The 72,089-nt window shown below is 39.6% G+C and overlaps 1 long non-coding RNA gene across 2 annotated transcripts; it reads right to left on the bottom strand.

Moving 5' to 3' along the window:
* Positions 1-29,217: 29,217 nt before the first annotated feature.
* On the bottom strand, positions 29,218-52,282 carry LOC143274292 (uncharacterized). 2 transcript variants are annotated; one of them, XR_013052858.1, is made up of 4 exons: positions 52,031-52,282; positions 40,226-40,348; positions 34,729-34,882; positions 29,223-29,439 (listed from the first exon to the last, which is right to left on the bottom strand). It is a non-coding gene; the product is annotated as an uncharacterized LOC143274292 (long non-coding RNA). The 2 variants fall into 2 exon arrangements; XR_013052859.1 differs by lacking the exon at positions 34,729-34,882 and having other exon boundaries at positions 29,218-29,439; positions 52,031-52,276.
* Positions 52,283-72,089: the final 19,807 nt, after the last annotated feature.

The following is a 72,089-nucleotide window of genomic DNA, read 5'->3' as shown; positions in this document are numbered from 1 at the left end:
GGCCAGTCACACAGCCAGACATGGAATAAGAAGGAAAGAAAAGATATACAGAAATAGAGAAAAGTAAAAGCCCAGAGGCAAACAGTAGATTGGATAATTTAAGTTAACAAAAGCTAGCTAGCAACAAGCCAAGCTAAGGCCAGGCATTCATAAGAAATAATAAGCCTCAATGTAATTTATTTGGGAGCTAGGTGGTGGGCCCACAAAAGAATAAAGAGCAGAAAGAGTAAAAAACAACCAACAGTATGGTGTGTGTGTGTGTGTGTGTGTGTGTGTGTGTGTAGAAAGTGGGTTTATTTAATTTATACTGTATTATATAACACAGTTAATGAATTAAATGAATAACATATTATCTTCCTCTCCACTCAAAAGATGTAGAAATATTTTTGTCCATTTGAATTTTGCTTGAGGCTCAAAATGTTTCACAACATAAAATATGCTTTAAAATATCAGCCTGGATCAAACTTTTCAAAGCATCTGGCTTAGGTTTGGGAGAGGAGTGAATAACCATGCAAAATGATAATTTTATCACAAGCTCACCTTCTTTTGCTCAATCTACCTTACTCTATAGAGGATGATGAAGTGCACACTCTACCTGTGCCAGCCCTGGGCTGGAGAGGAATGGGCAGTTTGGCAGCTCCTAGGTTTCCCCCTGTTGGGTACAAAGAATTTGCTTTGAACTGTAATTCCAACTTTTCAAATCAGGTTTGTTCCAAAAATTCATCCACCTCTCAGGATAACTGAGTGTAGGATGAAGATGGATGGGAAATGTCCAGTACAGAGGCAGGCTACAATCATCAAACCCCCGAGAACAAGAGAGAAAGGCACTTCTAGGAGCTGATGGCAACAAGAATTTCTTTTTTAAAAGTCTTTTGTTTTGATTTTTAAGATCTTATTTTATGTGTATGGATATTTTGCTTGCACATTTGTCTGCGCACCACATGAATAATTGGTACCTATGGAGACCAAAAGAGGACATCAGATGCCACCGACATCCATTCAAGGATCATTGTTAGATGAAGAACATAGTGACACATGGCTTCGATGAGCCTCAGAATAGGTGCCTAATGGCAATTCTCAGCTGAAGTCTTGTACATTGATCTGAAGGGAATTTTTGGAGCATGACTAAGGTCCTATGAGAAGCTCACATTCATATTACTCTATAGCTTTGGACCCTTGAAAAAGACTAGATCACTAAAAACATAAAAGCCAGTATTTTAGTTAATTATAATTGTATACATCCCAACTTAGCAGTCTGGTTGATATTCCGGATATTAGAGCAAGAAACGCAGATAAACAGCCTGCCTATACATGTATGCATCCATAGATCTGAGCATTCTACCTGTAGTACTGCCTCCTAGGGAAGAAAACCAAGTAAGAGTGCAACAGAGAAAATATTTCCTTACAAATTCATTAAACTCAATGGCATCCATTGATTATTGAGACATTCTCTGCAAACATTTACATTATTGTCTTGTTCAAGAATGAAATCACTTGACCTGCACTTTCAGACTTTATCTGTAAATATAGGTCTGATAAAAGCTAGACAATAAGGTAGGTAGCAATAGGGTCAGGGTGCCTGTCAGTGTCTCCTAGGTTGATTGCGTGTTTGACTTAGATTCTAGGTACCCGCTATTTTCACTTTTATGCAAGTGACATGACTATGACAACCTTGAGGTGGTGCTGAAGTCTATGATTTTGAAGAGAGAAGGAACTATGGTTGTGTGGATGTTAAGAGGCAAAAAGAACAAGTGATAGTCTTCACAGAAGACAAGAAAGACTCACAAAGAGCCACTGGAATATTAGAATTAAAATGGCTCTCATTCTTGACTAATGAAAACATTAAAGGAGAGAGAAATTTGGAGAGGGAGGAAGGAGAGATGAATAGAGAAGGAAGATATTCATGGCATGTATATAGGACCAGGAACCAGGGAGATGAGTAAAGAAATCCAGGTTCTGAAGAGCTTCAGTGTGCCCAGGGAAACAGATGCAACTTCATAACACACACAGCCCAGCTCCAGTTTGCTATGACAATTTAAAGTGTCATCAATTTGGCCAGCCAGATGATTAAAAATCATTTAATGGGACATATATTTAGGGTCATTCATTTTCAAGGTGTGTCTTTGTAGTTTGTGGGCATTTCATACATCATATGTATATCATAGGAACTATAAAAACAAGTACTGGGACAACCATCAAAGCAGATGCCATCTGAACAGCGATAGAAAAGGAAGATGAGAAAAAGTGTGCCCATCAATGTATTCATGCCTTTGTGTATTCATTTATGGATCTAGGTGCTATGGATATAGTAAAGAAAAAGTTGCAGAGGGCCCTTCTTGTTCAGAGATGATGTCCCCACTGAGCCAAAGGAGTGTGGGGGTAATGGTGGGTAAAATAAATCACAAGAAAATTATGATACTAACCTTTTCTCTTCTCAAATTTTAATTCATTTTAAGATTTGATGTCCTTATTGGGCTTTTCCATATAAAAATAAAGGATTTAAATTCTTGAAAATCTTCCTTTATGTCCTCATGCCTTTCCTTTTTTGTTGTTAGTTCTTTAGTGATTTTATATTTTTCTGGTTACTCTTCCTGATCTACCCTCTCTTTTTCCTCATTCACCACTGTCAATGCCCTCTCTTCCCTATCCAACTTTTTTTCCATATTCATGACTTGTAGTTTTGTCATGTGGCCCATTTAGTTTAATCAGAGCCATCTGTGTCATTGTTGGATTGGGACTATCCATTGGAGTCTGGTGGGGTCACCAGTGGGTGTACAACTGAAGGCAATATCTCTTTCATTCACTGGCTCTAACACTGGGGAATAGTTAGGCAGTGAGGGGTAGGGCCATCTGATCATCTCCTTCATCTTTGCCTGGCTATAGATGGCTCATTCTTGTGCAGACCCAGTGCAGTTATCCATAGCCGTTGAAGAGTTCATCGTTACAATGACTGTGTATTGCTGAGAAGATGGTATTTTGAAGCCTTTCTCACTATCATCTGGCTCTTAATACTCTTCTTACCACTATTTTCCACATTGTTCCCTGAGCCTTGGAGAAGATGGTATAAATAAATGTCTTATTTGGAACTCAGCACTCATCATCACTTATTCTCAGCCACAAGTCTCTGCATTCATCCTAATTCATAGGGAAAAGAATCTTCTCTGACTAAGGTTAAGAATGATAATTATCAATGGGCATAAACATATACTTAGAAGGTGGTTCAATACTGTGTTAATTTAATCAGCAAAATTAAGTTCCCTCTATCTCTTATCACTTTCCCTGAAATAAACTTTTGAGTGTCTGTCAGTACCACATCAATATTCCTTTCTATGCAGCAGGCTTTAAATTCAGACTGAGAGGAGTTGGTTACTCCCATCATAGTCCTGCCATTATTGCACCACTGAGCCCATCTAGCCTGGAAGGTTGACACTGTAGCTCATGGGATTCACCCTTTATTAGGAGCATCAATGCCTTTTGTCTCCTAGCAGCCTACATAGCACCTTCCAACACTATAAATGTCGGCCAGAAGGGAGGAGGCTTCTAGCTCAGTTCTGCCTTGATTTCTCTATACAATGAAACCAACATGTACGGTGTCCTCATAAGAGGATATTCCCTTCTAGTTCTGATGGTCAAACAGGAGCAATAGCAAGAGGCTATACTGTTTTGTGGGCCTCTAGAGAGCCCTGCTGACCAACAACTCATAAGGACTTACCCTACACCTGGAGTCTGGATTTTGTTTAATAACCTGTAGCTTCAAGGAAGAGCTTGTTACAGACATGCAGGGTATCTCCCTACCCCCGGGTTTGTTTTAGGATTGTATATTTCCATATGGCTTTTTCATCCCTCTTCATTCTGATTGACTCTCCCCCACTTCCAAGGTCCCTTCACCAGCTCTGTATAGATGTAACCAACCGTTTTATTAAATAAGAAACACAGAAATAATGCAAAAGAGAAAGCCGAGAGGTCAGAGCTCAGAGCCAAAATCTCACCCTTCCGCCTGCGGTGTCCCAGCTTCCCGAATGAGGGCCCCTTTTCCTGTCTGTTAGTCTATTTAAAGAGACAGAACAAGCCACAGCTATCTCACCTCACCAGTTCCTCAGCTGGTCCTGTTTCCTCAGACTGGAAGCTTCTGTGTCCTCATCCCAATAGCTCTCAGCTGAACTGTGTTGCTCCAAAGCCTGAAAGCTTAACCAGCCAAATGCTTCTAGTTTCTGGTCCTCACGCCTTATATATCTTTTTGCTTTCTACCACCACTCCCTGGGATTAAAGGCTGGCTTTCTGGGATAAAAGGCGTGTGCCACCACCGCCACACTTTTGCTATGGCTCTAATAGCTCTGACCCCCGGACAACTTTATTTATTAACATACAATCAAAATCACATTTCAGTATAATTAGATTACCACCACATTTCCCCTTTTCTATTTTAATAAAAAAAAAGCAAAAGGTTATGACTAACAAAAGAAAAACTATATACAAAAGTACAATAACTATATACAATATATACAAATAATAAATACCTAAACAGGTATTTGACAAATCAGAGAAAATAATTCCATTATCTATCCTATTTTGGTAATTCCAAGATGTATCTAATGCACTTTCTATCCTAATTAATTTTTCAACTATAAGTAACTAATCTTCAACCATAACTAACTAATCTTCAACTCCCTCAGAGACCCAAGAAGGAAATAATATTAGCTAACAAAAATAAAAAACAGGAAGTGCATGCAAGCGACTTCCAAAAAATTTGTAAGTTGACAGAAACAGCCAGCTGCCTGGGCAGTCACCTGAGGTTTCTCCGCAGTGTTGGGGTATCATCTTCAGCCTATAGGCTTAGTGTATCTGACAGACTCATTTGTGAAGTAGGATGTACACAAGGTCAACAGTTCAATCTCACATTGGGTGAGAGCAGTCCATGTACCAGAAACACCTGAATTCCACTAGTGTCCTGTCATGATTCAGGATTTTAATTTCTGGAAATTGTTGACAGTTTTTTAATTCAGCTGTCCATTCTTCTTGGCTGTGTATATATGGCTTCATCTCAGCATCCCCTTCTTCTCCACATCCCTCTATTAAATGCCAGTCTACTTTTGAGAGGCATGAGCTTTCAGCTGCTGTTCCATTGTACAACAGAATCCATCGGCCCTCTGCCTGTTAAGCTGCCTTCGAAGAAAAGGGCACCGTACCTTTTCCGGAGCGAAGGCCACTTCAGGGATGGGGCCATATTGTCCTGGCCTCAGAAGATGCCTTTTGATAAAGCCATAACCACACTTGTTTTGGTAAGAATCAGTAGTCCATTGTTTCGTGTTCTGTCTGTCCATTTTGTCCTGTTGATTCGAGGATACTTTGTTGTCCAGTGGCTAACTTTTGCCACAAGGAAAGTTGACTCCATATGCAGTTTCTTCAATGCCCATATTTTCTCTGAAGTAGATTAGTACTGCCAGGAGCTGACATGTCTCAAAAAGAAAAATTTTCTAAGTTATTAAAACATTTTAAATGCCATATTCTGTAGATCTCTGAAGGGTTTGAAGATGACCTGTCTAAAACATCTCTGCTCAATTTTTAAAATATGTCTAATATGACTACAAGTTCTATTGAAATGTCTAACTACTAACTTTCATTTCTTTATATCCTAGTAGTTGGTAATAATAACATTCAAGGATCAGAAATTTGTATTACATTGTTAAATGAATGGTATAAATACAATTAGAAATATACATATAGCATTTTCTAACAATATCAGTTTCAAATTTGTATACAATATAAAACAATTCAGTCCAATGTAAAGTATTAGTGATTGTCTTTTTCTTTTCTTTCTTTCTTTCTCTCTCTTTTTTTTTTTTTTTTTTTTTTTTTGGTTTTTTTATTATTATTATTATTATTATTTTACAACACCATTCAGTTCAACATAATAGCCACAGAATCCCCTGTTCTCCCCCTCTCGCCCACCCCTCCCCCCAGCCCACCCCCCATTCCCACCTCCTCCAGATCAAGGTCTCCCCCGAGGACCGGGGTTGACCTGGTAGACTCAGTCCAGGCAGGTCCATTCCCCCCTCCCAGACCGAGCCAAGTGTCCCTGCATAAGTCCCAGGATTCAAACAGCCAACTCATGCAACGAGCCCAGGACCTGGCACCAATGCACAGCTGCCTCCCAAACAGATCAAGCCAACTGACTGTCTCACCCGTTCAGGTGGCCTGATCCAGTTGGGGGCCCCTCAGCCTTTGGTTCATAGATCCTGTGCTTCCATTCATTTGGTTATTTATCCCGGTGCTTTATCCAACCTTGGCTTCAACAATTCTCGCTCATATAAATCCTCTTCATACTCACTAATTAGACTCCCAGTGCTCCACCAGGGGCCCAGCCGTGGATGTCTGCCTTCAGATTCCTCAGTCCTTGGATGGGGTTTATGGCATCACTATTTGGGTGTCTGGCCATTCCATCACCAGAGTAGGTCAGTTCCTGCCGTCTCGCGACCATTGCCAGCAGTCTTTAAGGATACGGTCAACAAGGCAAAGCGTCAGCCTACAGAATGGGAAAAGATCTTCACCAACCCCACATCTGACAGAGGACTGATATCCAGAATATATAAGGAACTCAAGAAATTAGACATCAAAAGGACCAACAGTCCAATTGAGAAATGGGCTTTAGAACTAAACAGAGAATTCTCAACAGAGGAATCCCAAATGGCTGAAAGACATTTAAGGAATTGCTCAACTTCCCTAATCATCAGGGAAATGCAAATCAAGACAACTCTGAGATACCACCTTACGCCTGTCAGAGTGGCTAAGATCAAAAACACTGAAGACACTTTATGCTGGAGAGGATGTGGAACTAGGGGAACTCTCCTCCACTGCTGGTGGGAATGCAAGCTTGTACAACCACTTTGGAAATCAATATGGCGCTTTCTTAGAAAATTGGGAATCAATCTCCCCCAAGATCCAGCTATACCACTCCTGGGCATATACCCAAGAAATGCTCAATCATACCACAAGAGCACTTGCTCAGCTATGTTCATATCAGCATTGTTTGTAATAGCCAAAACCTGGAAACAACCTAGATGCCCTTCAACTGAAGAATGGATAAATAAATTGTGGCACATATACACAATGGAATACTACTCAGCAGAGAAAAACAACGACATCACACGGTTTGCAGGCAAATGGATGGATCTAGAAAAAATCATCCTGAGTGAGGTAACCCAGACTCAGAAAGACAAATATGGTATGTACTCACTCATAGGAAGATGCTAGATGTGGAACAAGGATGACTAGACTGCTACTCACATCACCAGTGAGGCTACCTGGAAAACGGGACCCCAAAAAAGACACGGAGAAATGGACAAGATCTACATGAATAGCCTGGTCATGAGTGGGAACAATGAAGGGCGACAGTCGAGGGAAAGAGTGGGAGATCCTAGCTGGATCAAGAAAAGAGAGGGAGAACAAGGAATAGGAGACCATGGTAAATGAAGACCACATGGGAAGGTGAGAAGGGGAGGAAGCAGAGAGCTAGGGAGGCCCACGGAGATCCACAAAGATACTCTCTCTTTTTTTTTAACAAGAACCTTAAATCTAATCTCCTTTGCTTAGCCTTTTTCTTAACCCTTGACAATAACTTGTAACCAGCCCCCCTAAATACTGAAAATTATCCCAGACCCAAAACCCATTAAAAAGACCAAAAAACCACCCACCCCACACCACCTCTTTGGGAATGTGGGCGATGTAGTCTTAAAATTGCTTCCTGCTGGGTATGGGCGAAGTTTTCTTTATCATGAAAGAATGCTCTGAGCACCTTGTAGTTCAAAGCTGATCTGTGGATGATGTTTGTCAGCTTAATGATATCATTATTGTCCATGTGGAATTGTGGTTGTTGTGGGGCCCCATCTTCTTTCTGGAGACTTCAATTGATGTTAGGCCTGGCCATGATTTCCTGCAGAAAACTGATAAGAGACTCGAACACAAAAACATATATATGCAGCTAGCCTTTTTTCTAGAATTAGTTAGTACTCTATATGACCATTCATATCTTAACAAAGTTTAAAATGTATATATATCTATATATCTTTATATGTTAATCTTGTAAATTTTGATATAAAATTCATACTTTAAGAAAAGTTTAAAGAATCAGAATAGAATCAAAGAGTTGAGATTAGTAATAGAATAGTCCCTTAATTAATTTTGCTTTTGTCCTGTACCATAGCAGAAGATGGCTCTTATTCTGGCATGATACAGGGAGTTTGCATTTTCCTTTTAACAACATGCTTGATTTTAAAGAAGGAGAGAGCCATTCTCCAACTCCAAAGTCAGCTTTAAATTTTAATTGAACTGGGACTATTAGAAAACCAATAGTGTTAAATCTTTAGAGAAAAGCAGAAACAAACATTTAGGAAGACATAAAAATTTTTTAGATAATATATACCCATACACCGTTTCATTCTGTTTCTTGGGATAGATGATTTGTCCCTTTTCTTCAGTTGTCTCATTTGTCCAGTGTTCTTCAGATTCCTTAACCTTCATTCTCCTAAAAGACAAAAACAAAAAACCTTTCCCCAAGACTAATTTTGGGGATGTTTCCTTTTGACAAGTTATTATTTGATTAAATGAAAAGGCATGTGTTATTGATACCAGTTAGTTTAAATTGGATGTTCATGCTGGTTGACGAACTATCACCTCCTCTAATTAAGAGGTCTCTCTTGTTCAAATCGAACCTTTATCAATTTTGATGGTACCCACAGCTTATCTTCTCCTGTAGAAACAAAAGCAAAACCTCGTCCCCAATGTAATACATACCCTGGTTTCCATTCTGAGGTCAGCACATCCTTAAAGTATATAGGCTGATTTAATTCTGTAGTTTTTTCTATTATCCAATGTCTCTCTGCAGCTGTTGTTCCTTTCTCATTGGCATTCAGAAAATTCAAAGTTAGAAGAGCATTATGCAGTCTATTTCTGGGGGTTTTTGTTACCCATTTCTGTTTATTTAGCATATCCTTTAGAGTTCTGTTTGATCTTTCTATAACTGCTTGACCTGTAGGATTATGTGGTATGCCTGTAATATGTTTTATATTGTAATAAACAAAGAACTGTTTCATTTTAACAGAGACATATGATGGAGCATTGTCAGTTTTGATTTGTGCAGGTATACCCATGATGGCCATAACTTCTAGCAAATGAGTGATTACAGAATCAGCTTTTTCAGAACTCAAAGCAGTTGCCCATTGAAATCCTGAATAAGTATCGATAGTGTGGTGTACATATTTCAATTTTCCAAATTCTGCAAAGTGAAACACGTCCATCTGCCAGATTTCATTTCTCTGAGTACCCTTTGGGTTACATCCTGCTGGTAATGGCGTCTGATTGTAGAAGGAACAAGTAGGACATTTCTTTACTATTTCTTTGGCTTGTTGCCAGGTTATGGAAAAATCCTTTTTTAAACCTTTACTATTAACGTGATGTTTTTTATGAAATTCTGAGGCCTCCAGCACATTTCCTATCAATAATTTATCAATCTCATCATTGCCTTGTGCTAGAGGGCCTGGCAGACCAGTATGGGATCGAATGTGAGTTATATATAAAGGATGATTCCTTTTCCTGATTGTATCTTGTAATTGAATAAATAATGAAGTTAATTCTGAAGTATCAGGGATAAATTCTGCAGTCTCAATATGTAACACCACTCTTTCAGCATACTGAGAGTCAGTTACTATGTTGAGGGGTTCTGAAAAATCTATTAATACCAACAGAATAGCATACAATTCTGATTTTTGAACTGAATTATACGGACTTTGAACCACTTTACTTAAATTTTCTGATTTGTATCCTGCCTTTCCTTCTTTGTTGGCATCTGTATAAAATGTACGAACTCCAGATATGGGTTTTTGCCGTACAATTCGAGGCAAAATCCAATCAGCTCTCTTTATAAGATCAATTCTATTGCTTTTGGGATATTTGCTGTTAATTTCTCCCAAAAAATTACTGCAAGCTCTTTGCCAAGGTTCACTTTCTGTCCATAATTTTTCAATGTCCTCCTTAGTTAATGGTATGACAATTTCTGCTGGGTCTATGCCTGCTAATTGACGAAGTCTCATTTTTCCTTTGTAAATCAAGTCAGAGATTTTTTCCACATAAGTTTTTAATTTTTTATTTGGTTTATTTGGTAAAAATATCCATTCCAATATAATATCTTCCCTCTGCATTAATATTCCAGTAGGAGAATGCCTAGAAGGTAAAATAACCAAAATGCAATCCAGCTTTGGATCAATACGATCCACGTGTCCTTCATGCACTTTCTTTTCTACCAAGGCTAATTCTTTCTCAGCTTCAGGTGATAATTCTCTTGGACTATTTAAGTCCTTGTCACCTTCTAAAGTTTTAAACAAATTAGTCAGTTCATCATTTTTTACCCCAACAATAGTTCGTAAATGAGAAATATCTCCAAATAATCTTTGAAAGTCATTAAGAGTCTGTAATCTATCTCTCCGAATTTGCACCTTTTGGGGTCTAATTTTTTGTAGCTCTATTTTATATCCTAAATAATTAATAGAATCTCCTCTTTGTATCTTTTCAGGAGCAATTTGTAATCCCCAGCAAGGCAAAATTTTCTTTACTTCTTCAAATATTATTTCTAAAGTATCTGTATTTGAGTTAGCTAGTAAAATATCGTCCATATAATGATAAATTATAGATTTAGGAAATTTTTTACGTATCACTTCCAATGGCTGTTGTACAAAGTATTGGCACAGAGTTGGGCTATTCAACATTCCCTGTGGGAGGACCCTCCATTGAAATCTTTTAACCGGTTGAGAATTATTATAAGTAGGCACTGTAAAAGCAAATCTTTTTCTGTCTTTTTCTTGTAAGGGTATTGAAAAGAAACAGTCTTTTAAATCAATAACTATGAGAGGCCATCCTTTTGGTAACAGAGTAGGCAACGGCATCCCTGATTGTAGAGAGCCCATTGGCTGAATTACTTTGTTAGTCGCTCTAAGGTCTGTTACCATTCTCCATTTGCCAGATTTCTTTTTAACAACAAAGACAGGAGAATTCCAGGGGCTACTTGATTTTTCAATATGCTGAGCATTTAACTGTTCTTCTACTAGCTCTTCTAAAGCCTGGAGTTTCTCTGTTGTTAAAGGCCATTGTTGGACCCATACAGGCTTGTCTGTTAACCATTTTAAAGGTAGAGCTATTGGTGTCTTTGGAAGATCATCAGTTACTGTGCCCTGTTCTTGTATAATATGGATGGCTGGTGACCACTCATTAGAATAATATCTTCTAATATTTCTCTCAGTAACATGTGTTAGGTTATGATTTGTTTCTGAGATTGGAGGGATGTTAATCTGAGTATCCCATTGTTGCAACAAGTCTCGACCCCACAGGTTCATAGTTATGTTAGCCACATATGGTTTTAATTTTCCTCTCTGTCCTTCTGGACCTATACATTCGAGCCATCTTGCACTCTGTTTCACCTGAGATAATGTCCCAATTCCTAACAGTTGAACGTTTACCTCCTGAAGAGGCCAAGTTGGATGCCAAAATTCTGGTGCAATTATGGTAACGTCCGCACCTGTGTCTACCAGACCAGACAACAAAACACCATTTATTTTTATCATTAATTTTGGTCTTTGTTCATTAATAGAAGTTTGCCAAAAAATTTTCTTTATGTTTTCTCCTGAATTTTCTATTCTCTCTGTTTCATCAACCTGACCAGCATGATTTATTCTGGGAGTTTCCCGAAGACTGAGGCAAAGGATTACCCTGTCTGTCCTTTGTTGATCTACATTCGTTGGTCCAGTGTTTTCCCTTACCACACCTTCTGCATACTCCAGAAGGAAGGGGCATTCTATTGCCCTTGTTCCTTGAATAAACATTGCTTCTAGGAATGACCTGTTTACAGTCCCTTTTAAAATGTCCTTGCTTTCCACACCCAAAACATCTAACATTCCTCAAACCTTTTGAAATTACTTCTCCTACCCACGTATCATCATGCTCATCAACCTCAACATTAATTGTTTCTCTAATCCAATCTTCCATAGGTGCAGATCTTGCCCTTAATGGCCTGATTATTCTTTTGCATGCTGCATTCGCATTCTCAAAGGCCAAAGACTCAATTATTGCTTTACCAGCTTCTGAATCCGAGACCATTCTCTTTACTGCTGAAGCCAGTCTTTGTAAAAAAATCTGTAAAAGACTCTTTTGGGCCTTGCCTCACCTTTGTAAATGACTCGGATTTTTTTCCTGGTTCCTCAACTCTGTCCCATGCATTCAAGGCTGCCGTTCGACATAAAATTAGGGTTTGGACATCATATAAACATTGTGTTTGTGCTGAAGCATATTGACCTTCTCCCATAAGCTGATCCTGGCAAACTTGTATTCCTTTATCCCTCCATTGTTTTTCTATATTTTTAGCCTCCTCCTTAAACCAAGTCAGAAATTGAAGTCTCTGGCTGGGTTCCAGAACACCTTGTGCAAGGTCCCGCCAGTCCTGTGGTATTATCCTATTATATGTTGACCAAGTGTTTAACATTTGCTTTACATATGGGGAATGCATGCCATAAGATACTATTGCCTCCTTAAACCTTTTTAAATCCAACATTTCAATTGGAGCCCAATTATTTTGTGTAGCCATCATTTGATCAGGCACCTGCTGTACAGTTACAGGATAAATTAAGGGTGACTGTGTGAAAACAGGCTTTCTTTCTACAACCTTATGATCCCAATTTGAAACAACTTCACTGTTAATTGGATAAATTAAGGGTGACTGTGTGAAAACAGGCTTTCTTTCTACAACCTTATGATCCCGACTTGAAACAACATCTTCTAAAGCTGTTATCCTGGCACTTAAATTGACTATCTTTTTAAATATTAAAATATGGATTAGCATAGTGATAAGGTGCATAATTCCACCAATACTAATATTATATAGTTGTTCCATTGTCAGACTGCCTAATATTTCGAACAAAAACCAATTTTCTTCCAATGTACACATAAAGCCCATTTTTTTAAATGTGGAAAAAATTGTCTTTTAAATAGTTTCCTTTATGACTTACCAAATCTGCGTAGAACAGTAGAAATCCCAGTGAATTAAATCTGCGTAGAACAGTAGAAATCCGAGGGGATATTCAAAACAGCCACCTAGTGTCCCAGGTGTAAATCCAAAGAGAAAGAGAGAGAGAGAGAGAGAGAGAGAGAGAGAGAGAGAGAGAGAGAGAGAGAGAAAGAGAACAAGAAAGCGTAGCTGGCTAAAGTTTAAATGCAGCCATGTTTTCCCTCTTGTGCCGAGTCAAGGCTTGGGTCTGGCTTTCTTAAACTTTGACCACTTGCGTTGGCTTTACAGGCAGGGCCCTGTTCGGCAGGGCAGGTCTGAGTTGTTTGTAGCACCGGCTTTAAGCAAGTTGCTCACAGACCTAGGCCCGGGCCAGAAGCTGCCGCTCGAACTAGGAAGCCGGCAGCTCGGACTAGGTAGCCGGCAGCTCGAACTAGGAAGCCGGCCGCCCGGTCTGCCGCCCTTGCGGGAAAGCGGACCCGCCGCCAAGCCAAGCGGTTTTCAACGGATTCTTGTCACGTTGGGCGCCAGATATAGATGTAACCAACCGTTTTATTAAATAAGAAACACAGAAATAATGCAAAAGAGAAAGCCGAGAGGTCAGAGCTCAGAGCCAAAATCTCACCCTTCCGCCTGCGGTGTCCCAGCTTCCCGAATGAGGGCCCCTTTTCCTGTCTGTTAGTCTATTTAAAGAGACAGAACAAGCCACAGCTATCTCACCTCACCAGTTCCTCAGCTGGTCCTGTTTCCTCAGACTGGAAGCTTCTGTGTCCTCATCCCAATAGCTCTCAGCTGAACTGTGTTGCTCCAAAGCCTGAAAGCTTAACCAGCCAAATGCTTCTAGTTTCTGGTCCTCACGCCTTATATATCTTTTTGCTTTCTACCACCACTCCCTGGGATTAAAGGCTGGCTTTCTGGGATAAAAGGCGTGTGCCACCACCGCCACACTTTTGCTATGGCTCTAATAGCTCTGACCCCCGGACAACTTTATTTATTAACATACAATCAAAATCACATTTCAGTATAATTAGATTACCACCACAGCTCTGTACTCAAACCTATCCACCCCTAGTATTCCCCCATTCCATTTTCTTATTTCCTACAATCCATGATAATTTTCTAAGCAAACAAAAATCTCTTATTGGGTTCTGTGAATTGTGATCCTAATTAGTTTTATCAATAAAAGCCAGGGGTCAGATATCGGGTTGAAAACCAGGCGGTGGTGGTGCATGCCTTTAATTCCAGTATTTGGGAGGCAGAGGGCAGACGAATCTCTGTGAGTTCGAGGCCAGCCTGGGCTACAGAGTGAATTCCAGGAAAGGCACCAAAGCTACACAGAGAAACCCCTGTCTTGAAAACAACAACAACAAAAACAAAACAAAAAACAAACAAATAAATAAACAAACAAAAACAGATATTGGATTGAAAGCTAAAAGATCAGAGAAGCAAAAGAGCAGCCACAGCCACTTCCTACCTCTCAGAATCCTCCGGCCAAAAGGGGCCAAGATCCTGTCTCCACCTTGCTTTATCATTTCCTCTCTGTCCAGCCTTTCCACTTTTGTCTCTTCTCTGTACAGACCTCCAGACCTCTATGGTTAACTAGTGGCTAGCTCTGCTCTCTGATCTCCAGGCAAGCTTTATTTGTCAGAACACAAACAAAATAACACACAACAGTTCTGTTAATTTACAATCATAGAACATTCTATGCTTACAAATAAACAACAGCCACAATTATATTTTCACTTTATTTTGGAAATTATTACAAAAATAGATCTTAAAAGATCTCTAATATTTATATTTTTGTTTTCAATGTATCGCACCTGTAGTTTCCCCTCCCTCCACTCCTCCTTCCATTCCCACCTCTCCTCTCCCCCAGATCCACTCTTTCTCCTTTTCCCTCCTAAAAAAACACAGGCCTGCCAGGATATCTATTGAACACTGCATAACAAGATACAACAAGACTACACACAGACCCTCAAGTCAAGGCTAGAGAGGCAACCCAGTAGGAGGAAAAGAGTTCCAAGAGCAGGCAAAAGAGTCAGAGATACCCCCGATCCCCACTCTTAGAAGCCCTACAAAAATGCTAAGCTAAAAACCACAACATATTATGGTGATATTTTATTTGTACTGAAATGTGATTTTATTTGTATGTTAATAAATAAAGTTGCCTGGGGGTCAGAGCTAATAGCAAGCCATAGCAGAAGCCAGGTGGTGGTGGCGCACACCTTTAACCCAGATCACATGACAGGCAGATCTCTGTGTGTTCAAGAATACAGCCAGCATGGAGACACACGCCTTTAATCTCAATACCAACCATAGAGACCTAGAGGTCTGTATAGATAGGCAGTGATGAAGAGGTCATGTGGTTGGGTTTACAACCAATAAGAAGACAGAACAAAAAGTCAATAAAAAGACACACAGGAAGTAGGTCTCTTGCTGAGGAGAAGGACGGCAGCGGCAGGAAGGGTAAGAAGGCGGTTTTAAGTCTCAGCTCTTAGCTACTGCTCTGACCTCTTGAGCTTTTAACTCTGCATTTGGCTCTGTGTTTCTCATTTAATAAGACCCTTACATCTACAAAATATATGTAGAGAACCTAGTTCAGACTCATTCAGGTTCCATGGTTGCTACTTCAGTCTCTGTGAGCTCCTATGAGCCCTGCTTAGTTGATGTCTGTGGGCAATATTCTCCTGGTGTCCTCCACCCTTCTGGCTCCTACAATCCTTCCTCCCCCTCTTCTGCGGGGTTCCCCTGGCTCTGCCTAATATTTGGCTGTGAGTCTCTGCATCTGTTCCTATCAGCCACAGGCAGAAGCTTCTCTGATGATGATTAGGCTGGGAACTGATCTATGAGTATATAAGAATATTATTAGGAATCATTTTATTGATTTTTATTCCCAGCCTAGGTCTCTGGGCTATCTAGCCTCCAGTTCCTGGTCATCCAGACAGTGTCAGGATGGGCTAAATGTACTCCATCTCATCTAATATTTATTTCCAGTCAACATAATTGAAGTAATTTCCCCTTGAATCATATTCATAACCCAACTTGATAGTAACTAAATCAAAACTTATTGAATATTAAATTGAGTCTGTTTTGAAGACCATATTCCTAGTCTCATTTGGAAATCACTAAACAGAAATTTACTACTGTCTTGATTGGTTAGTAATCCAGGTATAAAATCATAAGCTGTCAAAGCCTCATAAACCTCATTAGTCCATTTATTCTTCATATGAGATCATCATGGTTTTGCAGTCTGTGAGACTTCAGCACATCAGAGTTGAAGAAAAATCGGCAAATCCATAGAGGCAGGAAGCAGAGCAGTGGGTATGGAGGCCTGGAGAGTGGGGCATGAAGAATGTTTGCAGATGGTGGTGAAGGTTGGAAAACCTCATAAATTCTGAAGCCTCTTGCACAGCGCACTATAAATGAGGAATCATATGGCACAGGAATTATCTCTCAATTTAAAAAAAATCTCATTAGCCTAAAACAGGTGGCAATTCAGCTTTCTGAATATTTATAAGGAATATAGTATAAGCAATTTTAAAGATCCTTCCCTTGTGTATGTGTGAGTGTGTGCGTGTGCTCGTGTGCATGCACACACACATACATGCAGGTAAACATACATGCATGTGCATGTTGGAGTGGGATGTCATTCTCTAGGTGCTGTCCACCTTTTGTTTTCTTGAGACTAGGGTAGACCTCAAGGACACCCTATATTTGCCTCCGTAGTCCTGAGATTGCCACCACATTTGACTTTTAACATGGGCTCTGAGATCAAACTCAGGTGATTGTGCCTGCATGGCAAACACTTGACTGACTGAACTCTTTCCCCAGCTCCATTTCCTCAATAAGTTCTTTTTATGTTTTTGTTGTGTATATTCATTGTACATGGTCCTATGTTCCATAAGGACATTTTCATACAAGTCCATAATGTATGTTGAACATATTCTGCCCCTCCCCCTTTCCCTTTCTGTCCCACTTTCCTCCCTCAATATCCTTTGTTTTCTTAGACAATTTTATTTTCATCTTCATATCATATATGCAATGATAAATTTTCTGACTCAACTCGGCTAGTTCACATTGGCCAAATATTTGACCAAATATTTTTCTCTATATAAAGATTTTAGGGATAAAATTTGCACTTAAATTATAGGACTTGGAGTTAAGCAGATGGCCCTACAAAATATGGTGCTCCTCTTTCAAATCCACTGAAGGTTTCAATAGGCCAGAAAAGACACATCCTGAACAAGAGGAAACTAGGCAGTAATCACCTTCAAACCTTAACAGGAACATCTATTCTTTCCAGAGTCTCAGCCCATCAAGGCTTAGATCTCCAGCCTCAACAAACATGAGACATGTCCTTAAAATAAATCTCTTTTAAAAACAGAAGTAATTTCCCTCACACTATATTCATAGCCTGCATTCAAGCACTTGTATACCCATTACTGCTTACACACACACACACACACACACACACACACACACACACACACACACACCACTGCATATCCTATTGTTTTTTGTTTCTTTGGAGAACCCTGAATACTCTAATAAACTAACCTCAGCTAAGATAAATTGATGTAACTATAATTTAATCCTTCTGCTGTTACACAAGAGAACTTGGAGGGGGTGCGGGAGGAGGGGAGAACAAGGGAATCCATGGCTGATATGTAGAATTAAATTATATTGTAAAAGAAAAGAAAAGAAAGAAAGAAAAGAGAACTTGGGGTTTAAAAAACCTGAGTCTTCAGGAACCAGACTGTTCTATGGGCATCACTGTTATGACCCCACTAGTGCCTTCCAGGGAGCTGAGCTGGGCACATTTAGATGATGCTGAGATGGGCACAGTGGAATGTCCATCAGCTGTGATCTAATGATTCTGGGGGTGACGGTATTTCATTGTTTCTTTTCCAGGAAAACAGTGCTCTGCTGTAGCCTTGACAACAGGGACAGAGCCACCATGGATTGTTTATTGGTTTTATTAAAGGTGATAGACACTTAGAGAGAGAGAGAGCTTTCCCAAGCTTGGGGATCCCACCATTCTCAAAAACAGAATTTCTGATGGCAAAGAGGATTTTAGTCAAAAGAAAAAAAATCAAGGAATTTTCATGTGCTGTTATTTTCCCTACAGATGAGGATCAACTCTAGGGTAGATATTATACAATGGGCTGAGGCTGAGGAAAATAAGATACAGGATGCAATGAACATAAAACTTCAGAGAAGAAAATGTGAGGATACTCAAATGCTAACATACAATTCAAGAGTTTTACAATTATACAAGACAGTAATATAAGCCAATAAACTTAGCAACGCATGATTCTTGGGTGAGCCATTCAGACAGAAGGTCAATAGGTGTCCAGGAAAAGCTGCAGTGCTCGTGGGGAAAATGAGATTTGACCAAAGCTATAAACAGAAGCTGTGGTGTTATAGGCTGACCTTTGTGCAGAAGAGGACATACTGGATAGCCTTCCTACTTAATATGATTTGAAAGAGAAAGAAAGAGGGGTATGGAGTAAATAAAAGGAGCCAAAACATGAGTCAAGACAGTTTTCCAACAAAATCTGTGCATCTAACACATTCTGTTTGAAAACCACAAAATGTCTCTAAGCTAGCATGGTTAGAGATAGCAACCATAATTATTTCTTAATCACCATTCCAAAGAACCTCTGTTGGGTACTGATGGACTGTAATCTGTTTTAAAAGCTCTTCTACTATCTTAACCAACTCTGGGGAGGGACTAAGAAGAATGGCTTAGCATATGCAGTTCCACAAGCTCCAAAGAAAACACCAACCATATTCAATAAATAAACCATTGAGAAAACAGTGGCTTTCGCTCTTGCATTTGGTGTAGCTAATCATATACCATGCTCCTGTATCAACCACATCCTTCATTCTTTCTCTCCCTAAAAAATCACACACCTTGCACTATTCTGTGATCTGGGTTTACCCAGTAGTGCATCTGCCACTGCCATTACTTCGCTTACTATTTCTGGTTGTATTATGTTAGCGCTTTGGAGTTATGAAAGTCATGTAGAAACAGCTAGCGATCACCTGACTCTCCAGCATGATTTCATCCAACTCTGAGGACACAAAAGATAGCAGAGCCCCAATTCAAGCTGAAAACCAAACAAAGAGTGGGTCATGTTCTAACAAGGACCATTGAAGACTTCTTCAGGCAGTGAAAATGTTGCTCAATTAAAAAACTGATTTTAATTTTTTGTTTTTTTTTTAATTTTTAATTCATTTTACATATCAACCACAGATCCTCCTCTCATCCCTCCTTCTGGTCCTCCCACCCAAGCCTCCCCCGCATCCCTCCTCCAACAGGGTAAGTTTTCCCATAGGGGGAAAGCTAAGCCTGGTTCATTTACTTGAGGCAGGACCAAGCCCCCCCTCCCCCCCGAATCAAGGCTGAGCAAGGTGTCTGACCATAGGTAATGGAATCCAGAAAGCCAGCTCATGCACCAGGGATAGATGCTGATTACACTGCCCGGGGTCCCTCAAACAGACCCAACTACAAAACTGTCTCCCTTATGCAGAGGTTCTAGTTCAGTCCCATTCAGTTTCCACAGCTGTCTGTCTGAAGTTGGTGAGTTGCTTTGAGCTTGGTTCAGTTGTCTCTATAGATTTCCTCATCATGATCTTGAACCCCCTTGTTCATATAATCCCTCTTCCCTCTCTAACTCTTTAACCAGAGCTCAGCCTGGTGCTTGGTTGTGGATCTCTGCATCTGCTTCCACCAGTTACTGGATGAAGGCTCTATAATGACAGGGTATTCACCAATCTGATTACCAGGATAGGCCAGTTCAGACACCCTTATCACTATTGCTGGTAGTCAAATCTGGGATCGTCCTTGTGGATTCCTGGGAATTTTCTTAGCACCAGGTTTCTCACTTACCCTATAATGTCTCCCTCTACCAAGATATCTCTGTAGCTAGAGTTTTCCTGCCTTGCCCACAGTCAGGACAAATCTCTGTCACCCGCCAGTCCCACAGCCGCTCAGACCCAACCAAGCAAACACAGAGACTTATATTGCTTACAAACTGTATGGCCGTGGCAGGCCTCCTGTTAACTGTTCTATATCTTAAAGTAACGCATTTCTACAAATCTATACCTTGCCACGCGGCTCGTGGCTTACCAGCATCTTCACATGCTGCTTGTCCTGGCAGTGGCTGGCAGTGGCTGGCAGGCAGTGGCTGGCAGCGGCTGGCTGTGTCTCCTTCTGCCTTCCTGTTCTTTTATTTCTCCTCTCTGTTAGTCCCGCCTATACTTCCTGCCTAGCCACGACCAATCAGGTTTTATTTATTGACCAATCAGAGCAACTTGACATACAGACCATCTCCCAATACAGCCAAGTGCAGACCATCTCAGACACCTGCACTCAGGCCCATGGTCCTAATCATCCTCTATGCAAACCTGCTGGGTAACGCCACAAGGAACCCAAGAAGGGCTCCCACAGGACATACATTAACATCCCACAGCACTTCTCTTTCATTGCTCTCCCACTCCATCCCTCCCCTTCTGTGGAATGTCATTCTATATGCTATGAATGTGTGTTGCTCTGATTGGCTGATAAATATAATGCTGATTGGCCAGTAGCCAGACAGGAAATATAGTCAGGATAAGTGGGCAAGGAGAATTCTGGGAAGAGGAAGGCTGAGTCAGGAGTCACCAGCCAGAAATAGAGGAAGCAAGATGACAAGGCAGAACTGAGAAAAGGTATCAAGCCACGTGGCTAAACATAGATAAGAATTATGGATTAATTTAAGTGTAAGAGCTAGTCAGTAATAAGCCTAAGCTAATGGCTGAGCATTTATAAATAATATTAAACCTGTGTGTTTATTTTATAAAAGGCTGAGGGACTGTGGCTGAGAGATTTGTCCTGACCACAGGCCAGGTGGGACACAGAAAAACTTCTGACTATACTCCCCCAGCTAGACCATTCCATTCTCTCATGTTCTCATCCCCCATCCCCTCTCCTCTCTTGCCCCCATCCCAGGTTTACTCATGGGGATCTCCTCTGTTTCTCCTTCCCAAGGTGATCTGTACATCCTATTTAGGGTCGCCTTTTTTTCCTAGCTTCTCTGGAGCTGTGGGTTGTAGTCTGATTATCCTTTACTTTACATCTAGTATCCACTTATGAGTGAGTACATAACATGTTTGTCTTTCTGAGTCTGGGTTACCTCACTCAGGATGACATTTTCTAGTTTCATCCATTTGCCTGCAAATTTCATGATGTCATTGTTGTTGTTGTTTTTTATACAGCCAAGTAATACACTCTCTTGTGTATATGTAAAACATTTTCTTTATCCATTCTTCTATTTAGGGGCATCTAGGTTGCTTCCAGGTTCTGGCTATTATGAATAATGCTGTCATGAACATAGTTGAGCAAGTGTCCTTGTGGTATGATTGAGCATCCCTTGGGTACATGTCCAAGAGTGGTATTGTTGGGTCTTGAGGTAGAGTGATTCCCAATTTTTCTGAGAAACCACCATACTGATTTCCAAAGTGGCTGCACAAGTTTGCACTCCCACCAACAGTAGAGGAGTGTTCCCCTTGTTCCACATCCTCTTCAACATAAGCTATCATCAGTGTCTTTGATCTTAGCCATTCTGACAGGTGTAAGATGGTATCTCAGAGTCATTTTGATTTGCATTTCCCTGATGACTAAGGATGTTGAACAATTCTTTAAATGTCTTTTGGCCATTTGTGATTCTTCTATTGGGAATTCTCTGTTTAGCTGGTTAGCCTATTTTTTTTAAATTGAAATGTTTGATATTTTGCTGTCTAGTTTCTTGAGTTCTTAATATATTTTGGAGATCAGCTCTCTGTCAGATGTGGAGTTGGTAAAGATCTTTTCCCATTCTGTAGGCTATCATTTAGTCATATTTACTATGTCCTTTGACTTACAGAAGATTCTCATTTTCAGGAGGTCACACTTATTGTTGCTCTCAGTGTCTGTGCTACTAGTGTTATATTTAGGAAGTGGTCTCCTGAGCCAATATTTTCTAGACTATGTCCTACTTTCTCCTCTATCAGATTCAGTGTAGTTGGATTTATGTTGAAGTCTTTGATCCACTTGGATTTGAGTTTCATGAATGGTGATAGATATGGATCTATTTTCAATTTTCTACATGTTAACATCCAGTTATGCCAGCACCATTTGTTGAAGATGCTTTCTTTTTTCCATTGTACGGTTTTGGCTTCTTTGTCAAAAATCAGGTGTTCATAGGTGTGTGAATTAATGTCAGGATCTTCAATTCAATTCCATTGGTCCACATGTTGATTTTTATGCCAATACCAAGCTGTTGTTTTTTTTTATTGCTATAGCTCTAGAGTAGAGCTTGAAGTCAGGAAAGGTGATGCCTCCAGAAGTTGCTTTATTGTAAAGAATTGTTTTAGATGTCCTAGGTTTTCTGTTTTTCATATGTAGTTGAGTATTATTCTTTCGAGGTCTGTGAAGAATTGTGTTGGGATTTTGATGGGGATGGCATTGAATCTGTAGATTGCTTTTGGTAAGATTGCCATTTTTATTATGTTGGTTTTACTGATTCACGAGCATGGAAGATCTTTCCACTTTCTGCTATCTTCTTGAATTTCTTCAAGGACTTAATGTTCTTGTCATACAGGTTTTTCACTTTTTTGGTTAGAGTTACCCCAAGGTATTTTATATTTGTGGCTATTGTAAAGGGTGATGTTTCTCTGTTTCTTTCTCAGACTGTTTATCATTTGTGTATAGGAGGGCTACTAATTTTTTTTTAGTTAATCTTGTATCATGCCATATTACTGAAGGTGTTCATCAGCTGTAGGAGTTACCTGGTAGAATTTTGGGAGTCACTTATGTAGACTATCATATCATCTGCAAATAGTGAAAGTTTGACTTCTTCCCTTCCAATTTGTATCCCTTTGATCTCTTTTTGTTGTCTTATTGCTCTAGCTACAACTTCAAGTACTATATTGAATAGCTATGGAGAGAGTGGACAGCCTTGTCTTGTTCCTGAATTTAGTGGTATTGCTTTGAGTTTCTCTCCATTTAATTTGATGTTTGCTTTCAGCTTGCTGTAAATTGCCTTTGTTATATTTAGATATATTCCTTGTATTCCTGATCACTCCAGGACCTTTCTCATGAAGGGGTGTTGGATTTTGTCAAAGGCTTTTTCAGCATCTAATGTGTATGATCATGTGTGTTTTTTTCTTTCAGTTTGTTTATATGACAATTTTTTTGTTTATATTGACAGATTTTCATATGTTGAACTACCCCTTCTTCTCTGGGATGAAGTCTATTTGATCATGATGAATGATTTTTTTAATGTGTTCTTGGATTTGGTTTGCCAGTATATTATTGAGTATTTTTGCATCAATGTTCGTGAGGGAGATTGGTCTGTAATTCTTTTTCTTTGCTGCATCCTTGTGTGGTTTGGGTATCAGGATAACTGTAGCTTCATAGAAAGAGTTTGGCAGTGTTCTTTCTGTTTCTATTGTGTGGAACAATTTAAGAAGTATTGATATTAGTTCTTCTTTGAAATTCTGGTACAATTCTGCACTGAAATCATCTGGCCCTGGGCTTTTTTTTTTTTGGGAAACTTTTAATGACTGTTCTATTTTCATAGGAATTAAGGGTCTATTTAAATTGTTTATCTGGTCTTGATTTAATTTGGGTATATGGTACCTATCTAGAAAATTGTCCATTTCTTTTAGACTTTCCAATTTTATGGAGTAGATGTTTTTGAAGTATGACCTGATGATTCTCTGGATTTCCTCATTGTCAGTTGTTATGTCTCCCTTTTGGTTGGATGAGAGTTTGTCTACCTTGTTGATTTTCTCAAAGAACTAACTCTTTGTTTCATTGATTCTTTGTACTGTTCTCTTTGTTTCTATTTTATTGATTTCAGCACTCAGTTTGATTATTTCCTGTCATCTACTCCTTCTTGGTAAGTTTGCATATTTTTCTTCTAGAGCTTTCAGGTGTGCTGCCAAGTCGCTGGTTCCTTATGTAGGCATTTAGAGCTATGAACTTTCCTCTTAGTACTGCTTTTACAGTGTTCCATAAGTTTGGGTATGTTGTACATTCATTTTCAAATTGAATTCTAGAAAGTCTTTAATTTCTTTCTTTATTTCTTCTTTGACCCAGTGGTGATTCAGTTGAACATTATTCAGTTTCCAAGAGTTTGTATGCTTTCTGTAATTTGTGTTGTTGTTGAATTCTAACTTTAAGGCATGGTGGCCCAATTAAAGACAGTAAGTTATTCCAGGTTTTTTTTTTTTTTTACTGTTGAGATTTGCTTTGTGACAGAGTATGTGGTCAATGTTAGAGAAGAGTCCATGGGGTGCAGAGAAGAAGATATATATATATATATATATATATATATATATATATATATATATATATATATATATTCTCTTGTGTTTGGGTGGCATGTTCTGTAGATGTCTATTAAGTCCATTTGAATCAAAACATCTGTTAGTTCCCTTATTTCTCTGTCAAGTTTCTGTCTGGCAGACCTGTCCATTGGTGAGAGTGGGGAGTTGAAGTCTTCCACTATTAGTGTGTGGTGTTTGATGTACAATTAAACCTTCAGTAATATTTCTTTTACATATGTGCTTGCCCTTGTATTTGGGGCATAAATATTCAGCACTGAGACTTCATCTTGATGAATTTTTCCTGTGATGAATATGTAATGTCCTTATTGATCTCTTTTGATTTATTTTAGTTTGAAGTCTATTTTGTTAGATATTAGAATAGCTACACCAGCTTGCTTCTTAAGTCCATTTGACTGGAAAGATTTTTTCCCAGCCTTTACTCTAAGGTAGTATCTGTCTTTGAAGTTGAGGTGTGTTTCTTGTATGCAGCAGAAAGATGGATTCTGTTTTCATATCCATTCTGTTAGCCTGTGTTGTTTTATAGGTAAATCAAGTCCATTGATATTAGTGGATATTAATCCAATGATTGTTAATTTCTGTTATTTTTTTGGTGGTAGTGTTGTGTGTTTCCCTTCTTTGGGACTTGTTGGTATAGGATTCTCTATTGCCTGTGTCTTCATGAGTGATCTAACTTCCTTGGGTTGGATTTTTCATTCTAGTGCTTTCTGTAAGGCTGAATTTATAGGTAAGTATTATTTAAATTTGATTTTAGCATGGACTATTTTGTTTACTCCTATGGTGGCTGAGAGTTTTGCTGAGCATAATAGTCTGGGTTTGCATCCATGGTATCTTAGTGTCTGTATAACATCTGTCCAAGGCCTTCTGGCTTTCAGAGTCTCCATTGAGAAGTTAGGTGTTATTCTGATGGGTCTGCCTTTATATGTTACTTGGCCTTTTTCCTTTGCAGCTCTTAATATTTTTCTTTATTCTGTATGTTTAGTGGTTTAATTATTATGTGGCAAGGGGAATTCTTTTTTGAGTCCAGTCTATTTGGTGTTCTGTAACCTTCTTGTATCTTTATAGGCATTTCCTTCTTTAGGTTGGGAAAGTTTTCTTCTATGATTTTGTTGAATACATTTTCTGTGCCTTTGAGTTGATATTCTTCTCTTTCTTCTATTCCTATTATTCTTAGGTTTGGCCTTTTCATGGTGTCCCAGATTTTCTGGACATTTTGTGTTATGACTTTTTTGGCTTTAGTGTTTTCTTTGACTGATGAATCTCTTTCCGCTATTAGATCCTCCACACCAGAGATTCTCTTTCATGTCTTATATTCTGTTGGCTATGCTTGCATCTGTAGTTCCCGTTTCCTTACTCAGATTTTCTATTTCCAGTATTCCCTTGGTTTGTGTCTTCTTCATTGTTTGTATTTCAATTTTCAGGTCTTGAATTGTTTCCTTCACTTGTTTAATTGCTTTTTCTTGGTTTTCTTTAAGGGATTTATTGATTTCTTCCAATTTTTGTTCATCTTTTCCTCAATTTCTTTGAGGGAATTTTTCATTTCCTCCTTAAAGGACTCTATCATCTTCTTAAAGTCATTTTTAAGGTTGTTTTCTTCTGCTTCTTCTACTTTGGGATGTTCAAGTCTTGCTGATTGTAAAACTACCAAGTTCTGGTGGTGCCATATTGCTCTTTATGTTGTCGAATGTATTCTTGCACTGGCATCTAACCATCTCTTCCTCCAAGCAGTGCAAATGATGGTGTCTTTGTCTCAGGGAGCCACTCTTGGTTCAATCAGGGCTCTTGCTCCAACCGGAGCTGGCCAAGTCTGTGTCTCAGGGAGCAGCTGTGGTCTCAGGGGATGAGTGGGTTTGGGAGATGGAATGGGTGAAGCTTGTAGGTTACAGGGTCTGGTGGGAGTGGTGGTGGTCAGACCTGCCTGCAGGAGTCCTGCCTGCTGGCCTGAAACTGAATCTGCAGTGGGTGGGGGTATAGGAGCACTGGTTGTGCCCCTAGGCCTAAAGCCTAGAGGCTGGCATGATTGGCTAGTAAAACAAAGACTCACTTCTTGGTCCAATAGGAGCTGTCGGAGTCTGTGTTTCCAGGAGCAGCTCCTGATTTTAATTTTTGAATACCCCAAACATATAATTTGTGGTACTGTAAATTAGTATTAAAAGCTTCGGGTCTGTACTGAACTACCATATTCTTTTTCCTATGATATTATATAGATCTAGAAGAGCTCGTTTATATTCCAACATGGTCCTGGTACTTCAACTCTTCCTAGGCTCACATAAATAAGCCTGAGCTATAATCACTTTCTAAGAGGATGACAATTCCACTTAGCAAAACTAATTTTTAATTATATGGAGCTAGTGTGACATGTAACTTTTCTAATTGCGTTCAGAAATCTAAGTCCTATTTATTTTAATAAAGTAATTCCTCCAGGGAGGAGCTTCCTGCATAGGTTGTCCAATCCCAAATGATCAGCCATGGTGTGTATGTGCATTATGAAAGAAAAAAGAGGTCATGAATTTGGGAGAAGGAGAAAAAAGGGGACAAGAATGATGTTGATCCAGTGGTCATGTAATAATTTCTCAAAAATTTTTACAACATACTTCAATGTAAAAACTGACATACTTTTTGGGGTTGGGGGTTACTGGAAATGACACAAGAAGAACTTTGTTATAGGTCTCATGACAAAGTGATTTAATTACATGTGTTTCAGAACATTGGAAAAGACAAATGAATCATTTTTTTCTATCAAGTGAACCTGAAATAAACATCAGTGTTTGAAAAATAAGCCCCAAATGCTTTGAGTGCAACAGCGTGGACTTCTTTACTCTGATCCTGCAACAAGCACCTGGTCCTCTGTTCTCCCTGCCTGCCCGTTCTCTGTGTTTCCTATGACACTTCATTTGTGAATCGCAATTATAAATTATAGTCCCTCAGGAATTTCCACTATCCGTCTTTTTTCCTATTTTCTAATAGAAGAGATTTATACAGTGAAACTCCCTGGAGTTTCCTTATCAATGTCCAGGATCCTTGTTAGAACATGTAGATGTTCACTTAAAGGAGTAAGTTAGATCTCTACTTTGACTCCAAATGTAGGAAGACACAACAGACAAAATAAAAATCATACCTCTTATGGGGCCATGAAAAGTGGCACAATAAGGAGGCTTTGATGAAGTGTATCTCCATGGAAACAAGCACTTCTTAGGTGAGCAGAGAATGGCAGCATCCTCCATATCTGATCCTCAGATCAGGAAAGTTGCTACCAATGGGAAGAGTCTTTGGAAAACTGAAATAGCTGGGCCTTCCTGGAATGATGGGGCTGGTGGGAGTCTGGAGAAACAGACTGCAGTGAGTACATCCACCCAGTCTTTCCTACCCTGAGAAATAACTAAGGAGAGGAGCTGGTGGAAGGGGCTGGCCAGCAGTTCTGGGCATATCCATGGTTATCAGATTCTGAGGTTTTCCAACTAGAGTCAACCATTCCAAATATTTAAAAAAAAACAATATTTTCTTTAAAAAAAGACTCCGATACCCCAAATTCCACAATGCCTGGAGTATAATGTATACATTATAGTATACTTGTGTGCATTATATTTTATATTTTGGATTTGAGTTAAAATGTAAGGAAGCAGAAAAAAATGTGACTGCAAGAGACAAATTAGGGACAATAGAAACGAAGAAAAAATTTAGTTCTTAAGATTAGTCTATGGGAACGTAAAATCACTTAAAAATTTGTGAAAGAATTTAGAGGAAAGTGTATTTTTTGTGAGTGAAGAAATAGAAACTTCTAATTTTCTACAAAAAAAAGTGAAACAAATGCTACTTTTGAAAGTGGAAAATTCAGTGTCAGAACTCAGAATTCATTGGACAGGCTTCACTGCAGATGGATATTACAGGGAGCTAAAGCATGAGTGAACTTAAGACAAATCAATAAAAATTATCTAAGCAGAAATGAGAAGAAAAAATGTAATTCACAGAACACACATGACTGAGGTTATGTCTAACAGTCATATATATATAAATACAGTCTCAGAAGACAAGGGGTAAGAACGGATCAGGAAAGAGAACTGAAATAGCTTTTATCCAAGCAGTGAAGCGTCCATTTCTCCACAGGGTCTCTCTCTCTCACCCAGCTTTATAACTGGGTTGTCTTCCACTTCCCCAAGTACAGACCTTGTTCAGGCATGTGAGTGGTGCTATCCATCTGAAGCATGGTCAGTGCTCAATCACAAAAATCACAACAAAGTTGGCTTGCTCCAAGATGTGGGGTAGTAATTTATAAGTCCGTGGAAGACAAAGGAAGCCGTGCTGTTATTGCTCCTCTGTCTTTAGTTCAAACTTGGTAAAATACAGAATCTCTTGCCCCAACCAAACAAATAGACCTTAAATGTAAACCTTTTGAAGAATGGCTTAATAGTAATCCCTCTTCCATTCATGGCATATAAAAAAATTACAAAACGTTAACTTGTGAAGGGAAAAGAATATTGCTATAGCAAGGAAATATGGGTGTGGGCCTGTAAATGATTTATTTTGTTAACTCCCAATGTGCAATGGAATTGAAGTGTCTAGGTCTGAGAAGGCAGTAAAGAAATACAAAGAGGGGGAGGTGATGTCAATCAAGAGGCCATCATTGACCAAAAGCTCCTCTTCTACTTACAAAGAAGTATATGTGGGTCATGGGTCATGGGTCATGGGTCAGGGTAGAAGGAGAGTGGATGTGACAGTAGATCCTGTTGGAAAATACTGTGGCAAGCCTTTATCTCATACTGGCATATTGTCACACACTCTGAGAAAATAAAACAAGACTACAGTAAATTAAAAAAAAACTATATTAAAAGTTTCAATCTTATATAATTATTGTAGGACCCAATGGGGAAAAGATGCAACTTCTTTCCGTAGTCCACACTTCCGAGCTTGTCAGTCGGCATGTAATTTGGATGGTTCTTGGGCAGTTACCTCGCCTGCCTGTTTTTAAAACATTCGGTCTATGTAGTTTCCATTTTAAATGCTCTTCTTCAGAGAAGGACAACCTGCAACATTAATTGATTTAATCAGCAATTTTCAGCAGCTCTGGATGCAGCTCTGTTCTTTGGGAAATAAGAGTAAAAAATGAAAAAAAAAAAAGTAGCTGTGAGGACTTTTGAGGATCATGACAACTCACAAGGCCAAGGAACCTGTAACTGTCCTCTGGTACCATCATGACGGAAATCATCGTGGAAAGGGTACAGGGAGACACAGAAAGGGCTCAGAGATGACACAGGGCAGATGGAACTGGGGCTGAAGAGATTTAATTGGCCACAATGCTATATAGGATAGGAGGGATTACATTAACAGAAAAACCTACTGTAACATTTGAGGCCTGAGTCTTGAGCAGGTTGCAAGCAGGGTTATCACAGCTTGTATTTGGATAATAGCCACCTGCTTCCTGTTGTGAAAGGCTTCTACACAGTCCAGCACTCTCCCCCTGGACTCTTAAATGCCATAAAGAAACAATCTTTGCCTTCTCAAAAGCTGCAGGAACAAACTTCCTTTTGCTTTCAAGCTGAGATAAGAAAGGCGCGAAAGGAAGAGGATTTCTTTCCCTCTGGTCCACGCCCTTCCCTAGTGACGGCATCACCACTTCTAACTCTGCAGCAGCTTGCACTGCCTGCATTAGCGGCTCGCCATTGTCTGCACTTCATTTTGAAAACTGGAATGCTTTGCTAGCCGAGATTGTGCAGCTGGAAACTCCGTGTTGGCTATTTGGCCAGTGACTAGGCAGAAAGTAGATCATTTCTTTTTCTAGGAATCATGACAACTCTGGAAGGGTTAATTTCTCATTTCATCACTCAAGATCCTGCTTAACTTAGTCAAAATAAGATTTGACTTAAGCTTGAAAGAATCAACACAGTAAAAAACAAACAAAAAGTCCCCTTTAAAGTGATTACTACCTTCATTTAAGCAGCAAACTATATTCTGTGAAAAGCATATAAATATGACACCCAGTATATTCTCATTCTCTCTCTCTCTCTCTCTCTCTCTCTCTCTCTCTCTCTCTCTCTCTCTCTCTCTCTCTCTCTCACACACACACACACACACACACACACACACTATTAACCATGCGTTAAATTGCAAGACTTGGTAGGTAAAATTGGGAAGAATAATAAAAACCTTTAAGGATTTGCTTCCTCTCTCATTGAGTTATTAATGGCCACAGGAAAGGAAGGTGATTTGAGAAGAGAAGCGTGCTGGGTACCAGCTGCTGCTGAAGTCAACTAATTACCACATCCCGCTTGAAATCTCAGCAGATATACATGCGCAGACACTGAGGGCTGCAAGAGCTTCCAGTTAGACATTAAATTATCTTCCGGGAGACTCGGTTATAGGCAAAAGTCTTTGCATGCATAAATAACACCAACACACACATTTCCAGCTAGGTTTCATACAACTAACTCCACATTCCTCTTGGTGTATCACCAACACAGAATCTAGTTGTCCTCAGTGAAAAGGCTGTGCAGAATCATTGTTTCTGTCAATTTAATAACACCAAAAGAGATGGACTAGACAGTGAGCATTTCCTTGGAAGGACGAGGTGTTTACTTCTGAATCTTTAGCACTTAGCACAGAGCCTGCTATCTGGGAGATAAGCAAATATTAGTTGAATGGATAACAAATGATGCAATTACTGGCATGTTGAAACTGGTGCTCAGTGACTCCTAAGGCCAGGAGCTATCATTATTATCTCTTCTTTGGACTACTATGTTACGGATACTCTCTTGAAACCCATAAAAAAGACTTGAACCATTGGAAAGACCCTTCATTTATTCTTGGGTAGACTGACTCAGCATCATAGAGACATCAACTACAAATGCAATGTCAGTAAGACATCACTGTTGCTTTTTTATGGAGTGAAACAAGCTGACAGTAAAGTTCACATGAAAATAAATATGCAAGAATACTCAGGAAAACACTGAGAAGGAAAAACTGTGAGAAGGGCCTGGAACCTGGAACATAACTGTGATAACACTGTGGTCCTGGAATATGGATGGACAGAGACCAAAGGAAAAGAGCAGAGATCAATCTAAACATTTGTGAAGCTTTCATATATGATAAAAATGCACCTCAAATTCAGTAACCAAGGGCAACTTTATAACAATTGATATATATCTGTCAAAAGTAAAATTAAATTACTCATGTACTCTGGACAGAGGAATAAATATTGAATAGAAGAGATAATTTAAAAATATTAAAATCATGGAAATATTACAAAATGTGAGAATTTTAAAAAATTTAGTATAAGAAATTTCATTCTAAATATGACTCAAAATACAGAGACAAGAAAAGAAAATAATGATAAATTTGACATTAAAAATTATACATGAACCATCATAAAATTAAGAGACAAAAAACTAGGGAAAATATTTGCAACACACATCCCAGGTAAAGGGCTAAAGTCTCTACTATACAAAGACTGAGAGACTAGAAGCTAAAATTAAGAAAAATATTAAAATACAGGAATAGATAATTCACCAAAACATGCCAATGGCTGTTCACACATATGTAAAAATGCATGAATTTACTCATAAGTAATGAATAAAGTGAAAAGCAACTATCAGTCTGAATAAGCTTTAAATGGCTGACAATGCACCCTATTGGCCACACTGGAAAGAATGATGCCTTTCTCTCTATTGCTAAGAAAGCAAATGGCAAGAAACCTAAGGAGGGGACCTTGAACATTTAACAAAGTTGTTCACCAACATATAAGAGACACCAGTGTGGATCCACACAATGGAGCACCAGATAACTGCATGAATAAATGCAGGGAAGAGCACCATAAACTGAGCTGGGTAGCTGGATGATTTTCAGGGTATTTTGCCAAATATATATATATATATCACAAAGTAAGAAAGTGCTCAAAAAGAAAGAAAATAGTAGGAAAGAGCCTTTTTCACTAAAGTCAATAATTTATTGATGAATAACTGTTATGGTCATTATTTACTAATTATAAATAGTAATAATGGTCACCATTTACTGAGGGACTCTATGTCCCATTCTTGCCCATGCTTCTTAGGCCATGGTTCATTTAACATTTTCTTACACAGCATCACCAGGCTGTATGGATTAGGAAATTAGGAGCTGTCAACTGCTCATTCACTAGTCTCAACAATAGAGCCTTCACATTCAGCCTCGATGTCCACAACCGTTTCCTGCTTCCTGTACTTTCAATGTTTCCCAGCTCTCTACTGCCCTTGTGGATGTCCATGCAGGAGGACCAGCTCAAGACTGCTTGCTCTTAGAAGGGTAGCAAGGAATTACTTTCCTGTCTAGATGCAGTGGTGGCTTACTTCTCTTGTGATTGTATTTGGTGTCACATAAAGTCCAGATTTCAGTTCATTTAACAACATCTTCAAAGGAAAGGAGAGAACACAATGGGGAAATATATTCTACAGTTCTACCCCACGATTTCAAGACCTGGAAAAGATTGTATCGTTTAGTAGAAGGCTCACTAAGGCTTTGCTCTCATCAATCTTGGTTGCTCTTCATATTTAGAACTGTAGTAGCAGAGGGCTGAGGAATCCCTAATGGCGGAATCCTCAAGAGGTAAGGGTTCTCATCACCCTGGGGGCCTGTGGTGACCCCAGCAAGGAGTTTGCAGTCTTTGTCCATGTTAACCCTCTCAGCATCCCTTCCTTGAGCTCTGCAGCCTCACCCCACCCCTGCCCACCTCTCTGTCAGTCTCGAAATTCCAAGCAACTTGTAAATGAAAAGTCAGGTGATGATGTCCAGGGCCAACCTTAACTGACAGCTTGTGGGGAAGAAAAGTCAAGGTTAAAAAATATTCAGGCTTAAGCAAAACATGCCACTTGGCAGCCAAGTGAGACATTAGAGGACAAAGCCAAAAACAATGCTGTACATGGAGGACCACTTGGATACCTTCCCCGGTGGCTCTCCTCCCCTCCCAAATTCTCTTAGAGAACAAATATGCTCACTCATGCCTAAACTGTATGCCAGGCCCACAGCTTTCCTCCTTCAATAGTGCAGCTGCCTCCAAGCTCCACCTGTCACATGGGCTCTACCAACGGTAGAGTTCCGCCAAGAATGCCAGGCAACGAGGAGGCTTCCTCAGTGGCCAATGTCCATGTGGAAGTATTTAAGGTGTCACATATGGCTTCCATACTTCTCAAACTATTTAGCATAAAATCTCCAGAAGCAGAAAATCATAAAAATTTGTGGTTAATTGTACATATTTCATACATGATATTGCTCTTCAAATAGCTGTAGGTATGACAAGGTCTGGACCTAGAAAATGGGCTGTTTGTTTAAGAGACTTCATTGCTATGTATTCAAATTGTGGAGGGCTGTAAAGAAATTTTAGGTTGCCCCAATAAAAAAAATTATTTTCCTGCCAGGGCGGGTTTATTTTGCTTTGTAATCTTAGTTCTTTAACTACCAAAGGACTCCTTGATGTATACATTTGGGGAGGTTCCAAATCTGCACACAGATGTGCAGTAGTCTATGATCTCATCACTGTCTTATTAAAAAGAAGTTAAGCCAAGGCACAAAAGGGAATTTCAGCTTGGGTCATCGCCTCAAGTTCTCAAGGCACCTAACTGTGGAAGGATTCATCACCTGAATTCCTGGAAAAAGCTAATCCAAGAATCTCAGACCTGGGGGGAAATGAAATGCTATGTGGTCCTTTCCTTCACCTTCACAAAGAATGATAGACTAAAATAAATGAAAATAACTTCATTTTTCAAACTCCAAGAAACAGGTTCTCTAAGTTTTTCATCGCTTATTCATCTTTCACAAAAGGGAAGTTCTATGTCAATCCTAACTCTTCTAAACTTAAACACATTCAGTCTCTTACATGTAAAAATATAGCACTTTAAAAACAGTTATTAAATGTCCCTTTTCTCGCTCTAGTACTTTTGACCTTCCACACGAGTCATTCTTAGATTCATAAATCATCCTCATGGCTTTCCTTGAATCCCATGCAATGCTTCATTCTTTTTTTAATCAGAATGTTCTGGGACACTGAAAAGAGATGGCTAGCTCCCTCAGCTGACTGGTAGACTTCCCTAAAATTATAGACACACCATATCTCATGTGCTGTTAAAGAATAAATTGCCAGAAAATAAGGTCTATACAGTTGCTCCTGGGGTGAAGTTATAAAATCAATACACAATGGCCAGAACTGGACAGTTTTGATGGGGAGGAGTACCCAGATTGTCAAGGTCATCATCTGACCAGATCACACATCAAAATAAAGATGGTTACACTGGACAGGTGTTTCAGCCCCCCATGATAACACAATGAGAGAGACTAACAGAGAATCATACCAGGACAGAGCCAGCATGACTTCTAGAAAGGATAGGTGAACCAGGTTACTTGGATCATGCTGGTCTCTTGCTGGGTGAAGGCCACAGAACCCTGAGATCCTGCTGTCATTGAACATCTGAGTCATTTCCCCTCAGACTCTGCTCTCCATGCCACCTGCTTACAGGAAACAAATGTTCTATTCAAACTAATGCAACGTTCTGCTCTCTGGAAGTTCCATTTATCATAGAAATTTAATAAGTTGGCATTCTGTTAGCACAAAATGTGTGTCACCATCTCAGATTTGCCCACTTCTCCCTTTAAAGACCAATTTCTGAGTCAACGTAACAGAGTTAGACATTGGACCGAGATGAATGTGCACTAAGGAGCCTTATGATTTCTTCCTTCTGGAATAATCTATTCAAGTTGCAGCTCCTTCTACAACCAGTATACTTCTGGAGAGATAAGTGAGATCGGATGGCCCTTAAGAGGTCCAGAAGGTTCTCATTTCCCTCATCACACTTAGTTTTTTTTAACTATACTTCCCTAGTCCGTTTTCATTTTTATCCATGCAATCTTGCATACCACCGGTATGACTGTACTTTCTGAGAAGCTTCAGTTTCTCAGGAACTAGTTTTCCATTCTAATTCACCGATGTGCTGCTCAGCCCATTGCTTTATCACCCAGCTTGTGTCATGGGGAAGTGAATGAGGCTGCTACATCTCCCATCAACAGGCAACATAAAATCCTCTTATGTGGGGACATGCCAAAGTCTGATTTATTCCTTGATATAAGTGGCAGTCTCTCTTTGGACACATGGCTTCTGTGCAATGTAGCATCATCTGTCCTCTTGTTACTGACACTAGGAAAACTATTTTGGGTAATGCTAAGTTAGAGTTTGTGTATGAGACTATCTGGTGGAAGATTGGGGTGGTAGAGGGCATTGGCTATTATTCTTAAGAAGGGCAGCCATGCATCCCAGACACTTTTCAGAGTCCCTGCTAGTAGGAAGCTTATCGAGAGAGACTTGAGAACATCAGCAGTTTCCCCAAGTAACCTTTGAAAAGATCCATGTTTCAGAGCCAGGTGACCAGCAACAATCCCCCCAGCCTCCCAGTTCTGCAGCCTTCCTTACCCTTAGGACACAACTGTGCTAAGAATATCAGATGCCCTAATTTTTACACTAGGCCTTTATTACCATCACACTTGATTGATTCCTCTCAAATTTTGCCTAATTCAGAAGTTGGATGATGATGTACATATGTCTTTTCAGTTTCCTGATAAAGTGGCATATGACATATTTAAACATCTCTCAAAGTCCAGAAAGTTCGTATCTGCTGTGTTTTAAAAATTTTTCACCAAGCCAGATATATTACTATAGAAGATGATTTACAAAGAAGTTGTTCTTTGTAAATCAATAATGGTAATGTCCTTATATTTCAGACTTCTTGAGGGTGCTGATGAACCAATTTTTAGATGATTTTGGTCAATATCTGAGTCATATTTAATGATTTAATGTTTCAATTGTATTAGCTTTGTCATATTTCACGATTGAATATGAGAAAATTTACCTGGAAGTTTAAGCTCTGAAGGGAAGGTAAACATCAACATCACGTCTATTGGTTACTGTGCTGATGTTTATTAGAGTAAAGGAAAATGATTTTCTTTATTAAACTTCATGTTTCCTTCTTTGCCTTGGGAAATAGCAGTAGTTAGCAAGTACTATTAGTGCTTAACAGGTATCTGGTTTCCAAATATTCACTGCTAGTACATCCCTGGCAATGTCATCAATTCACCATCTCTGAGGAATAAAAATGAATAAACCACTGGCCAGTATCATGTGCATTGAGCAAGGTCACCCTAAGTGAAATGCTATAAATCATGTGTGACATGCAGAGGGACTCACCCAAATGTCTTTAGTGAGTTGAATATGAAGACTTTCGTGAGGTATGGAGCTGGGCTAAGATTTCTCTTCCTCTACTCTGTCAAGGGATCAGTAACAAGTGCAGGCAGTAGACATAACTGATGGCATCCCCCTCACTCAGGGTCTCTTGAGCTTCATTTGCAATAACAATTTTGAAAGATTTGCCAAGCATTCATAGCTATCCACATGCTTCTACCCAGTAACATCTCTACTGTATCTGAGACCCAAAGAAAATCAGTTTTTCAGCAACTCCAGCTCCATAGACAAGATGATTTTTCAGTAAAAACTATGACATGAGTTGAAAATAATGGTTAGATAAAAATTCAGTGAAAATTGTCTTTATTAATGTTTATGTAAAAAATTGTGCCAAAAATAGATAGGCCAGTAATAGCGGAGGAATATAGCGGATTGTTTTTTCAATGTTCTTAATTTATTTAAAGTAAACTTTTAAAGAAAAGGAAGGAGCATTTGTATAATCTGTTTGTTACAATAATGAATGGTATCAATAGTTTCTGCTTTGAGTCTTAGCTTTGATAATTTTTTAAAACTTTGTAACATGAAATGATAAAATGAAAGTAACCAGAATTCTCTTTAGCTGTGTTTACAGTCATCATTCAAACTCTACTATTTATGCATAGCAGTTGAAACAGTCATGTGACTGAGCTACCTGTGCTAGAATTCAACATATCTGGCAGTTTTCTCAGTTAACCTTTGTTAGAATACTGTATTAATGGACAACTATGCCTTTTTAAAAAGGGAATTATTGGAAGCATTTACATATTGAAATAAAACAGTAACCATTTTTATTTATTTAGATCTTAAACCAATTTTTTTTTAATAAATAGGGGGGGGGTATTTTCCCATTGAGAGTGTTTAGAATTGTGGCAACTGGTTTTTAGTATTGCCTTTGCCATATCACGAGGCCATATATCCATTATTGGCTGTACCTGAGGTAAACCAAATCCATTGACCCATGACTGGTTTCTACCTCCTCCAACTCAATGAAGCTGGACCATAGTCTTAATAGAGTCACATCCTTCTTACATCAATTTTAAGCATCTCCTCTACTTTCAGTCACAGACAATGGAAAACTATCCTCTCTCTCCACAGATACTGCATTGATTTCATTCACTCTGGATACCATCTATGTCCTTTTGTTGGTAACATCTTCAGAACAGAGCCTCAGCAAGACTTTACACCTAATTTTACTTTTAAAATCCACATTTAGAGTATCTTGTCTCTGCCTTCATCACATCTCCCACTGATTGGTATCAGTGTCTCATTCCCCAAAGGTATCTTCTCTCCCATGATTTTGCTAGCCCTAACATTCAAAAGCTCATGCCTCCAGTGTACCGGATTGTCCACAGAACTGTGCACTTCCTTTCCAATGAACTATAAAGGATGATACTTGCTCTATTTTGTTTGTCCTTAAAATCCTGCCATTTAAAAATATTTATTTGGTATTATTTGTCCTCTGTAATTTGTTAATGTCCCCTAGGGACAGATGAGAAACACTAAGTATAATCTTTAAACACAATTTTTTACTTTTCCTGGTATTTTTAGGCTAAAATAATTATTAAATTGTACTCTCTTGAGTTTAGACTGTGTGCTTTTTCTCTGGCTGGGATAAATAATTTGAAATCTTCCCTTGTTATCTAGGCCCCTTCCTAAGTGCAAATAGTTAGTAATAAAAAAATATTTCTGCACATCAAACACTAATCTCCCTATGTGAGGCTTTGCAGCAGGTAAAGAATTCCAATATATGATTAGTGACTTCCTGTTTCAACACCTATTTAATAGCTGTATAAACATTTATAATATTAATGTATTATTTTGGCTTCCAACTTGTCAAAACCTCTGTGAGGTGTTGGAGAACAAGGATGAGCAAGGCAGGAGATAGCTGCTGGTCTCACAGAGCTCACAATCTACAAGTAACTGTAATTTATGTCCCTATGTCCGTCCTAGAATTACCCAACTTGTGTAGTTCTCTGAGGATGCATATGTGGGACAGGCCATGAGAGTGGCTGGGCTAAAGACTTCATTATCTGAAAGTGCAGTCAGAACACAGAGTTGTACGCTATGGCATACACCTGCAATCCAGCAGTTCATGGGCCTGAGGCAGGAAGATCGAAACCTCAAGGCATGCTTGGGCTATGGAGTAAGCTTAATACTAGCCTGGGCAATTTAACAAAGCCCTGACTTAAAATAAAAGTAAGAAATAGAGTTTGGGACATATCTCTGTGGCTGAGTGCTCACCTGGCATACATAATACCTTGACTTCAACCTCCAATACAGAAACAAAACACAGAGTAGCTTTTGCCAACATAATGGTTGCTCACATGGTCCTGGATCAAATCCTAGCCCTCCACAGTGGGTGACAGTGGACTTAGATGATCTAATTGATTTCTCTGTGCTTTAATTTCCTTTCAAGTAGGATAAAGGAAACGTGTCAGAAAGTAATTGTAAGGATTCAGTAAGATACAAAGGGCTGGGTAACAGTGTCTAACACATAAGAAATAAAGAAAACCCAGTTATCATTTATTTGTGGTTTCTACCATGAATATTTTAGCAAACGACCCATTTGATGACTATTTTAAAGAAAACATATGGTTGTTGTATCTTTAAAGGCCCAAATCAGCATGCTGTTGAAGCTGCCTGTTCACAAATGTATCACTTAGAATCTGACAGTACCCAGGCTACAATTTCAGATGAGTAGGCTTGGCTACCAAGGTCTTTTCAGGGTGAGAAGAGGGAGAAGTGTCCCAAGCTAAGGATGTTGGGACATGCTGTTTGCACCCATTCCTCTGGGGCTGGAGGCAGCCCTTGGCAGTACTAAAATCATATGACCATCACGGTACCTGTCTCATTACATCATCAGGACAGAAAAGAAGTCAGTTTCTACCTAGTTCTTTTTGTTTGTTTGTCTATCTGTTTGTTTTCAAAACATCCCGACCACTGTTTCCCCTCTTTCAACTCCTCCCAGTACCCCTTCCCCCATCTCCTTCTCCCCCAGATCCACTCCTCCCTCCTTCATTTCCTTTCAGAAAAGAGCAGAACTCCCAGGGATATCAACCAAATATGGCATAACAAGATGCAATAAAGAGGCATCTTGTGCCAAGAAGGACCATTCGTGTAGAGATGCCACTGGGGAGTTCGTCATCCTCAGCCAACCCTAGAAGCTCCCCAAAGAAGCTAGTCCCAGCCTCCTCCTTTGCAGAACTTTGTGGGGACACAGCTGAATATAGTCGCAGTAGTATGGAGCAAAATACAGAAGAACAGCAAGATGCCCAGAGATAATATGTCAGAGTAACAGAAAGTAACACATTTCAGATGCATTGTCAAAGAAGTGATGGAGGATCAAGACAACTCGATCCAACTTCAAGTTGAAGGATAAAAATGCAAATATTCTTCCATGTCCACTTTTTATTGCTTTAAGAACTGATTTTGTTTCAACCATGTGTCCTTTATTTATCCTGACACAAATTCTGCTCCAGAGTTTTCTAGTATGTATGCTGCCAAGGCAAGCACTTTGCATATCATGTTTTTTTTTTTTAAAAGGGGATCAAGAAAGTGTTCTAAAATGCAAAGATTCTGACCTTTGGAGAAATGGGAAGTTGTCTCATTGCTTCTTCTGTTCGCCAGTGCCGGGGTTCTGATGATGTCCACTCCACAGATGCATCTAGGTCAGCAAGTCGGGTGTGCAGCTTCTGAATAGCATCCTCAGCAAATGAAATTCAAGCCAAGGAAAGGATAATGACTATTGATTGCTGTCTGGAGTATGACCAGTGACCAGGCAATACTGCCTCATTACATCATCAGGACAGAAAAGAAGTCACAGCTTCTACCTAGTTCTTTTTGTTTGTTTGTCTATCTGTTTGTTTTCAAAACATCCCGACCACTGTTTCCCCTCTTTCAGCTCCTCCCAGTACCCCTTGCCCCATCTCCTTCTCCCCCAGATCCACTCCTCCCTCCTTCATTTCCTTTCAGAAAAGAGCAGAACTCCCAGGGATATCAACCAAATATGGCATAACAAGATGCAATAAAACCAGGCACAAACCCTCATATCAAGGCTGGACAAGGCAACCCAATAGGAGGAAAAGGGTCCCAAGAGCAGATGAGTCAGAGACGCTCCACTCCCACTGTCAGGAGTCACACAAGAACACCAAGCTAACAGGCTGCTTAGTTCTTTAAAAAAAAAATGTTTGTACTTAAAAGCAGCTGAGGAAGCTGTTAAAGAGGATATTCTTTTATATGTTTAACAGCAGCTGCACATGGCATTTTCCAGGCAGGAGTCTAAAGAGGCTACAAGGCATAATGGAACCTGTGTCAGAGGCAGGAGCAGAGTGGATACTCCCAGCAGCTGGCACTGCACAGAGAGCCGGGGTCCAGGGTGGGGACGTGTCACAGGATTGAGACAAGGATGTGGACTATCCACAAGTACATATGTGCAAGTGGCTGTTTCCATGATGTACTTTATGGACTTCACGTTAAGGACCTAGAACATCTCCTCAACTCTTCTGTCTCTTCTACACAGGTCTAAACTTTGTTCCTTTAGTAAAACAAGAACATGCTTCCTTCTTCCTCAGTCTTGAGGGAGGCCCATGTTATAACACATCTGTCTGGCTAGGAAGCAAAGAGGGGCCTTGAGTGGGCACATGTCAGAGACGCTAAAACTGAGGAAGGATGGGCAAAAGAAAGGGAATGTATCGATCACAAGTTATCCCTAAAGGGCAGCTACTCAAATGCATGTATTATTTCCAGGCAACAAGGTGCTGGAAAGAATGCAGGCATTGGTATCTCTCAGATGGAAACTTAGATATTTTTCCAATTTCTCTGAACCTTAGAGATTTTACAGGTAAAGTTGCCCACCTAGCATAGAGCACAGCTTCAATAAAAGGCATCACTTAAGCCTTGGTTCTTTCCTACAGACAACAAGCACACAAGTGACCACTCTGACATAAGAGCTGACTTTGTGAACATGAAAAATGCAGACACGAATGAGTCATGAAGTTTCTCCTCTGTGCTGCATTGGCATATATTTACATGTGTTTGTACAGCTGGCTTCCACTTGTCAGTGGAGTGGGGATCCAGTGGAGAGCAGCCCTGACCTTGGCTCCCATGAACAGTCAGCTGCAGAAGATACAAGCCTGGAAATCACAGAAGGAAACTCTACCTTCATGTTATTGGACTTTTATAATTCCAATGAAGGTGATAATATGGAAGATTTGGCTGGGAATTCTGGAATTTAAACAGTAGCAACAATAAAAACATATTTGGAGATAATAGGGGGAAAAAATCTTATTTTCAAGTCAACTCCATCACTAGCTCTCTTTGACGTCTTTGTCATAAAAAGGTGCTCATACCAAACGCCCAAGAAAGGATTCCATGTGATATAAGATCTGACCTGAGACTTGAACATCAAGAAGGAGGCAAGTGTGGACTGGTCTGACAACAGTTCAGTGGAGGAAAATGCAATCACAAAATCCCTCAGGCAGAAATGAACATCGAGGGCCCAAGGAAACAAAATTGTCGGTTGGGCTAGGGCAGAGAGAGCACACAGGGGATGACTAGAGTTGAGGAGAATCGGCAGAAGGGAGCTTCATTAGGGCAACTTTGTTCTACATCCCATGACAAACTGTTAGAACATGGAAGTTGTGATCTGAGTAATGATTAAAAGATTATTCTGACTGCTGCCTAGGGAGCAGTATAGAGACTCAGATGGAAGTTGACGGTCTCCTTACAGGCTACTTCTGTAGATAGGCTTGGACTTGGTTGGGGGCACTGGAGGAACAGAGGAGACAGATTCTATGTATTGGAGAAAGGTCAATAGGGCTAGTAGCTCATGTGGGTATGTGGGATGATGGGGAACTGCTCTAAATTAAGTGTAGAAAGCTGGGATACCCAGGCTTGATATTACCCCAGGTGAGCACTGCAAAGGGCAGAAGCAAGCGTGAGGCTCTTGGATGACACAATGAAGGAAGACGAGGTAAGGGAAAGCAAGTGAAAGTCTCTATTCCAGTCTGAGGAGAACATGCTAGGATAACTACTGGTTGGATTACCCTTGGTAATTTAGTCAACAGGTTTTTTTCACTGCCTCAATTTCATCAGGAAAACAGGAGTTGCAAGACCAGCATGACAGAGCCACAGTGGGTATGCCAGGAGTACAATGTATGACCCACTCACTGAAGCACCCAGCACAGTTACAGCAGGATGCTCAGGAAACTGAAGTTGTCATTATCATCAACCCCCTGTCCCTTCCAATCTCCTAGAGCCTCAACACTCTTGTTTTTTAAAATAGAGCTGAGGGAAAGATTGGACTATTAGGTCATTTCCAACTTTAATTTTTGATGCACATCACTTGCTTTGTACTTAACTGCAACATCCATGAAAAGTAGGATGAGATTATGCTTCTGAGTTCATTCTCCATATCTGGGGCTTTGGTGAATGTAAAGAATTCCAATGGATAAACTAGCCTCACATTTCAGTGTCCAGTACCCCTTTGTTCCCAATAGGTTCCACCTAACAGAGTTCCTCTGTATTAAAAGAAGATTCTGTACATGTCTTTTTCCTCTTAGGAAACAAGGAGATCCATGTATTCAGATTCCCAAAGGTACCATTTACTAAAAGACCCAGGGGGAACTCAAGACTTTATGCTGTGTTCTGTTGACTGGTTCCTTCAAAGCAATACTGCATATTGGTCTTGGAGAGACCTCTTCTCCCAGGACCGGCCTCTGAAAATGTGTCTTCCATTTTAGAGACCGTGGTAACCTTCAGGCACCATTTAATGAATTAATGTTTTGCCACAATAAATGGAACCCCAGTGGTCCATTCAGAAAGGATGCAGCCCTTCTGGGAAAACTGAAAGCAAGCAGCAGCAGCAGAACAAAAGCCATTGCTTACAAAAGTAAAGATTAGTAATACATTTGTCTCTACAGTGTCTTTGCAAGAAATTCATGAGGCAGGGCAATCGCATTATTCCAGTATCAAAGGACAGAAGTAAAACCTGCATCTGGGTTTCAACAGATATGTGGAAGATGTGATGTATTTTGTAGCTAACAGGAAAACTTAGAATGCTGTTGTAAAACAGGAAAATGAACTCTATTCACAAATGTAAACTGGAATAGATGAGCATGTTCCATGACTAAAAGATGCAGTGCCTTCACGTAACTGTGATAGATTTTCAACAGCTCACTCTTGTGTGAGCACTTTCTATGTGCCAGACATATTGCAACTGCCGTATGCGCCTTAATTATTTAATCTGCATAGCAGGCTTATGGCTCTGCTGTTATCATCCCTGTGTCACAGACATGCAAATGGATGAGTGGGGAATCAAGTGGCTTGGAGAGAGTTAGCACTGGCAAAATCTCAAGTGAAATCCAGATGCTCTAACTCCATAGTCTGGATTCTCAGTCATGCACAATAGTCATGTTTTTCAGACTTTTATGGTCACTTTGCATGGTATACCAGTACAAAGAGGTTTAGAAAACAGCATCTAGCCTAACGATATGGAGTTCTTCATCCTGTCTTCTTGTTTTAAATACTCTCTGGTTGAGACTCATTGAAGTTGTTTTACTGTCAGCTCTAACCAAGGGTGTACCCTTCAGCCTTTACATGCTACCCCAGTGCATTGTGCTCTATATCCTTGGACTTCCTTCATCTTTATGTTGTGGGGAGAGGGGATTCATAACAAACCTTTCTAGAAAAGGAGAGGGTATCAGATCAGCCTCTTTCTTATTTATTATCCTCCTTACGGCTCTCTCTGTGCCCAGTTAGATAACCAACCAGCAAGAAAAGGTTTGGGGAAAGTAGAATTGATTTTCTAAAGTGTCCTCATTCCTCCTCCTTAGTTGTTTTCTCTCTTTTATTATTTCATCCAAATTATCAGCTATTTTAATGAAGAATAAAATCATCACTCAAAAATCCAATTCCCCTGAGCTCTAGAATAATGGCATTTTTTACTAATGAAACATGCAAACTACTGTCGGGTCCATTAATAGTCTCAATTTTTAATCTCTCAGATGATGGAACATTAAGGTTTCCATAGCAGCAGCTTCCAGCTGTTGGGGGATTCCAGGCTTTCAGTCCTGAGACAATTAGGGTGAAGCATTGCCAAGCCTTTCCAGCATTTCTGTATCTTCATTATGCAGTATTCAGTATTTTTAAAGCACTGATTATCAAGATGTATCAGTCTAAAGGGCTTGACATCTTGATGTCTATCCTGGGAGAAGAGAGTCGTTTGCTGAAGCTTATCACTAGGAGCTGCCTGGCATATCTGGATGATGGGAGTATGATCATTATCTTCAGTGTATGCCTTATAAATTAATAAAAGTCTAGGTGAGTCAAATTACAGATGGTTTGTGTTCCAGGGCTCTCTGGATATTTGATGAAGACAAAAATCTATGGATGGAAGAACAAAACCAAGAAGGCTCTCTTCATCTTTAGTGTCCATTTCTCAGAAAGACAGAATACGTGTGTCGTGAAGTCCAGCTATTTTTCATGTAAATTAATAGGATTTCTGGAAAAAGTGTAGCAAAGCAATGAAAGAAAGACACATAAAGACATAAACAAAATTTGACTTTTGACTTATACTCAGTAATTATGTAATAGTACTGACTATATGGTGCACTATAAAAGATCAATATGTCCCATCTTCATTAACATGAAGTGTGTAGCCAAACTTGCTCCTAATGAAGAAGAGTGGGAATAGGATTGGTGAAGGAAGTGTTGAAAAAGAAGGCCATAGGTTGTGTTCTAAGAAAACAATAGGAGAAAATGTACCAGGAACTCAAATTCTGTTTATCCAAACTATAGCATTCTCATAGAACACCTTATACCATAGATTAGCAACAAGATATATCACTGACCTGATAAGAACTCAGGAAGACTATGGGGAAATCAGTGGTCTCTGTTGACCATATCAATTTCTTTATTCTCTTGGAATTGCATGAATAGTGCTAGAGTACATACCTGACCCTACTTTGCAGCTAACTAAAACTAAATGGTTGAGTTGGGGGCCAGTAGACTGTGGACAGTAGATGCATCAGTGAGATCTCTCCTCTCATTGGTTTGCTGGATATTGAGGCTCAAGGTAACTTTGTGAGTCACAGGTTGTGATGGCAATTTGACTGTCAATCTAGTACTCTAAATAGCTAGGTGGAACAATTTGTCTGGCAGACTTTGGCAAAAAAAGAATATGGCAAAAGGAACTAATTTGTTATTGTGGGTTAAATGGCTGAGATTTTTATTTGGGAATTTTTGTTGAAAACCAGCATTTCTAATAATTATCTTACCTAATACTCAAATCAATACCATTGACACAGGATGCTGCTGTGACACAAACTTAAAATGTGTGACATTAACAGAGAAATCACTATTCAGTACCAGAAGGGTGGTAATCAATGTTTTAATGTGGCAAAGCACTGGAGAAATTGCACTGATGTGGAAAATAGGTCAGGGGCTTACTGAAGGGGCCATTTTGGAGGGAATTAGTTGGATAAGATAATAAATTGGTATGTATTGGTTACCTTGGCTAAGTTTGGCATGGCAGTATAAGAAAAAGGTGTATTGTGGAATAAATCACTCAGTTTCTAGAGATTTGGCTAGGATTGGAAAGTCAACTGCTTCTGTATCTTAATTTAAGATTTAAAGATTTAAGATTGAGACAGGCTTTGAGCCAAGGAAATCTTTAAAGCCCTGGGTTACAGCAAAATCAAATTAAGAATGTGTCTTTCCCTTTCAAGATTAATAGCCTCAAAATAGCTACCATTTTGTTAGGAGATACATAAATTGGCAAAAGATAGAGAAAGTGAGAAGTAAAATAGAGAATCATGTGTAGTAGAGATTTGTGGTAAAGATATGAGCATGGGGAATGACCAGAAGATGATGGATCAGAAGTCAATTATGTTTTTAAGGAAATTGTATTATCTATCATGAAAGAAAACAGGCTCCTAGGTTTGGCAAATGACTGACTTCTTGTGACTCCATTGCTTAATCTATCTTTTCTTACACGTGTAGGAGCTACCAACAAGAGCATCTAAATGCCCATGTCAAATGTGACTCCTAAGGAGAGAAAAGCATGAGGAAACAGCTGAAGAAGAAACCCAGGATCTGTGCAGTTTCTACCAGAGAGCAGAAGGTCCCCTTTCCCTCACCAGAAGAACTTCCCAAAACTGGGCCTTCAGAATCTCCATGTTGCTCTGTACAAGGGACATCTTTGTTCCGTGTTTACTCCTCTGAGTGGAAGTAGTACTTCTGCCCGACTTCCTCAACTCTGTCACCATAGGCTATCTTAGAATTCAAAAATCACCATACCAAGACATGTCTCATCTTTCCTTTAAGCCTGTGGCTCTAGACTTTGACCTGGAGGCAAGAGGCTACGTGGAATTTAGGATGGGGGGGGTTCCTGGAGAACAGTTTTGCGTTCTATGTACAGGAGGAAGACAAATATTTTGTGAATAAATAGGAGCATTATGGCAAGATAATGCTATATGTTCACCAATCTTATTTCCTTCTCTTTCTGGGCACATACATGTCCAGCCTCCCTTATAGTTAATAGGGTCATTAAACTGGATTCCCATCAAAGAATGTGAACAAACTGATGTATATACCAAATCCAGACCTTGCACACAAAATCCATAGCATAACTTTCTACTTCTTCTCTCTTTCCCCTATTGTCAAATTTATTATAAATAACCAGGTAACACTTAGCAACCATACCTTCAAGGTGGCAGATTCTTTTGATGTGGGTCATTGAAAGATTGAACAAAGAAGCATTACATCACTATTAACTCCTACACAACCCACACAGTACTAAAACATGTTCATAACAGTTTAATTATTGTCTCTCCAGGCTGGAAGTAGCCACTGTACTTCTGTAAATGAGTAGATCAACCAATGGCAGTATACACATACCATACAGACCTACCCATCAACAAGAGGAATGAGCTGTCAGAGCATATAAAATCATAGATGAGTCATATGTGTGTCTGAAATCTCAAGTATTGGCAAGAAGTCAGTACAGAAAGATCATTCTGAATCATTCTACTTATATCACATTCTGAAGAGGGTTCTCTAGGGATTAGGAAGAAAGACGATAAGAGTGTTGAATGAGCCGAGTTATCAGACATTCTAGGAGAGTGAAACCATCCTGATTGATAGTATAAGATGGGTAAATGGAATAATGTATTAATAAACTTTTATGGGTGTTTATAGAGGAAAGAAATACATAATAAATGCAAATTTGAAAATCATTTAAGAGGTTAGAATATCCCCAAATAGAATACAAACTATGAACAAGAATCCCCAGTTGTACCTCTAACTGTAAAGGAAGTAATCTTCTCACTGACAGGGTAAATGCCATTGACTTGTGTAACATTGTAAATCAGAAGTCTTTAAGACCAAATGCAGAAGAAACGACATGTAAGTACTGTGCTACTGTTGGTAAAGTTCTATTCCACAGGAATGCAGGTTGGTAGGTGTTGGAAAATGCTTCTCACTATTTGAAAGAGAAGCCAAAGAGAAGCAATGGGAAAAGTATGGAAAGATCTGTGTTGTAATGGCTTAGAATTGGAGACATCAATATGAAACTGAACATAACTAATTAATTGTTTATATATGGATGTTCAGTCACAATTACATATATAGATATAATATACATTTAAAAAACCCTTTCAACAATGGCTGCTTATCAATAGAGCATAGAAGCCAACTGAAAGAGTTCTCAATGGCCAATGCTGGAAATATTTAACAGGCAAAATTAATGAAATAATATTAAATCATACCTCAAAGTAGTAAAATGTCCATGCATCCAACACTGATATAAAATATTATATTAATAAATAATAAAATATATAAAAAGTGATATATTAATAAACAAATAAAGGAGAACAGTCAAATCTCCTATCAGAAGACTAATCCAGGGGAACAATTTCTGTAGGGGTCTGCACCCCTGTACCAGGGGTGTACCATAGAAATGGGTAAAAAAGAGTAACCATGGGAGATAAACTCAAGAAACTACTCCAGATAGGTGAGCAGAGCCACCAGCAATAATGGGAAGTCGTTTTGAGAGTGCATATGAGAAAATGGTAACTTGTCTCTGTGTCTTCCCCAAAACATGAAAAAAAAATTTTAAAGTATCACTTGAGAAGCATTCTTTAAAATGCCTGAGCAGTACCTCTTTTGGCTGCCAAGGTCACAAAAAAGACAAGTCTGAGAAACTGGCACAGCTGAGAAGAGCCTAAGATACGTTCTGAGGAAATGGAACACATCACAGGAAAAGGATGTTGGATAAGGACCGAAGAAGTCCAAAGGAAGGATCAACTTTAAGGTGTGCTACCGTAGCAGGCTTGGTGTCCTGATCATGACAAATGCCCCACATTAATTTATGATAGGAATAACAGAGGAAATTGTGTTAGGAAAAAATGGAAATTCTTGATTTAATTTTGCAAGTTTTTGTAAATGTAACTTATTCTAAAATTAAGTCTACTATATTTCCTAATCTTAAAAATAAAGGAAGTTTAATATCATTGAAGGTGTATATTCTTCTGTTAATTGTTGAAATGAAACTGAAGAGGCTGGATTAGACCGTTTGTAAAGCTATTTCTCTCCCTAAGATTCTGTGATTCAATGATGTAAAGCTACTGAGAAATCAATCAAGACACTGGCATTTATAAGGGTCTGGTTTCTCAATAAATGACCCATTAATACCATTTCTTAAATTTAATACCTAGCCAACAACTAAATTGGGAAAAAAAATGGTTAATTTTCCTTTCTTTCATCAACAATAATCGATACACAATGTTTGTCAAATCTTCCCCCACACAGTCACCGTAAAAGCAAAACCATTTTCCAACATAGAGCATTTACTGAGAATGAACTAGCAGAGACGGGAAAGGGATGGTTATTTTTAAACAAGCCCATTCTAGTCCTCTTGAGAGCAATGGTGTACATATTCAAATGCAATCATCAGGACCGTGAGCTGATGACGGAAGACTATAACAAAGATACTGCTGTGGTTTGTATTAGCACAGCTGATGGCTGGCTGTGGTCCACCGTTTCAGAAACACTGAGTATGAGAAAGAGAAGGGAAAGGAGACATCTTAATTCTTTTCTAAGATGAGAGATGCTTCTCCTTATTACTGTGTGGTACAAAGTGGTGGAAAGGCGGCGTTGTGGCTCTAAAGGTTCCCAGTTGGTGGTTGGAGGACAGAGGCGGGTGGCTGATGTGCAGCAAGAAGAAGACTATCAAAGCTGCTGAGGAACCGGATCTGACACACATGTGGAAACATTTTAGTACTTGAACAGCAAGAGAGCTCAGTTCATGACTAGTTTCAAGAGCAAGGACCTACTGGGCGATGAAGACGAGAATTCGATGGGCTCATGTTTACTCTTGTGTCTAGCAAAAACAGGGCTAATCGTTTTAGAAAAGGGAACTGGTAACTTTAATACCTAATGCTTTCCTTAAAACTTTCATGAAGAGACTTGTGACAAGTTAAATGCCTGGGTTAAAGTCCAGAAGATCCTTGTGGGATTTTTGCTATAAGATTTTTTAAAAACTTCCGAGCAAGCAATACCTTCTTTATTGAGCAATTTTATGTTCCTGTTTTGTACTCTGCTCCTCAGAGAATATAAGAAGAATGTAGAAAAGGTCCTACTAGTGTGAAGTAATTTGACCCCACAATGATAAACAAGAGGGCAGAGCAGGTGAGCTCACTCAGAAATATACGACAATAGGTAATCACAGGAGGGCAAGGCTAGGGAAAAAAAGAAAGCTAAGAAGTAATTAAGTCTCATTTCCAAAACATGCTTTAGTAAATGCATTTTCAGTGCTTGAACACTTAAAGAGAACTATACATGTACTTTGGAGAACAAGGTAAATGTAACCCTATCAAAATGACCTCCTGAGCTCAATGGGCACACCAGTAAATCGATGGTCAAAAATAACACAACCATATAAACCATCCCTTGCAATATTCCAAATGTAAAGGAGAGGCATGCCATCCCTCTTGGTTCCCTGTCTAGTTGTTTAGTTTTATCCTGGAAGGGGCGCTATCAAATAACAAAATTTCAATGAAACAAACTTAAAAACCAGATTGATTTTTTAAATTAGCAATTCCTGAATCGAAACACGAAAAGGTGCTCTGCCAGGAGCTGCAGAGTCCTGTTCTTTGCAGAGGAGTTTGATGTCTCCACTTCTCTTCCTGTTGCTGTGATGAAATCCTCCAACAAAGGCAGCATAGGGAGAAAGGGTTTAGTCGGGTTCTTCTATAAGGAAGACATAAGACGAAAGCAAACAGGCTAACATCAGGCTCTTGGTGTTCCTAAAGGAGAGGGAACCACCACTGTATACCCAAACACGATGACCGGCCCTCATGATTAGTTGCTGTGGATCTCCTTCCTGGTTTGGAGTAAATTGTCCCTCTTCTAAGTTCAGTTTGATTGTGGACATCTGCCACAACGATTCCTTTCTGCCTTGGCCAGGTCTATTGAGACTCAGTGCCAGAGTTCAGTCCAAAACAATCTCCCATACACTTTGTTTTACAGCACTCAAAAGTCTATTTCTACCTCAGTCCCAGCACCCATCCCGCCTCAGAATCTCAGCACCTTCCAGTTATTGCTCATTGTTTTCAAACCACAGAAAGCTATTCTTACATCCATTCTGAGAGATGCATTAGTGGACAATCTAAATTACAGAATCTTCTTCTCTGGCTGAAGCCCATCATCTCTCAGGACATAGCTGATGCCAAGCAAATAGCATCCTCACTGTTAATAATGAAGAAGAGACAAATGTGGTAAGCAGCAGTATACTGTGTGTGCCCAGAGGATGCTGGCTTATGTTGTTGTTCTTGAAACTTGGCCAGTTAATTTTAAGGATGTCACAGCTCATCAGAATTTATACCATTTATACTTCTTTCATAACTGTTCTAAGTCATGGCCACCACTTCATCTCCAGACTGTGTACTTGAACTCCATCCACACATTTGTTTGCATTTGGTAGCTCTTCAGTTTTTGCAGACGGATGAAAGCATCCCACTTCCACACTTAGAAGTAAACATGAATAACCTAGTCATGAGGTTAGTAGAAATAAAGGGGCAGAGGTTTTTTTTCTTCTGACAAGTCTCAAACCTAAAGGCATTCTGTCAATAAAGTCATCATTAACCCAAAAGTAATTATGTTAATATTTTACAGGAAAATATGATAAAGGCTAATACTTTTTCCTCCCCCTTTCCTGAGAGTTTCTACATAGCAAAAGAAAAAAAAAAGACGAGTATGTAAACACTGTTGTGATAGAATATGAAAGGTGGCACCACACCGGCATAAACAAATCTCCTATGATTAATTTAGCAGTTGCATAACCTTTGTTGCTATAAAATACCACAGACTGGTGTTTGAAGGAAATTTACCTCTTGTAGGTCTGGAGGTGGGAGGCGTGAAGTCAAGCTCACAGCAGATTCAGTGTCTAATGAAAACCTCTCTGTTTTCAAGATGTTTCCTTGATGCTACCTCCCCATATAGACATAATGTCACAGAGGGGTGATATTGCATAAAACTAATTTTAGAAGAACATTGATCCCATTCATTAAAATGAAGTAGTCCAACTATCTTCTAAAGACCCAGCATTTACTACCGGGCATTGACAATGAAAATTCAGTATTGGTTGTCATGCAAAACAGAACATATAGCAAATTCCATATTCCATAGCTACTTACCAAGCTAGGAGTTAGGCTATATTAATAACAAGTTGGTTCTTTGTACATGGAAGCTCAGTCTATATTGGTTAATGGATGGGGAGAAGTTGATGTCTCTATTAGGCAGCAGTCTTCCTACAATGGTATCTGTTGTGCTGGACAAAATAAAACGTATGCTAGTAAATTTGTCAAAGCTCCAGAATTAAAATTGTTTTATTGTCCTTCAGGTTCCTAACAAGAGAGTTAAGTTTAGAAGGAAAGAGTCATCACATTAGGTTCAAAAGAACATGGTATTCTTTGCCCTGTATGGTTATGTCTCTCACAGATGCGCCTGGTGATCCCAGAGTAGCAAGCACCAGGTGACTGGTGTTCTTATAAAAGGAGAGGATGAGGGCATACAGGGACACTCCAGAGATGTGAATGTACTGATGGCAGCATGTGAGGAGGTAACAAGAGGCCATTGACAAGCCAAGAACAGAAACCCAATCTTATGCCATCTTTTTTTTTTTCCAAGACAGGGTTTCTCTGTGTAGTTTTGGTGCCTGTCCTGGATCTCGCTCTGTAGACCAGGCTGGCCTCGAACTCAGAGATCCACCTGGCTCTGCCTCCTGAGTGCTGTGATTAAAGGCATGTGCCACCACTGCCCAGCTCGTCTACCATCTTGATCTTGACTTTCCAGAGATGTGAGGGAAGGCTTTTGTCATTTGGACCACCAGTCTGAAGAATTTTGTTATACTAATCCTTGCAAACTGATACAATTCTTCAACAAACATCCCATGCCCTCGGTCAATAGAAAATCCTGATTGGTCTGGAGCTGTATGCAATCACAAATCTATTTATTTAATCAGGTACGCAAGTTAATCTGATGCCAGCACCCCCAGGAACATACCTGGGAAAAATTTGAGCACTAATGTGTTTTACCAGCAGGATCCTGTCTTGTCATACACCTCCCCTGTCCTCTGCATGTGTCCCCATTGAGGCTGCTACCTTGATTTCCAGATGGCTGGAATCAAAGATACTTGTTAGATATGACCCTAGCATTACACATGGGGTACAGAATGAAGTGACATAAAGTCCTACCTGATCCCCTACCTTCATCATAGACATCCTGAACTCCTCCTTGGTGACACTGGAGTCTATGCCTCATGTACACTTTAGGAAAATTACCTCCACTCAGCTCTGCCTTTTTCCTGGGGCGGTTTTAGGAGCCCTAGCTCTAGACTGTAGTTAAGTTGATCAAGTCTTTTTTCTGTTTGTTTGTTTTTGTTTTAAGACAGGGTTTCTCTATGTAGTTTTGCAGCCTATCCTGGAACTCACTCTATAGACCAGGCTGGCCTCAAACTCACAAAGATTCGCCTGCCTTTGCCTCCTGAGTGCTGGGATTAAAGGAGTGCACCACCACCGTCCAGCAAGTTTATCAAGTCTAGATGGAGAAAAATCACTTCCATTACCAGAGAACTTCCTGTGGAAAAAGTTCTCTTACAGATCAGAGTTTTCACAATATATTACAGATATAAATCTGACAATAATGATGCAAACTTGTCCCCAGTAACAGAGTGATGCCCCAGGCTAAGTTACTGGTTTGGGGGAGTTTGTCCTCCAGGCTTTAGCCTCTTGTGTTGCCCGTTATCTCCAGAGGCTACAAGGAACACAGGTGCCCCTTTTACATTTCACAAACACCAAATCTGCAAATTCTGATACTCATTTATTCTGTCACTCCCTTAGGAAATGCGACTTTTCCTCTGCTCACCACTGGCCTGGATATAGCATGAACAGTGCCTTCTGCTTTTACAAAGAGCAGGAAAATGTTTTAAATTTTGTTTTGTAGCCTGGGAATAGAAATAGATAAAATTAGTCTAATGGTCCCACCTAGTCCCCATCTTCAGAACACACACACATCCCAAACTCCCTCACAGAAGTTATATGCACACACACACACACACACACACACACACACACACACACACACACACACACCAACCACATAAAAAAGAGCCAGGGAAAAAAGAGGGAGAGCAGTTCAGAAAATCAGCCAGAAGACTTTTTGTGGGGGAAAGGACCCCATCAGGCTTATTCAGACAGACTTGGCTGGCTCACGAAGCTTCAGCTAGGGAGCTGCAGAACAGGCAGCAGACAGAGTTTTGGACGATGAGCCCTGAGTGAGAGATGCGAACAGATTGTCCAGGGCATTTGCCGTGGAGTTGATAAGGGGGTAGCTCCTTTTTCGTTGCATAATCTGATTACTGTGGAGAGACGGGGACAGTAAGGAAAACCAGGCTGCTTGGACTCTGATGTGATAAGCAGTCACCACAATGAACTTCCCAACCAAGTAAAATCCAGCTCCTGTTGTGAGCAAGTGTAGACCGTGGCTTGGTGGCGTGGCCACTGTTCAGAGCAAAGGCGGTGTTTGAAACTAGCACCAATGCATGACGGGTTTTTCTTCCTTAAATTAGCTGTCCCCGTGAAGCTGTTTTTCCTCTATCAGATATCGCTAGGATAGTGAGTACCCTTTTATCCATTATCCAAGCGGAATATCACTTTTCCCACCAAATTTAGCAACTGGAAAATTTTTAGGTAAAGTATTTGGTGCTGCAAACTTATGTGAAATAGCATTACTGAACGTGGATACATTGGAGACGGCTTTTGTATCGGACGTGTCTGTGCCAGCCTGGCTTACCCTCCCCCTAGAAGATGGACATAGCATTTGATCCTGGCATAGATGCTGCTTGGGGGCTGACTGTACTCCACTCCTGACTCCTTTCTCTTGGAAAGCAAAACCACAGAGTTCAACACAAACAACAGCCAGTTAGCAGGCACAAACGCTAAATGGGAAATTAACTTCAAGTGGGTGAGACAGACTACTAAAATTCTGCCTATCCTGCTAAATTTAGCCCGGAAAAAAAAAATCTGTCTGTGCCATTTTCAAGTGTTTCAGGATTCCAGAGGCAGCTTGATCACACGTTTCAGCGAGAGGCTGAGGACTAAAATAGAGAAAGGAAATACAGTTAGCTATTCCTTCAATTTAGACACGCTTCTAATTAAAGTATCCATGCACACACCCTCTTTCATGCAGGAAATGGATGGCTATTCTCTGCTGGACAAGAGCCACTACAATTGGTCATGGGCTCACTAGCTGCGTCCCTGCTTCCCTTGTGGCCTCAGAGATGCAGGGCAGCTGATGCTACAGGAGAAAGAAATCCAGCAACATCCCTGATGTCATCGGAGATGTTTCCAGGACATTTTTATTATTATTATTAATTTCAAGTGACTATGAAGATGCATCAGGTTTAAATTTTTAAGTGCATTCAATCATTCCTCTCCTCTGCAACACCTCCCGTGGCCTTTTCCAAAGGTTGCTTTATCAATACAATCAGCAATTTCCTTTCTTTCATGCTTCACCAACCACCAGTGTAATAAAGTTAGAAGTAAGAGATTTACAAAGGTGTGACAATGACTTGGGAGTTTTTAGAATCACATTTGAGTTATTCTATTTTATAATCATCTAGCATGCAGAATGTATTTCCAGTTATTTTTTTCATTTTCAGAATTATACAGCCCAAGGCTTTGAAATCAATATTCAGAAATAAATGTGTCGTTCAGCTCTGACTTTCTATATAACCTTGACAAAGACCCTTACCATGTCTTGGCTCAGTTCTTCTATCTGTAAAACAGGGAGAAAAATATTGACTTTTCCTAATAGGGCTCTGGGTCAGATTAGTTACCCCAGCTTCATGAATTGCTTTAAAAAAACGTCAGGTTGCAGAAATCACACCTGGGCAAAGCGTGTATTTATTTTGTCCACTCATCCAAACACTACCCTTTCCCATTCACATCACTCACCCTCTCCTCCCACATACTAGCTTTTCACAGGTGAAGATGCAGCAGCGATATCTGGCATCCGTCATCCCTCTGAAGGAGGTCCATGAATGTGAGGCACTATATAAAATGACATGAAGAAGGACAGAAGAAAGCATTTAAAATCCCGTAGCTAGCAGTCTCTATGAGCAGCATCCTGGGTTTTTCAGATGCCCGCTTTCTGCTGAATTGATATCCCCGACATCACACTTAGAGTTTTCATCAGTTTCCCTCACAATTAGCTCTGGACCAAGTGCCAGGCTAAGCTTTCAACATTGTTACTTCCTTTAATCTAACAATTTGCTGAGGGAGTCTTAGTCTGTTCTGTGTGGCTTTTTGTGGTCCTACAGAATAGATGTTTTTAAGGAAAAGGTAACTGGTTCTCATGATTTTGGAAGCTGAGAAGTTCAATATCAAGGTACTGACATCTGGCAAGAGCCTTCTTTCCACAGCGTGCCACGGTACAAAGTAAAAGGATGAGAAAACTAATAACCTTGCATGCTCTGGCCCTTTTATAATCAACGTGAATTCCTCCACGAAGGGGAAGCCTTTGCGATCTAAACCCCTCTCAGCAGACTTTGACCCTCAGCGCTGTTAGGTTGTGGACTGAGTTTCCAACTCATTCTCTTTGGGAGAAAAGTTCAAAGCACAGCAGAAAAGATTTGTTATTCTTCTTCCCATTTTACACAGAGATCAAGTGAGTTGAAGCCACATGTCTAGTTAGAGATAGTGCCAGAACCGACTCAGTTGTAAGAAGTTGTGTACTTCTCCCATAGTCTCAACCTGACTAAGTCACTCATCAACTGAAAATGGTGTTAAAATCCAGCGCAATATGGAAAGGAAGAAGACACCTAGAAGCTGACACTGTTGAGTCTAGAAAATATGTCAATGAAAGAATTTGTTGTTGTTGTTGTTGTTGTTGCTGCTGCTGCTGCTGTTGTTGTTAAAAGATGAAACCATAAAGACAACCCCAGGGGTGACTTCAGCTCATCACTTGAATAGAAGAAAAGCAGAATACAGGATATACTTTAGATCCAATATAACACAACATAATTTTTCTTATGCTCCTAAACTTATTTTCTAATATATTTAATGCTTTTAAAATAAAGATTAAATCTGGAAGGGGTATTTAAAAAGAGAGTGCATTGAACTGAACATTAAAGTAAATGAATTCTAGTTTCCTTCTAAGCCAAAAGTTCAATGATCTTTGAGCAATTAAGTGGAAATATAAGTGAATTGAACAGTGCTATTCTCAGAGTTTAGGAGATTTAAGGGCATGATGCTGATACCAGCTCAGCTTTGGCAACAGATGGCATCACGATGATCAGGGAACATGTGAGAGGAGAGATCAGCACTAGAGAGGAGGCTAGGAGGTGGAGAGTGGCCAGTTGCAACTCCCACAAAGCCCCAACTCTTAACTGTCCTACAGCTTCTCAATGTCTTTGCCCTGGGGATCAAGCTCCCAACATATGACATTTTGTGGGACAGAGCATGACACTATCAGTAGTATTTGCCCAGATTCCCTGTACATGGCAAGCTGGTTTGTGGGAGAAACAGCCTCTAAGGAGCCTGGAATTTTTTTGGGGGGGGGTACATTTTTTTATTTAATTTAATTTAAATTTATTTTACAATACAATTCAGTTCTACATATTGGCCACGGATTCCCTTGTTCTCCCCCCTCCAAGCCCCCTCCCCTTTCCCCCAGCTTACTCCCCATCCCCACCTCCTCCAACAAAGCCTCCCCCAAGGACTGAGATTAACCTGGTAGACTCAGTCCAGGCAGGTCCAGTCCCCTCCTCCCAGATTGAGCCAAGCGTCCCTGCATAAGTCCCAGGTTTCAAACAGCTAACTCATGCAACGAGCCCAGGACCTGATACCACTGCCTAGATGCCTCCCAAACAGATCAAGTCAATCAACTATCTCACCTATTCAGAGGGCCTGATCCAGTTGGGGGCCCCTCAGTCATAGGTTCATAGTTCACGTGTTTCCATTCGTTTGGCTATTTGTCCCTGTGCTTTATCCAACCTTGGTCTCAACAATTCTTATATTTTTGGTTGTGAACCTAGCCTTTAACGGCTGAGCCATCTCTCCAGCCCTGGTCTCAACAATTCTTGCTCATATAAACCCATCCCTTTCTCCTTAATTGAAATCCCGGAGCTCTACCCAGGGCCTAGCCATGGATCTCTGCATCCAGTTCCCTCAGTCATCGGACGGGTTTTCTATCATGACAATTAGCCTGGAATTTTTAATAGTCAGCGATTATGTCTACATTGCTCCATTGACAGTCATCATCCTCATCCTCTAAGACCACACTCATTTGCCTTTTGCTCAGCAGACAGACAGACTCTCTGTCTTCCCAGGCTATTTCTGTCCATACATCACTGGAAATATTGTCAAGAACAAAGACAATCGGTTATTACCCTGAAAAAATTCAACAATGTGCCCAGCCTTGGCTAGTTCACTGTACTTACATCTGGCCATTTCTATCTCAATAAGCAATATTATTCTCTTGTTTTATGTCTTCTATAAAACTTTGGCAGGTTAACATACTACCTTGAAAATAAGGTTAAAAGCCGGGCGGTGGTGGCGCACGCCTTTAATCCCAGCACTCGGGAGGCAGAGGCAGGCGGATCTCTGTGAGTTCGAGGCCAGCCTGGTCTCCAAAGCGAGTTCCAGGAAAGGCACAAAGCTACACAGAGAAACCCTGTCTCGAAAAACCAAAAAAAAAAAAAAAAGAAAAGAAGGTTAAAAAAAAAAAAACCTTAGACTTGTTATACCTTGTCACGTTCTGTGATGAGGATGGCATGGTTACAGACACACCATTGTGATCAAGAAAGGAGACACTTGTAGGAAATTTCAAATTATTTACTTTTTAATTAATTGAATTGGATTAATTTCTTTTTTGCTAGAGGACGATTTTATTGGAGTTTAAGTGTAAAACAATAGGGCAAGCAAACTCAATCTTGGCCGCTGCCAGGAGAAAGGAGTTTGAGAAGAGAAAAGGAGGAAGCCGTGGCGTTTGCGGTGGAGATCAGCAAGCAATCACGCAGCAAGAGGCATCAGGGCTTTAGAAAAAGCGTGAAAGACCCCAACTACCCAGGGGAGGCTCGCTAAGCCGTTGGCCAGTATTCAACTCGGGGATAAAGAAGAGCACAAGAGCACTCCTACCAGGGAAGCAGACCAGGGCCTTGCTCGGCCCTCATCCTGCTGCCGGTGGGAAGAAACACCGAGCCCACAGCCAGACAAGGAGCAGAGAGTGGGGGACCTTCGATCACTAAGCCACAAACAGGATGTCTCCATCAAGTCCCTCTTCTCAGAGAAACCTGTAGACGAGGGGGCAGAAAGAGGACAGGAGCCAGAGGGGATGTAGGACACCGAGCAAGCAAACCCCTCTACATCAACAAGACTGATGCACAAATGAACCCACAGAAACTGTGGCCACATGCCCAGAGCCTGTATGGGGCTGCACCGGATGGGGTCCTAGGGCTGAGACAAGTGAACACATGCCCCATCCCGAACCCAGAAGCAATTGCTACTTGTAAAGGGCCATTTATTTTTCTCCAAGAATGTCTCACTGGGGGAACAAACTACTCTGAGTGGTAGGCTGCATGCTTAGCAGTAGATGGCCAGAACAAGATGAACTCCATGATGTCTTTGGAGGTTCCTCATCTCATAATGTCATGCCAAACATTCCTTTATTTATCTTTTAATTTTATCTTACTTTTAATCTTTATTTTATTTATATATTTTCTTCTTTCTATTTACCCTACAGGTCCTTTGCATATGTATTATGGCCTCCAGATTAGTGATTTTATGGGATTCCTTGTTGCTGGAGGGCTTCTCTCCAGGTTCCACCAAGCCCCGCTGCAGTCCCACAATTCACGTATAAAATAATCACTCAGACGCTTATATTACTTATAAACTGTATGGCCGTGGCAGGCTTCTTGCTAACTGTTCTTATATCTTAAATTAACCCATTTCTATAAATCTACACCTTGCCACATCGCTTGTGGCTTACTGGCATCTTTACATGCTGTTTGTCCTGGTGGTGGCTGCAGTGTCTCTCCCTCCTTCTTCCTGTTTCCCCAATTCTCCTCTCTCCTTATCCCGCCTATACTTCCTGTCTGGTCACTGGCCATCAGTGTTTTATTTATATAGAGCGATATCCACAGCAATTCCTGAATGTGCAAACAAGGGAGTCTCTGAGTCTGTATCTGTAGCAGGAATCTTAAAAGTTCTTATTAATAAAATCAAACCTGTGAGCCAGGTATTGGGGTGAAGCTGGAAGATCAGAGAGACAGAACAAGCCACAGCTAACTTCACCTGGCCAACTTCTCAGCTTGGTCTTGTTTCCTCAAACTGGAGGCTTCTGTGTCCTCATCCCAATGGTTCTCAGCTGAACTGCTGCTCAAAAGCCTGAAGCTTAACCAGCCAAATGCTTCTAGTTTCTGGTCCTCATGCCTTATATACCTTTCTGCTTTCTACCACCACTCCCTGGGATTAAAGGTGTGAGTCACCATGCCTGGTTGTTTCCAATGTGGCCTTGAACTCACAGAGATCCAGAGGGATTTCTGTCTCTGGAATGCTAGGATTAAAGGTGTGAGTGCCACCATTTTCTAGCCTTTGTATCTAGTTCTGTCTCTGACACCAGATAAGTTTATTAGGGTGCACAATACTTTGGGGAACACAATACCATCACATATATCTGTTTCTCGTGCCTTTTCTTGGACACTTCTCCTTCTGTATGTTTTATCCTACTCTGATATGTTAGTCTTTATTATATTATATTTATTATAGTATGTTATATTTTCTTAGAAGTCTGTCTAATTGAGAGATGGAAAGGAGATGAATCTGGATGGGAGGAGAGGTGAGGAGGAACTTAAAGGAGTAGAGGGAAGAGAAACCTTAATCAGAATATATTATGTGAGAAAAAAATCTATCTTCAATGAAAGTGGGGGAATTATAAGAAAAAGTTATGCTTTCCTGAGTCAGGGCTTGGAAAGTGGGCCGGCCGGTGCTGTCATGCTCTCGGCAAGTGGCTGTGAGCACCTGCTTGACTTAATTGTTTAGGTTTACAAGTCATTTCTGAAGAAGCCTATATTAGTGGCAAATATGTTGACCAAGTAGATTTAGTTAATGTAGAACTCTTCAATTATCACCCTATTAATGAAATTTTAAGGAGGTGTTTCCAGATCAAGTGCTAGAAAATGACTTCAAAGCAGCTGCCACAAGGATGCTTAGCGACTAACTCTTTTCTAGTTGTGGATTTGTCAATCATGCTATCACTTGTATATCCTCCACATTATAACAAATGGCACTGGTTCATCCTAGACAGCTCCGACCCCATTCAGAAGAGAGTTACAGAAACTCACATGTATATGAAATATAAAAGGGAGCAAATTTGCAGCCAGAAATCACGCCAATTTCTAGTGCTTATGTTGGGCTGATGTCTAAGCATCAAAAATCTGGGTGTGCTGCATCTCTTAAAGAAGAGTGACCACACTCTTTTTGTGGTCATCTTTTGTCCTAGGCTCTCCTCCTCATCTTCAAGCCAACCTTAGATCCACTCAAACTTTTTAAAAGGGGACACTTTTCAGTGTCTCTTGTTTGTTCTGAGAAACCTCTGACCTTGGAGAGAGTTCCTGAGAGAGACTAACACTAGGGCCAAGATGCAGAAGAGACACTGGCTAGAGTGTGGGTCTTCTACCCGGAGATTCAATGTGCAATCCAAAAATCAGTAAAAAACCAGCACAAAGGGCTTTAGGTACAGTCAATGATCATTCTCTCTTCTTTGGAAAACTCCCCTGGCACTTATGCCAAAGGGTCAGGAGATGCTGTCATAGACTAAGGCAGTAATTGCTGAAGTTTCCAGACTTCCTTTTAGGAACTCATTGTGTGTGAGGCAAGAACAAGCAGACAACAGAGGGACAAGCCACTAGCTCTACCCAATAGTGTGGCTCTGGCTGTATAGTTGAAAACTTAGTTCCCAGAACAGAGAGAGGTGCCATCACCAATAATGACCTATTTGTTATTAAACACGTAGTTCTGGAAGATAGTGTGAGCCTTGGGAGTCTCTCTAGTTAGCAGCTGCTGCCATATTTGAAATCTAATATAAATGCAATACCACATGCCCCATCACAGAATTGTTTTCTTCCTCTTTGTCTTTCCCCTATAGCCTTATATCAGCTGTTATAAGTAGAAAGGTGACCTGAGGTATAGGCAAGTTCTTCCTGTCCCCAGGGGCAAACTGAAGGTTAATTCAAAGGCCATGCACACTCATTTGGATGTACTAGGGAAGCAGGTTAAAGGATTATACACTTCAGTCATTTTTCTTGGCTACATGTAACCGGGTCCCTATCCTATTGAGAACTGGAGAAGGAAACAGCTCTTAAATGTAGTGAATGGAATTTGGACTTGATTCACAGCACAAAGGAAAAGATGATGGCACCTTGGGGAACATTGGTCCAATTGCCTGTACTGTTATTACTATTCAACACTGAAAGCATGGTAAGGACTGAGGTGTTCTACACTGTCCTTCCCAATCCTATAAATGCCAGAGGGAATCATCTAAGTGCAAAGAGCTACAGGCTATGAACTGATGAAGGAACGTGTGAATTGCTTCTCAAATCACCTCCTGTTTCATTATAGGCCCAACATAAACAATAGCATATCCCAAGAGAAAAAAAGAAAACCATAGTCAGGAAGCTTTGACTGAACGGCAGTGTGTGTAGCAAGATATGACATGTCAGTAAGATAGTCTTCCCCCACTGAAAGGACCAAATAGGGGCTTGAGAATTGTGGAATTCAGATCTTCTCTCCAGTTACAGACCTTGTAATAGTTGCTGAATCTTTCTTGCACTGAAGACACTTGGCACCTTATCTTGAATGCTGCCAACATCCTCTTTGCAAGCTCACTGACATCTTGTGACCAAAATGATCCATATTCTTGTAGCAAGTCTTCCCATAGCAGTTTGAAGTAACCCCTGGGGGTGTCAAACCTTCTTTACTGTTTGCCACCAGTCAATGAGTCAAAATAGGTACAGATGCCTCTCCTCGATGACATCCAAAGCTTTAGTATATAATAGTCTTTAGTTGACAAGTGAGATGACCTAGTGTCCTGTACATGTGAATATGTTCTCTACTACTGAGCTACATAGCCAGAACCCAACATCAGCCAGTTGTTGTATGATGTTTCCTGAAATATGTATAAATATCTATTAACCCCAGATAGGACACCAACAACAGACAATAGAAAAGATTCTACCCACGTCTAGTCTAGTGGACCAATGAACTAATCGGGAGTATGCAAGAGGGGTGATTGAAAAGTGTGGATGAGTCAACCATAGCCGCATCATTGAAACAGCCTCTTAGGGCCAGCAAAAAGGCTGAGTGGGTGCTTGCTGTCAAGGCTGATAAGCCAAGTTTCATTCTTAGGGTTTACATAGTGGAAGAAAAGAACTCATGTCTGTAAGTAGTCCTCTGAAAAGGCACAAGTAAGAATGTATTAAAAAAAAAAAAACACACAACAACAACAAACCAAAACCAACAATTAAAAAAAAGTCCCACCCAGAACAGAATAGGCAGGGACTCATGAAACTGCATCCCTGGAGCTTCAGACATCCCTGGAGCTCCTGCATCCCTAGAGCTCCTGGCCAATTCTCAGGCAGTTCAGGCAATCCTCTATCTTCAGCAAGTCTCACTTTTGCTTGTATAACTTTGGGGGGGGGGTGAGGTGGAGTGACCTTTTAACTTTCTGAGCTTCCTGAGAGTTGTAGGCTTCCTAAGTCTTAGGAGCCTCCCTCCTCTCTCCAGGGAATGTTTCAATGCAGAGACAATGGCTACACAACAGCTTTCCAGCTGCAAGGATATCACATTTACACCAGCAAAGGTAGTCTATAAACTTTGGCAAACTTTAGACATCTGTGTGGTGAGTGAAGCTTCTTAAAAGTACGTGGGCAAGATCAGTACTTAGTCCCTTTCCAAAACAAGGGATAACTACTTTCTCTGAAGTACCAACCTCTCCAGAACCTCATTGGACTCCATATTTAATGTGGTATATGCCTCACTTGGATGTTCTATTTGAACGCAGAAATACTATGTGCATCCTTTGAATGGAAACTCAAAACTCAGGGTTATGCTGGAACTGTCCAGCAAACAATGGCAGGCTCTCAGCCTTTGTGCCCTATAACCTTACTCCTTTAAGCTCAGATATATGAGGCAAATGGATCTCTCTGAGTTCAAGACCAGCCCGGTGTACTTAGAGAGCTCCAGGCCAGCCAGGGTTACATAGTTGGACCAGTCTCAAAAAAAGAATCCTCTTGAATTCCAATTCTCTGTGGTTGGTATAATTTCAAATTGAAGCCTCCAGCAAAGAGAGAGAGCCAGCATCTGAAGATGGGTCTTAGGGATTTAGAATTTATTGCTTCTTTCCATGGTTGCCAATACCCTGCCTTGCTATGGAGTACTAGATTATGGTGTATTTAATTCCTAGCCAGGAGACTCCCTCATCATTCTTTATCAACTTCACACCTTTTCTGGCAATCTGGGGGCATTTTATTATTTTAACGTTACAGTTTAAGATGGCTTTCCCCAATGTCCCAAGTGGTGGTGTTACTGAAATCTCATTAACATCCTATATTAACTTTGGAGAGTTGAGATGTTAAGTAATAATCATTTTCCATTTGTAATTTCCTTCCTATTTACTCAAATATATATACATATATATACATATATATACACACATATATATGTAGTTATTCTATGTAAGTGTGTTGTTTGAATTTTCAATGGTGTGACCTGTTATCATTGGGTACTTAAGTATCATCTTTTTTCTTATCAAATTCTTGGCAATTTAGTTTTTTCTTTGTGTATATTTGTGTGTATAACAACTGCAAGTGAAATGTGTCTGCTTATCTCCATTTCTAACACAAAGGTAGAAAAAACTGTTTTGTTTGTCAAGTTCCCAAGATTGTTCTAGTAGGATCATCATGGGTACTCTTAACACGTTTAAGGAGTATGGTCTACAAAATATTAAATTATCCTTCCTTTTAAAAATTGACATTTCTTTAACTTTCTTGTTTTAGCTCAGCATCTAGTTCCTCAAAAAAATGTAGCATGGCAGCAATGTCAGCAGTTAGCTCTGTAGAAATGACATACAGTAGAGAGTAGGAGAATAACCTGTGGAGTCCAGGACATGATCAGAAGTCTCAAATACACCAGCTCTTGTTGCTTGGTCTCCAACAAGGTATTTATCTTTGTGCCCAGTGTTAAAGTCTCCATGTTACAGCTTGGAGATGTCAATATTATCAATCTCATAGGGTTCTATGAAAACTAAAACATATAAAGTAGTTACTACAATCCTTGCCTACAGTTAGTTAGCAGTGTAGAAGAGCTATTATCATTTATTACTGACTTAGTTACTCTGTTTTGATAATTTAGAAGCATTTCCCTGTTTAAAAATGGTATTTGTTATAGGCATGTGATAAAACACATGGGCACTCAAGTGGGTTTTTTCCCCCCAGTTTCGTTGACTTTTATTAGGAAAACTGCCTTATTTTATTAAATGTCTTTTCAAAACTTGTTTATAAGACTAGATGGTCTTTTTTTTTCTAAATTTATTGGTGTCATAATGGATCATAGTTCTTTTTAATGGCCTTGGATTACAGTTTTTACTTAGTGACACCATGTTATCCTTTTGAACCACTCTGTTTTCCAATATTTTTAGAATGTTGTTCATATAAACATGAGTTTTATTTTATTTTGGAACTATATTGAAACTTGAGAAAGTTTATTTTTATTAAGTTTCTGAGATTTGTAAGATAAATGAGGAAGATTTCTAGGTTCTTCTAAGGCCCGGAATAGTTTAAATCGCCTGGAATAAACTTTTCTTTGAAGGTTATATAAAACTTGGCTAGGAATCCATCTAGCCCTGTCTGTTTGAATGGTACATCTTTATTCACCTTTTCAATCTTGTCTTTGGTAATTGGTCTGTTCAAGGATTCTACATCTTCTTAGGTCAAATTTAGTATTTTATCTCTTGCAAGAAACACCATCCATCTCTCTAAGTGTCCAGATTTCTTGTCAAAATATATGTGGTTTCTAAGTTCTTTTAAATCTAATCTGTACCTAGTTTTATCCCTACTTTCACATTCCTGGTCTACAATACAATTTTATATCCCTTTCATAATCAGTGTTTTTTGTTTTATTGGAGCATTTTTTAAATCTTTTACATTTTTTCTTTTGTCATGAATGTTTGTGTCTCATCTCATTAAATCTAGTTTATGACTGTTAATTTCCACTTGCCATTTTAATTTAGTTTCTTTGCTATTCATTTCTAATGGCTTAAGAAGAGTTATGAGTTCCTTTATTTTTCTTTTTCTTCTTCAATATGAAAAAAATTAGATTATTTTTCCCCTTGGGTACTATTTTTGTTATGTCTCATAGACCTGGTGACAAAATATTTTAATTTCCAATGTTTCTCAAATGGCAAGTAATAGCTTTTATCACTTCCTTTTTAACCCAACATAGTATTTATAATATGCATAATACAATTTTTCTAGAAGTGTGTTTCTAAGTGGTCATAATTAACTTATTATTGACTTGAATATTGTTGAATTTTGACAATAGAATATGACCTATGAAAAAAATCCATCAATATCGTTATAGTTTTAACCATTTGGGGGTCAACAAGATGGACGAGCAGGTAATGATGCTTGCCACACAAGCCTGTCCATCTGAGTTTGAATCCCAGCACACAAAAAGGTGGATAAAAAGAACTGACCCCACAAAGTTGTCCTTTGATTCCCATGCCCACAATGCCATGGATGCCCCAACACACACATCATGCACACACAAACTGGGATAATAAATACAGTTTAAAAAAAGCATTCCCATTTTTGTGACTAAATTCATGATCAACTTTTACAAAACTTCTAGAGTATTTAAGAATTGTTTCTTCTTAACTCATACATTAAATCAAATAAATTATTTATGTGCTTCAATTCCCTATGTCTTTGCTATTTAATCTTAGTCCATGAGAATTGTTATTTTAGGATGCATACTAAAGTGAAAGATGATAATCACATGAATAAATTATAATCACTGCTTCTTATGGATACAAGAATTAGTGTTATATGTCAAGAGTTGTTGACTGCTATTATATTCAAAAGCAAGTAGCAGAAATCCAGGATGGTAGAACATGCCTGCAATCCCAGCACTCGGGATGCTAGGATGGAGGTTTGCTGCATGTTTGAAGACAGCCTGAACTATACAGCACTAAGCACAATCTGGATTACATAGGAGGCCCTATCTCAAAAACCAAAACCAAACAGAGAAAGTGAAAGGGAGAAAGTGATAAGGGGCACATTTATAGCCATGTGTGGAAGCCAAAGAGTGTGACCCCTGTATCAGGCTTTTTCTTTGGGGCCACCAACCAGCTCCCAAATCACGACACAGAGAGTTCTTATTAGCTATGAATGGTTGGCCTAGCTTAGGCTCGTTTCTGGCTAGCTCTTTTGACTTAAATTAACCTGTTTTCCTTTATCTACTTTTTGCCTTGAGGCTTTTTACTTTTCTTTCCTTCTGCACATCTTACTTTCACTGCTTCTCATGTCTGGCTGGCTGGCGGCTGCCTGGCTTCTGGCTCTGGACATGTCCCTCTCTTACTCCCTTGCTCTCTCCTTTGTTCTCTCATTCCTCTCCTGAGCCTATATTTCTCCTCCTATTTATTCTCTCTGCCCACCAGCCCCATCTATCCTTTCTCTGCCCAGCCACTGGCCATTCAGCTCTTTATGAGACCAATCAGGTACCTTAGACAGGCAAGGTGAAACAGCAGCACATCTCTGCGTAATTAAACAAATACAGCATAAACAAATGTAACGCACCCTTATATCATTAAACAAATGTGGCAGAAACAACAGCAACACACTTTTAAATAGTTAAAGTAATATTATTCTGCAATATAAACAAATATAACACATCCTTGCCTAGTTAAAGTAATTTCTACAGCAGACGCCTCATTCTCCTCTCTGTCAGCTTTAGCAACGGCTGGTAACTGCTAGGGATCGTGGTGTGTTTTCTGTTAACAGAAAAGGGGAAGAAGAGTTAACATCATCAGCCTTCAACAGTGGCCTGTCACAACCAACACGAAAATCACAAGGATTTTTTTTCTTTAAACTGGCATGATTTTGTGATATGTCAGGATGTCATTAAAGAAAAGTTCTTTGGGGAAGAGAAGGAACCAGAGAGAACAAGCTGTTAGCTTCAGAACTTCCAAAATGAAGTCAGTACAAAGAAGCAGGAATTTCTGACAATGTCTGCGCACACAAGAAGTGTTAAGAATTCATCTGTTTTCATTTTTTCCATGGCTTGTTTTCCCTAACAGTGTGTCAACATCCTGCTTTTGTTTCTCCGGGTATAATCGTCTTTATTTAGTAAAATATGGAAAGCATAAAGATGCAAATACTGAACTTAGGACTTTTTTCTCTGGTAATCAGAAAGATTAGAAAATATGGGTGTTATTTTAAAGGAAATGAAATCACAATAATTATTTATTTCCGGGATTGTATTGACTCTGTGTTCTGTAGTATATGGGCTCATGATGTGTGACACTTTTCCTGGGGAGTACAACCCAAACATCTATTCACCCTGACAGGAAACCAACCAAACTCTAACTTTGTAAATCAACGAGTTAATTGGGGTTTTACAGGAGTACAGAGGTGAGAGGTTACTTACAGGAGTGGCAATGACTCAAAGGCACCTGCATCACCAAGAGCCTGCCCCATCATGAGTGGTGGCTCATCAAGTCTGGAAATTAGAAGCTCAATGAATGACAGGTTAAAGCCTGTCTCTTCCAGGATGTTTGCTGGATTCTGTCTCATTAGCAATTTTTATTACTTATAATTACCTTGGGGAGGAAAAGGCTTCTAGTATATGGTCAGTTTCAGGGACTTCCTGAGACTTTTAAGTAGTTTCCTTCCTGAGTTTTAAAGGTCATCCCTTTAGAACTTCCAGAGTCTTGAGGAGTTTCCCTTCAAGAAGGAATGTTTTAACTCAGAGGAAATTGCTATATGGTAATACTTAGAGAAAACCCAATATGAGTACATGGTTGCAAATTTAGATAGATGCATGGAACTGTCACATTATTTTACTTTTTCTGTAAAACCAACACTACTGAATGCTTCTATGTACTTTTCCATTTAAATTGCTAATTCATGGAAATGTACTTTTCCATTTAAATTTCTAATTCATGTAAAGTTGCTCTGTATAGGCTGTGAGTTGGAGATTAATTCTCATCTTCCATCTATGTAGACAATCAACTTTTTAGCATAACTGAACAATCCCTCCCTTTTCAAGTTACCTTCCATGCTACCTCTATATCAAAACAAAGTTCTGTGTGTGGGTAGGTCTATTGTTAAGCTCCATGTTCTGCCTCATTAAAGGATTTCGCTATTCTGTGTGAATGGCCAGAACTAACATGACCCAGTGTATGTCTCTGTACATATAAGAGCAGCTCCTCTGCCATAGTTTCAATTACATGAAGACAAAAGTAATCTGATTATTTTAGGCATTTATTATGTTACATGAAGAATAGTTTTAGGATTTTGCCTGGATTTACATTTTGTCTAAAATTCCATATAGGAAGCAATAAGGTTTTTACTACTTTGTTGATGAACAAAAAGTTTTGATACATTTGTTAGTTTTTTTTTTTTTTTTTAAGTATTTTTAGATGTTCCACATGCCAGCCTGGTACATAGTTTTTCAGTTTATTTCTAAAAATATAGTTTGTGTTTTTAATTATGAATGGCATCTTCATAAGTATTCTAATTATTTCTGGTTTGTAGGTGTGTTATTAGGGCATGGGAAGATGGCTTGCTGTGGAAGGATAAGCATCTGCACTTGGATTCCTGGTACCCATGTAAAAGTCCATGTGCTGTAGCATGCATTTGTAATCTCACTGCTTGGAAATTGGAGACAGGTGGATCTTAGAGGGTCTTCAGACAGTTAGTCTAGGCAAATTAGTAAGCTCCAGGTTAAGTTAGATACCCCAACTAAAAAATAAATAAATAAGATGGAGATCCACTGAGGAAGACAGCTGTCTGACCTCTGGTCACCATTTGTACCTCCACACATGTGCATGGGCACCCACATGTACCTGTGCACATACACAAACACACACCACAAATATCCTACATACACACAAAATATTAATGCTATCTACAATCTACTTCTCCTCATGAACCTTGTTTTCAGCCATTTCAACTCCTCTGTTATTTACTCGATCTTTTAATTTAAAAGTATTTCAAGAAGATCACCATAACATCTGAAAATAACAGGCCTTTCCATTTCCTTCCCCACCTTTATAACTTTCAATGTCTCCCTTTGTTTAAATAACACAAGGTTGAATAACAGTAGTTACCATTTACCAACAAAATTAAAAAAGGTATGCTATGAAAATTCAGACAATTTATGCATGTGGGTATATGTGTGTATCTGGAGGTCAGAGCACAAATTAAGGTGTCTTCCTCAAGAACATCTTCCATCTCCTTTGAGACAGGGCCTATCATTGGTCTGAAGCTCTCCAACAACTAGACTGTGTGCGAGCAAGCTCCAGGGATCCTCCTGTCTGTACCCACTCTGTGCAGTGACTGCAGACACATGCCACCACCATGGACATTTTATGTGGTCTCTGGGAATTGAAGTCAGGTCCTTATGCTTGAAAGGCAAGTGTTCTGTAGTGGAGCTATCTTCTCAGACTCCTCCCATTTTTAAAAATCTTTGATTCAGCATTGCAGATCAATCCAGGGCCTAATAAATGCTGAGCAGTGACTCTACCACTGATCAAGACCCTCTGCCTAGATGAATATTTTTCTGACATTATGGCAGCAAATGATTCCACAGAAACACTTCACAGAGGGGAAAGACCAAAATTGTGATATATCTATGACAAAAAGTCCTACAAGTCAATAAAAAGACACAAACACTTAGCAAATGGCCAGAGTAGTCATTTCAAAGAAACTGCTGCCTGTCTAATCCAATTCAGAAAGTGTGAAGCAAGAGTGGAATGATTCTTCTTCATTCATCAAACAGGCAGAAAGAGAAGAGCTCACAGTGCCAAGAATTACCCACTGCAGATCAATGGATTCTCACACATTGCTCATGGAATGTAAATTGACACAGTCACTTAGGAAAAGAATGCGGATTATCTTATCAAATTTGCATATTTGCATACCCAATGAACCAGCAATTCCACTTCTAAGTATTTATCTAAAAGAAGCTTAGCAAATATTACCAGCAAATTCCTACCAAGCACCACTGTTCACAATAGCAAATCAAAAAAAAAAAAAAAATCTAAGTGGCAGTTAAGAAGAGTTTGAATAAACCATGGCCTAATCATAAAAAATGTTAAATACTAATGAAAATTAATGAACCAAGGTACAGTAACATATGAATGAACCTATGAACTTGACAGATGTAAGAAGCAAATCCAGGAGGATCTATACATTTTGATATTATTTTTTAAAAATTCAAAAGGACATTAAATAAAATATTTAGGGACAACATGCATATGTTTATATGTAATACTTCTCTTTGAAATTAGGATAAAGATAAAAATTGCATTCAAAATAATGACAGTGAAAAAGGCAGGCAAATGAAAAAATGGAAAAAAGAAGAGCATATTCTTGTGTACTAGTCACTAGCAAGATCTTAGCTCTTGATTCAGAAAGGGGGGTCATAGATTGCATTGTATTGTTAACATATTCATAAGATTACAGTAAATGCAGGTCACAAATAAGCAATGACAGCAAAATGTAATAAACCTAAGAGTATGAGTATTGTTGGTACCAAATGAAAATGAACAATGAGGGGTTGAGCTATGGCTCAGGAGTAGGTCACTTCTCAAGCATGCAAGAGGCCCTAT

The sequence above is a fragment of the Peromyscus maniculatus genome, chromosome 7, assembly GCF_049852395.1.
Source record: "Peromyscus maniculatus bairdii isolate BWxNUB_F1_BW_parent chromosome 7, HU_Pman_BW_mat_3.1, whole genome shotgun sequence".
NCBI classification, from domain to species: domain Eukaryota; kingdom Metazoa; phylum Chordata; class Mammalia; order Rodentia; family Cricetidae; genus Peromyscus; species Peromyscus maniculatus.
This window is presented reverse-complemented; position numbering and strand designations above follow the sequence as displayed.